This window comes from Bombyx mori, chromosome 25 (genome assembly GCF_030269925.1).
Source record: "Bombyx mori chromosome 25, ASM3026992v2".
Lineage (NCBI taxonomy): Eukaryota > Metazoa > Arthropoda > Insecta > Lepidoptera > Bombycidae > Bombyx > Bombyx mori.
This window is the reverse complement of record NC_085131.1, coordinates 7,528,768-7,585,966: the sequence shown is the minus strand read 5'-3', so window position 1 is coordinate 7,585,966 and position 57,199 is coordinate 7,528,768. Positions and strand designations below refer to the sequence as shown.

Sequence of the window (57,199 nt, the reverse complement as noted above, 5' to 3'; positions counted from 1 at the left end):
TTGACGAGAACGATGACCGGTGCTTGAGGTACCTTAAAGCACCGTTAGTGGATCTGCAGGCGACCCGTTGAGGCATTGCACCGTGTCGACTATAATTGTGTTTTTACTGTCCATTAATGGCTGGCAGTTTCGTTATCTGTGTCATAATATCTCGAGCGTCTTGACCTAAAGAAAAATAAAATACATGTGATGTTCACACACGGTGGAAGTTGACACCTTCAGTTCTGTCTTATGCTCGTAGAACACCACACCGTAAATGTCACTGCTCAGCTTGAAACGTACGGTTGAAGTTACAACTGCATTGTTTAATAAACCTGAACCCATGACTGCTTCACGGCAGAACTAAGCAGGGTGGTGGTAACCAACCGTGTGGCCTCACAAGATGCTCTGTCACCAGTAAGGGGACTGGGAAATAATCAGCAAAATGCAGTGTGCTTCATTATTTATGAATTAACAAAATCAATTAGCTCGATTGGAACCGCGAAACACATGTCGCATTAGCTACGTTGCGTGCAAGAATATTACTAAAATTATATTTTGATCAGTTTCTAATGGTGTCATGTTGGGATTTACCGGCAATACCATCTGTCTTCGTTTTCAGAAATGATCTAACTAAATCTTGTATACAGGGGTGGTGCGATCAATGGCCCTATACGGGGCGCCCGTGTGGGGCCAGTCCCTGGCCGTGGGGGTAGCGAAGCTGCTGCAACGGCCGCAACGCACCATCGCGGTCAGGGTCATCCGCGGCTATCGCACCATCTCCTTCGAGGCGGCGTGTGTACTGGCTGGGACGCCGCCTTGGGTTCTGGAAGCGGAGGCGCTCGCCGCTGACTATCAGTGGCGGGCTGACCTTCGTGCACGGGGCGTGGCACGTCCCAGCCCCAGTGTGGTCAGAGCGCGGAGGGCCCAATCTCGGCGGTCCGTGCTGGAGTCATGGTCCAGACGGCTGGCCGATCCTTCGGCTGGTCGTAGGACCGTCGAGGCGATTCGCCCGGTTCTTGTGAATTGGGTGAATCGTGACAGAGGACGCCTCACTTTCCGGCTCACGCAGGTGCTCACTGGGCATGGTTGCTTCGGTGAGTTCCTGCACCGGATCGGAGCCGAGCTGACGGCAGAGTGCCACCATTGTGGTTGCTACTTGGACACGGCGGAGCACACGCTCGTCGCCTGCCCCGCATGGGAGGGGTGGCGCCGTGTCCTTGTCGCAAAAATAGGAAACGACTTGTCGTTGCCGGGTGTTGTGGCATCAATGCTCGGTGACGACGAGTCGTGGAAGGCGATGCTCGACTTCTGCGAGTGCACCATCTCGCAGAAGGAGGCGGCGGGGCGCGTGCGAGACGCGCAGGCCCGCCGCCGTCGAGCGGGGGCCAGGGAGGCGGATTTCGCCCAAGCCCTGGCCCTCTAAGTGTTTCGGGTCTCTCTCACATGTCGGCCTGGGGACCGGCGAAGGGGACCTAAGAAGACGACGTGCAAGCTGCTCTGCACGCGTTTTATGCAAGAGCGTCCGGGTGATGGAAGGCCGGCTATCCTCAACCCACGCTGGTTCTGACCCAGCGGGGTATTCCGAGGGTAGACCATTCTAACCGGCGCCATCTAGGCGGGCTTCGGATAGCCTGCCGACCGAGAGGACTGGTGGTCGTGGCGCCGACGACCGCCAGTCCGGCGTCCCGAGGGGGAGGGTGATGGGAGAGATGTGCTCCGCACTAAACGCTTCACTTTCCCCCCTTTGCCTTTTCATGAGTTCTGTCTCATGCGAGGTTTGGATGCTGGTTGTTGAGCGACAGGAGGTTTTAGTCGGTTCAACTCCGACATGCCCCGCCCCCCATCCCCAGTGGAGGGCGGAAGTCCGGTGATTTCCTCCTGACAAAAAAAAAAAAAAAAAAAAAAAACTAAATCTTGTAAACTATGCTGAATTGGAATAAATGCTCCAAAATTTGTGAATTTTCTGTAGAAAATAAAATAAATTTCTGTAAATTGAATTTTATTTTTGATGATATCATCTCCTTCTTACAACCATGTAATAACAATGTAATAAAATCTCAACTTAGATGCTAAAGTTATATAATTACGGTAGTTGAATCCCTAACCAGGCGTTACAATTTCTTCGATGGGTGTTTTTCGAAGGTAACGTTATGAAGTTGCCAACTGAGTATCTAATGAATTCAATACGATTTTTATTTAAATTTTAAATTAGAAGTATAACAGCCGACAGATGGCGTTAACTACAGGTTCATACGATTTTTAACTGTGCTCCATCCATACGTTTTGCAGTGATACTTAACCTTTCACGAAAACGCCCATGATGTTGGAACATCAATGTGTAATAAAGATTAAACCTGTTAAATCTTTTTTCAATTATCGGTAGTCACACATGGTTGTAGATGTGCAGAGGTTGGTAAACTCCTGTTTTTTGCCACGAAGCATTAAGTATACTTACGAGTACTTTTTTTTTTCCTACCTATGCCGATAGCCTTGAGAGGCTATTTCAGCTTCGCCCTAACGTTTGTAGGTGAGCACGCGGGGCTCAACCGGAGAGTTGCTAACACTGACCTTAGCAAGGGCAGTGCTTCGCAGAATCTACCACCGGATCGGAAACGCGACCCACTGAGAAGATCCGGCGAGAAACTCAGTGGGCTGTGTCTATGGGTTAGTTCGCTCGTCGAGCCCTTCGTCGCAAGCGACGGGTTCGACGAGGACGGTGACCGGTGCTTGTGGTGCCTAAAAGCACCGTTAATGGATCAGGAGGATCCGTAATGACGTGCTTTGGGCGACGTCGACGGTTTACCATTCGGTCTACTGGGTACCATTAAATAAATGTTTTTAGTTTTTATTCATTTAAACAATCGGCACTTCCTTCGCGACATTGACCACCATGGTGAGGGAAGGGAAGACTTTGCCAAGTCATTTGAAGTGATTTTATTTGAGATTGGAAAATCATCCGCAAATAATATCACACTAATAATTTTAAGTTCAGTATGTTATTGATTCGCAAATGGTTTCACAAATACAAATACATGATAACGATAAATCTAGAATAACGTTTATTTATTATTACTTCAGGACTCGTCTTGAAATAGGAACAATAAATTACACAATATATAATTGGCCTAGATTCAAGTTGTATCGTTCAATTGATTACAAAGTTCTAAGACATGAATAATTCTAGATTCATAAAGTACACAAATAAACAAGGATATACCTCGTTAATTATAATATTAATATAGTGATGCCACGTGCAAAGATTAAATTGGCATGTGTCCCGCATTCTCTGAGGACTATTAGCATGTCACTCGTTCGTATATATGATTATAGGTAGAGGTACGTATCAAGATTCATTTTAAGTACACAATATAAAGTATTTAAGCATTTTTAAACCAAGGGAAAAAAGATCAAAACAAGCTGAGGTGCTATTCCAGTGTCGTCGGATAAAAGTTTTTTGTTATGAAGGTAGGATTACTGGTGGCCCGAAGGTCTTTCCAGTTTCACCAGGACAGGTGGGCAAGGAAAGGCTCAGCCAGGAGGGATGGGATTTGCTAACAGCTGCCATAGCGTCTCCGAAGTAGACCTATCAGCTCAAGGGCAACTGCTTCGCGACTGCATCTGCTACCGGATCGGAATCGCGACTCGCAGAGAAGATCCGGCGAGAAACTCAGCGGGCTGATGTTTAGGTTAAGTTGCAAGTCCAAGTCCAGAGTTCGGCAAACCGAGTTCGAGTACGGTTACCAGAGTCCTTAAGCCTGCTCCTTTTTATTTTTTCCTACCTAAGCTGATGGTCTAGAAATACCATATTAGCGTAACCTTAACTAGTAGGGAAGCTCACGGGGCTCAAACCTGACGATGTTGCTAACACGAACCCCAACAAGAGCCGTGCTTCGCAGAATCTGCCACCAGATCGGAAACGCGACCCACTGAGGAGATCCGGCGAGAAACTCAGTGGCATGTGTCTGTGGGTTAATTTACTCGTCGAGTCCTTCGTCGCAAGCGACGGGTTCAACTAGACGAGGACCGGAGCCTGCTCCTAGTATTATAGCTGAAGCCGTCTAATGCAAGAGGCATTGGATCTGATGGATCCGTAAGGAAAAATATTTATCGATAAAAGCATGACTTAGTCAACGTTAATGTAATAGATACATAATTTAGTAGTTGTGTGTGTTGCATAAGGTCCTCTCGTGGTAAATAATACCAGAAACATTTTGCTTAAGCAGTCCCAATTAAAATACATTAATATAAAACACAATTGGATGAGTAAGTACTCTACAGAATAATCTAAATATAAAATTTCATTGCCAAACTGCATTACTTCGTGGTTTATAAAGGTGTGAATTTTGTCTCTATCTATGCGAAATAGTGTAAAGTTTTATTTTACACCAGTCTACAGTGCAGACGTGATAATTAACAACACGTATGTACCTACATTAGCAAAGATGGTCGCATAAAATGTGTCACAATGTATGAAATTCCTGCTTTTTATTAATACATACTTTGCGTATTTGTACTGTTATACATTGGTCTCAGTCTAAAAGAACACATTTGAGATTAGTTTAATGAAATGGTAGGTGCGAAGCGAATTAATTGTAGTTTTTTTTAATCGGCCTATTTTTAAAACCATAAGTGTGACCCATCAATAGTCACATTACAGTGAATATGTAACGAGAATAAGAGCGAATTTTTTCTTGAAAAATACAATAATTTTACACGAAATTACATTAAGCAAAGTACTAAATACTATTCAAGGTAATTTCAATTTCTTCTTTATTTGCTATTCACATTATACATATTTTGCATAAACACATCGAAATATCCAATTAGATGTTCTCTTCGGGAACTGCTGGAACAGATTTTATTTTGAATGAAGCAACTTTAATTTTTACATTGTTTTATAAAATCACTGTTTAAACAAATGTACATAAATAGAAATAATTTCAGCTGATGTTTCAAGTTATGTTAGATGTTGCTCCGACATGTTGATTTAGGGTGCACGCAGGAGCAGTGTCGTTAGTGGCTGTTGTCATTTCCATACACAACCAGCTAACCACACTGCCAACGCGGTCTACCCTGATTCTTCTTTGTTCTTCTATTTTTCCAGGGGTAAAATATTTCAGTCTTATTGAAGCCCTGAGTTTCTTGCCGAATCTTCGAAGTGTTGAAACTGCATTCCGAATCGATGTTAAATCATGACGATCTAAAAGCGCCGGCGATGATCTACTTATATTATAAAAACTTTGAATTTTTAATTGAAGTCTTCGACATTCATAGTACATTTTTTTTTAGTAAATCACCGTCTTCTCTGTGAAAAAATTAAGCATCTTCTCTTTTATCTATCTTATATCGTTTTTTTTTATATAAAACGACTAAAGTGGCGGATGAAAGGCGATTGCATGCAGCAGAGATGCGAATGTTACGATAGATGTGTGGAGTAACTAAAATGAATAGAATACGGAATGAATATGTTAGAGGAAGTCTTGAAAGTGGCACCTGTGACAGAGAAGCTGAGAAGTGCACGTTTGGCATGGTATGGACATGTGATGAGACGAAATGAAAATGAGGTTGGTGAGAGAGTGTTAACAACTATGAACGTGGAAGGATATATATAGACCTAAAAATAAATGGATGGATTGCGTGAAAGACGATATGTGTAAGAGGGGAGCGAGCGAAGAAATGGTATATGATAGAGGACTATGAAAACATGTTGCGCCGACCCCAGGTGACTGGGAGAAGGGCAGTAGAATGATGATGATATCGTTGATTTTTATTGAAAAATCTCATAGTGTATTAGATGTGAATTAGTTTCTAAAATACTCATTCAAACCAGGCATTCCATGTGGTGGAAGGTCCAGAGCCTCATGATGTTCACGTTGTTGTAAACGATACACACCTTGTTTCTTAAAATTAAGTATTATCAATTCATGGGAAACTTCATGAAAACTTAGCTCTTAGTCTTTTCTTTTTTGTGGAATCAGAAGCAAAAACTCCAAATGGTAGATAATGAACTCCTAACACAAAATTAATCAAAGTAATCTGCGTTGTTATAGATACATAATACATATACCCCTACATATAAGTATGTATGCGTGTAATTATAATTATTATAATTTGCGTAATTACTGATGGTAGGACCTCTTGTGAGTCCGCGCGGGTAGGTACCACCACTCTGCCTATTCCTGCCGTGAAGCAGTAATGCGTTTCGGTTTGAAGGGTGGGGCAGCCGTTGTAACTATCCTTGAGACCTTAGAACTTATATCTTAATATCAGATGTGTATGGGCTCCAGTAACTGTTGTTAAGTATACCAGGTGGGCTGTGAGCTCGTCCACCCATTTAAGCATTAAAAAAAAAGGCGCCTAAAACATATACAGCTATTCAGTTATATATATTTTAGTGCAGTAACACCCCGAAATAGCAGGACTTTTTAATTTTGAACACTGTTTGTGGATGTCCGAGTTGTAGGTCGTGTTGTGGCAGATTCACCGATCACCAATGTCGCTAGATGCAATGATGCATTCCAAATTGTATATAGGATATTATTTGCTCCCGTGTCATTACCACTTCGACCTCATTTAGTGGACGACAGCATTTACACTTCAATGTCTATAGCCTCCGATTCCAGTAAAGCATTAGTGCATGGCCATAGCAAATTTCCCTTTTTAGCCAATGAAAAGGAAGTATTTTGTATTATTTATATGTTCAGAAACTCTTTTTTTTTTCGAGCGACAGACAGTGTTTTATAGAGACGCTCCATTGATTGTCATAAATAAAGCGTACACGCACGGGTAGGTACTACTACTATCTCGCCCATTTCTGCCGTGAAGCAGTAATGCGTTTCGGTTTTAAGTGGGGCAGCCGTTGTACTATAAAATTGAGACTAGAACTCATGTATCAAGATGAGTGGCAGCAAAAAACCCATCTCAGACTGTTTCGCGTTCATTAGACCCTTTGCAGATCTTGTCGACCCATGGGGCCAATTTGGGAATCTCCGTTGTAGATGCATAGAGATATATAACCTATATGAATAGTACACATGTGACTTTGCAAATAAGTAACAATTGCCAAATACCATAAATGGTTGTTGGCACTACATCTGAAGCAGTCATTATTTCCATATTTTGGGTAGGTCGGTTATTAATGTACGTCTGCTCACAGATAAACGCACGTGTCAAGATCGTTTAGGGCATTTAATTTGTTTTGTCTATGAGTTCCGGTCACCAGGTGACCAGGTGGCACTAGATGACCCATTTGTACCTACATGTAATAATTGTAATTGACATTGTAAATAGGTACTTGTAATTATTGTTGGTGATCTCCACTGTATTCAACTGCGCGACTTATAATGTCTAAAGATAAACGATTTTACTAGGTTTTTATTGTATGCCTGAGCGGGTGGAACTTTCCAATTCGATCTTAAACTTCCTGTTTCCTAAGCTGGATTCAACTTCGAACATAGTTCTGAATCAAATGATAGAGAAGCAGAAAAAGAAGAGGCTTATTATTTATTGATTAGTTTTAAAAAGGTAGGCGATATTTTTCTGGTGTCTATTTTTTTTGTTTACCCTCTTATTAATAAACATACTTAATAAAGTATCAGCCAAAAACAGCATCCGCGTATCTGTACCTGAAAAGAAAAGACATTGTTTTTTACTTTTTATAAAAAAATTGTATTGTATATTTTTGAAATTTTCATGCCCTTCCTTGCCGTTGGCTCGACATCTCGAGATTTTAGGACATTCTTGTTCTCAGATCAATAGCTGATGTTTATTGTCGGTAGTTAAATGTAAATGGCAGTTTGCATTTCATAATATTAGCAAAGAAATCTGTGGTATAGCTTAGTCATAGGGCCCATTATTTCCCACAGACTTCAATTCGACAACAAGAGGCGTGCCGTTATTAAAGGTTTGATTGGAAGTAGCTTGCTGTTGTTTATTAATATCCTTAGATCAGAAGATGACAACACATGATTTTTGAGTTGACCAAAACTAATTGACACTTAATGTTTTTACTGTCGAAGAAATGTTAAAACCTAGGGGTGTGTCGTATGTAAAAGGATTCTCATAAGTGCATTTTTTTACTCAGGTAAGCTCACGGTACACCACGTCCATAGAGACTACAAAGTTTAATACATCCATCAGAAATCACAATTGCATTATATTAAGAGCTCCAGAGACACCGAAGGCTTGAAATCGGGAATCGGTGCCGCCATTGCCAAACCACCAGTTTACAACTACATACATGTTTGAACGACCGATATGTCATTTGACGTCACGTGCCCATTTACCACTTTCATTATAAGTCTGTTCGAGTAGAATTTTCGGAATGAATTTGTACTGATAAAAGTCATGACAAATGTCATGTCATGGATCGGAAACGCGACCCACTGAGAAGATCCGGCGAGAAACTCAGTGGGCTGTGTCTGTGGGTTAATTCGATCGTCGAGCCGTTCGTCGCAGGCGACGATTTCGACGAGGACGGTGACCGGTGCTTGAGGTACCTAAAAGCACCATTAATGGATCGGGAGGATCCGTAATGACGTGTTTTGGGCGACGTCGACCGTTTACCATTCGGTCTACAGGATCGTATATGTAATATGCGACCACTACGCAGCTATTGCCCCTATTTCTCCTGCAACTGTCCATAATTACCTTTAACCTTTACCTATAGTGAAAGCTATTCTTTGTTTTGAATACCATAATTTCCTACTCGTATTTCTTCGATTATTCTCTGTAGCATTGCCTAGCATTTCCAAAACAGGTAAACGTCTGGCAGGCGGCCGATCGTGACATGGTACGAAGTCAATCATGCTGTGTTACGATTTTCAAATTTTATAAATAATATATAGTGTAAGATCTAAGAAGCTTGGGTTGCTAATGAAAGTAGTAATACATAATTGAAATTGCACGAAAAAAAAATGCTGTATAGCTTTAACAAATACAGCCAAATAACCTTAACATTTTGGATAAATAATGTCAATTCATTCAGTTTCAGTGAATCGCAAAATATGGATAGACAAAATATAGAGATATCTAGAGATCTAACGCAAGTACGAATGAAGAATCTCAAAAGTCTAATTTATAATTATGCAATAATGAATATAATTGTATATTATAAATTATTTCAAACCTATTCCTTGAATTCCGTGTACATACTAGGCATGTACTTTTCTATCTGTGATTAGCTTATCAAATGGCCCAACCTTTTGCTCTTAATAAAATGATTTAATGTAATTTGTATCGTTCATAGGCAACTAATGTCTCCGTGCTATGTTACTGGAGAGTTATAGATAAGTTAAGATAAGGAATAAGTATCTTTTGGCTAGATCAGTGAAAATGCGTGTTTTATTCAGAGGCATTTTCTATCTTTAATATCAAGCAAATGCTTTAAGGTAATTAATTAATACTGTCGGTCATTTCTACGTTTGCAAAGCAATAACTCTGATAATTCATATAATTCATTTAAATCACTGCAACAGCGTGTGTCCTATGAGGATCAATTTATATGTGTAATCATATATCTTAATAGTATAGGTACATACATATAACTCTTACAAAATACTTTTTCGAATTCAAGAACTTACTTAATTCCTAAAACAGCACATGGTTCCTTCGTTCTGGCTTTTTGTGGCCATTTGATAAAATCATATTGTATTTATTTCGAAAGAAATAAAAAGAAACGGGTGTTGATTCTAATCAGAACATTCCCGTCATTCCTCAAAACACTTTGAGCATTTTATTTTGAATGTCATCAGAGATTTTCGAGATTTAAATCTAGTTCGTGAGGATAAGGTATGTAGTGTTAAAATAAAACAAAAGAAAAATAAAATATATTTTATTAACTTCAATAAAATGACGAATACATTTATTGGGCGCATGAGCTCACGGCTCACCTGGTGTTAGGTCAGCGGAGCTCATAAACACCGCCACGTGTATGTAGCTTAATAGCTCTCGTGAATAGTGCTCCTTATGAGAAATCAAGTGAGCCGAAATCCGATGAGATGACCAGCCACTAATGACATCTATTAACCACATACCGGGTTTTGCATCTGGCCGTATTAGTGCTGTCTTATATTGTTCTGGTGGTAGGGCTTCTTGTGAGTCCGCGCGGGTAGGTACCACTACCCTGCCTATTTCTGCCGTGAAGCAGTAATGCGTTTCGGTTTGAAGGGTGGGGCAGTCGTTGTAACTATACTTGAGAGCTTAGAACTTATATATCAAGGTGGGTGGCGCATTTACGTCCTAGATGTCTATGGGCTCCAGTAAATGTGAGCTCGTCCACCCATCTAAACAAAAAAAAAGTTCTATTGTGCTTGTGGTTAACGAAACTGGTTACTCATTAATTGGATTTTATTTAGAGCTCTGTTTTCAGAAATACACATGCAAAGTCTTAACTACTACACGATTGAAAGCTTTAGTAGACATTTAAATAAGCTAAAGTTTAAAGTGCAAAATAATTTGAGATACATTTGCGATATCAATTCAGAAGCCCAGGGCTTCTAGACCTGAAGCCGAGAACCTAATTAGTATCAGACTAGGCCATGTGCTTGCTATGTTACTTAGGAAGCCACACTCGCAATGCTACATGTTATAATCTTATATTGCAATAACTTGTCACCTGGTTTACGTATGTGTAATATTTCTATAGACTATTATTCAATGTTCAGTATGATCATAAAAAGTCTTGTTTTATGTGTGTTTCGAACTGCTACTGAGCCTTATGGCAACAGGTTTGAATTCAATTTTAAAGTATTTGCGTCAGTTTTGTAGGCACACTAATAAAAGTTAGTCAACTTATTATTATGGTATTGACCGATGTGACATTTCTTTATAGCACATTTAAAAAAAATCGGACAATTAGACGAGCTATCTATTAATGTTCAAAATTTAGTGATTGAATTGCAGACTCTACTAAAATGGAAAACAAATGTTTATTAAGTAATATTTTTCCCATATTTTCAAAATGATTCATTAATTAATTCATTCGTTCTTCATTTAATCTGTTTAAATACAAAACTGCAAATCCATGTGAAAGGGGATTTTTGTTTTAAATTTATCTGTATCTGAAATGACAGCCTTAAAGCATAAAAGCTGGTCTATGCTATCGTTAATTTCTTTCACTAATAAAAATAAAAATCGTGCGATTACATTAGGCACCGGCTTCATAAGCGGTAACTCAGTAAAATGTCCAAGGTCGAACGAGAATAGTTCGTACTATGCTTACTATGTATTAGCCGCAACATTGTTTGTTGCTATTTCAATTATATCGAGCTAAATATTTAGCTGTAACCAGCCTGTGGTTCAACAGCTGACAGCTTTCGAATCCGGCACACATGATATTTTCGGTCGGTACGGTGTTAAGAAGGCCTTCAATAGTTCACAGCTAATACAATGGTGATCGTATGCAGCGACTCACGACGTACCACCTATTCGACGATCACAGGAGCCCTTCGACATCTACATGAAAGCGACCTTTGAGACATGAGGTCGGAACCTTAATTGTGTACAGTCGTTGCCGCGCATATCAAACTAGAGCAGACGATTACTTCGCAACAGATATAAAGTACGAACTTTAGTACATTATACTACGTTAAACATATCATAGAAATACAAAACAATACTTCGATTTCACATCACACGAACTATATTTGTCTGACCCGGTTCGCGTTAATAGTCGTTAAAAATAAATACAGATATAATTACCTAAAAGCGCCTACTGCATTTTAATGTACACACTATATTTTTATCATCCAAAAGTCGTAACCCTTGAAGCGCCACGCGGATTGTTGACGTAGTACTTTTGATAATCTAATTTTATGATATTATGCTACTCGTATAGATCGTAATAATAAAAACTAGTAAATCCACAGAGCGTACGGCGTCGGATTCGAGAGAGCTGCCAGTAATTACGTTCGAAGGTTGAACGAGGGAACTGCGGCCGCAATGGCTTCCTATCATTACGCTTTGTGCAATAAACACTAGGCTACTTTATGAATTGTTTCGGAAACGAACCAATTTTTTTATAGCACACATCAAACTGCTCTCAATTTGACTATATGCTGTGTAATTCAGACGCACCATGGGATTAAATAAAACAAAAAAACAGTCACGTAGATAGAGCTATAATAAAACGAATCAAAATAAATCACAAAAGAAAACACAAAAAAGGTACAGAATACATCAAGTGATATAAAATAAAATAAGTTAACATAATTTAAAAGAAACATTACGAAACATAACAACTGAGAGATTCAATAAAAAAAAAACAAATAGAAAGTAACATTTTCAAACACAGTGCGTGATAAAATAACAGTTAAACTTGAAAGTATTTAATCCGATAAATTGAATGAAAAATCATTTGGTTCTGCTGCAGTTGAATTCTCAATGTAACGTTTTTCAACAGTAGCTGTAACACAATATCACACACAGATCGTTGGTGCAGCTTTAATTGCTGCCAATGTCGTGTGACACGAAACGAAAACGTGAATTGACTATGAGCATGATCACAAACATATCCGCGTTTCAATACTTTCAAATTTACATTCAAAAATACATAAAATACACAATAAATAACTGCAAACGTATCGCACATACGATGCCATAAAGTCACTTATGCAATTTTTGTAACGCTGAACTGAGTTTGAGAAAATACATTTTTTTATTTAGTTATTAGTATGACGAGAGAGATTTTTGCTTTTACTGATGATAAAGTTGTTTTAGTTTAAATATTATCAGTTTATTTTCTATAGCCTACCGGAACTATATAAGAATTATATAATAAGATGTTGAATTTTTCAACGCTTCTCCTGAAAAATTATATAATTTGCATAAGTGACGTTATCGCACCGTATATGCGATATGTAGTACAAAAACAAAAATAAGTAAAAATCTAAGCACGATTTAAAAAAAAAAGAAGCACTAAAAATAAGCTTTTTATACGTTATGAATAACACTTAAAAAAGAATTTAAAGTTCATAATATATTGGCGGTTTATAATTCCGTGTGGCAGGTTAGAAGTGTTGCTACACGCCCCGGGATGTCGTACCAGATAGTGCATTTACAGTGTTAACATTGCAATAACGCAAACATGTCGGCCTCTTTGCAAACGCACTCCTGGCACGAACCCCGAGGCGTAATCAAAACGACGATATCGGTATTCAGCTGATCATCACAGACACTAAACTGTCTATGCACTTTCATTGTCGTTTCTGTCACTTATTATAGTCCCTAATATAAAATCGGCACGTGTCGATACAGCTGTCAGTTAGGTATTGTTAGTGCAAGCGATGAATAGTTAATTAGTTATGGTGTGTTATTCATTATTACGCGTGATTGGCTCGAGGGACAATTACGGAAACTAATTGTTATTCCGAGAAACTATGATCGTTGTGTCATGGAATCACCAGAGCTGTCTGAAGCATGTTGGCGTGACAAGGCCGCCGTGGGACTTGAAAAGCATAGATTAATATTAATAATGGGTTGGGTTATACGACATGTTGTCACCCGAAAAGGTTTCATATAGTTGTTATCTCTGTTTTTAGAGTCTACTCTGATTATTATTTTTATTTAAATATTATTACAACCTACGATAAAAGAAACGTGCATGCCTAATAAAAAAATTTGAGTCATAATGATTTAATTTACAAAAATTTATTTATTTCGAAAATTTATTTATTAATTTATTTCGTTTTGAATTGTGATTAAAACAACCTGTAATTTGACTTCCAGAAAAAATAAATAGATAAACGAATGCACCTAGTTACTAATTTTATTTATTTTAACGCACTCGCTAAAAAATCATTCGTGACGTCACTAGCGTTACATTTATGTGTAAAAAGAATGAAGTTTATTTTTCCTACTAACAAATTCCCTACTAAAAAAGCTAAACTGCGCTAAGTTAGGCAATGTAGAAGAAATCCGACCGTGCCCATGAGGTGGAGCTACTACATCAAATCTGGTTTTGAAAGGTCTAGTGCATGGAGTTGCAAATGATTTCCCAACAGAAACAAAGTGCGGAATTATTTTTGAGGAGAGAGGACAGGAGATTTTTGAGGTACTACTCGATCATTTAGGAAATTGAAATTTTTTTTTCTATAGATTCAGCATCAGAATAGACAGAGATATTTTCTATATTTATAATATATATTCTTTTTCGAGTATATTCCAGAAAATCATCTGCAATACCAGCTTCCATTCACAGTTTGTGATTCATTTAAGTGTTTTATACTGACTCTCTATTTTTTTTATAAACATTACTTGATACATACATCAAAAAATATATTAAAAGGATCTCCGATTCCAGTCGAATGTCCATAACACGCTTCTCTCTCTCTCTCTCTCTCTCTTTTTCTCGCAAACTTTGCCTCCATCAGCAGAGCAGTGAAGTGCCAACAAGATCTCGCGTTTCGAAAGCTATGTGTGTGTTTTTTTAATATTCAAAAATGAAAGTGTAGTGAAAGCGTCGCATTTAAATAATGGGAAGTGATAAAAGACAGCGGCTGAATTCGTATGGGAACGATATAGAAAGTAAACTCATTAAACGTGCTAAGCGTTATTGGATTGAGCCGCGAAAATGTATACTGTTCATTTACTCTTCATTGATTTGGATGTTTGATTGTAGTTTACTGGTGGTAGGACATCTTGTGAGTCCGCACGGGTAGGTACCACCACCCCGCCTATTTCTGCCGTGACGCAGTAATGCGTTTCGGTTTGAAGGGTGGGGCAGCCGTTGTAACTATACTGAGACCTTAGAACTTATATCTCAAGGAGGGTGGCGCATTTACGTTGTAGATGTCTATGGGCTCCAGTAACCACTTAACACCAGGTGGGCTGTGAGTTCGTCCACCCAAACAAGCAATAACAAAAAAAAAGTTAGAAGATCGATTGTTAGTTAAGAACTATCTCAGAATCTAACTGCATAATTACTTATTTGAAGTTATAATATTAATCAGAATTTAAATTTTTTATTACAAACAAACAGGCAATTTAAAAAGAATTTACCTGAAGCAACCGCTCATTTAAGTTTATTACAACAAATAATTTATTTTACTGTTCATGAATAATTAATATCCTACGTAATCTGGTTGTCAGAAATATTTCGTAGCTCAAAATAATTAACAGAAACAATAAATTCATTTTAATTGTTCATTAATGATTATTCATTTCGTCATATGATCATAATATAAATTCTTGAAAATTACATTGTATAAAATCGATATTTGTACCTATGTAATTTTTTTTTATTGAAATAGTTTTAGAGCTAACTAAAATAGTTTATGGCGCGGTCATACAAGGTCGTTTGTGCACAAAATACCGCGGTATGTGTGTGCAACGCGGCAAAGATCAAGGCTAATTAGTTATTGTAACCGCAAAATGAATAATTGTAAATTAACACCGGGCATCTATGACTTTAAAGTAGTTTAAAGCTATTGTTCTGTCGTTACATTTAAAAAAATCGTTTATTACAAGTATCGTTGTGATACACGATTTATACAAATCCCACCATCCCTAGTTCCATTTTAGCGTCTCCGCATAATACAAAAAAATGTTCTAAAAAAAAACTTCTGACACTTTGACCAATATATGCCTGATAATCCTATTCTATACCGAATTACCTACTAATACTGTTAGTTGTGATCGCAGTAGTGATCTATTGTATTATGCCTAAGACGCGTTTTACTGCCGAAATAGAGTCTCTGAATACGGGTTTTGTTTTATTGCCGTAACACATATGACGATGGTAAATGATTAATGTCGTCATTAGCTAGCTACGAACAATCAACTAGAGCCCTAGCCCACTGAGTTTCTCGCCGGATCTTCTCAGTGGGTCGCGTTTTAGATCCGGTGGTAGATTCTGCGAAGCACTGCTCTTGCTAGGGCCAGTGTTAGCAACACTCCCAGTTTGAGCCCCGTAAGCTCACATACACGTCAAGGAGAAGCTGAAATAGACTCTCAAGGCTATCAGCATAGGTAGAGCCCTAGCAATCTTAAAATCCGTGCGAACTAACTAACGCAATTGTCGAAACTTGTTTCAATGAAGTTAATGACAGGAAATCTTATCGATCTCACTTCCCTTCGAGCGAACGGATGTGGAAACAGAATAGCGGGTAGTATCTATTTAATCCTTTACTTACTGCCTTCGAAAAAGCAGGAGACTCGCATTTTCAACTGCTTGTTATTTTTTTTGTATATGTTAATCGATTTTTCCATCAATTGTGTACCGGTTTTGAAAATTCTTTTTTTGTTTCATAATCTCAAGGTGATCCATTTTATTTGTTATGTTGAATTGATGTAATTCACCCCTGGTGTCGGTTTTCAATATTGTTTTGAAATTGTCATAATTGAACATTTTTTAACTTCTTTAATTAATTGTTTTTATTATTTTAACGTCACTATTATTTTGTTTCATGATTTTTTTTTAATAAATGCCATAGATTGATCAATCAATTAGGGATCGTTTAATATAATTATTATAAAATACTTAAGGTAAAACTTTTTATTATTGTAATTAAAGAACTGCTTTGACAGATTGGGTTTGTTTGTGAAATCATGACATAAAATACTAATGATATCGGGTTTTTACGCTTCGGACTGCGAACACACAATTCAATCCAAAATATTTTTTCATTAATATACCTATATGTATTTTTTTATAATTATTTTCGTTGTTTTATCACACGATCTTTTGGATATAGTGTCCGAGGACCGTATGGTGCCGTACTAAGGTTTATAATTCATATGATATTACTTATACGACAAACAAATACGGAGCTTAATTTTTTTTAAATATACCTATTTACCTACCTATCTATCATCATTTATAACTCTGAGCTTTACTTATTTTATGTGTTTTGAAAGATGATTCAACAATCGTTAAAACTCCGGACGTTTTAATAAATGTTAAAACTCGTCTTTACGGCTCTAAGTAAAGTGGTATAGTACAGTTATTAAATGCAAGAACTATGATCGGTGACTGGTATGCTGGCATTTGAACATCAACAAGGGGCAGTATTCCTATGCCTTTAGAGTGTAGTGTTGCTCAGCAGGTACATAAAGACAAAGGTGAGCCCTCGCAACTGGGTCATTCTTGCGGCCTTGCGCCGGCTTCGCGCAGTGAACGACACGTTTGCTCTCTCATCTACAGAGTACGTATATCATGAATGTTTTATTAAGTCCAGAAACAAAAGATTAATTCAGTTATATATATTTCATTGTATTAAATGTGGACTCTGTTTATTTACCAGTAAAGTTTTAAGCTGGACGCAAATTGCTGACAGAATGATAAATCCGAAATGATTGGTGACGAAGTGGGCGGCTAAAGTACTTGTGTAGCGACGCCTACGTGCATTTGTGTTGTCTCACCTCCCTGCATACACACGCTGACGTAACCTGAATGCACATTAAATATACACGTACGATTATACAGTCATCCCTTTATCACTTAAAATTTCAATGTAAAAGAAAGAGACAAATATATTTCGGTTCGCGATTCGGACGTTACGTTACGGATGCAATTTCGACACCCCTCCACAAAATGTCACGACGACGGACCTCAAAAACGTACGTGTAATTGTCAGAGTCGCTTGTAACACGAAAGTGGGGCATTAATTGTTGGCTCCCATGCGCTAGATAAGGTGCATTGTGCAATTACCGAGCACGGGAGTACCGCGAACACGATAATCACGTCCAGTCGCTATGAATGCGTCCTTGAATACATAGCCGACGTATAGGAGTCGCAGAGAATACTAACAGCTGCTTATGTTCGATTGGCTGGTGGCGTGCAGGAATGCGTAGCTAGCAGCGCACTTTTACCGGGCACCGACGGATACGTACGAGCAATCGATGGCCAGCGACTCGAGGAAGCCACCACGCTCCACCGAACGCTTTCTCTCTCGAAATATTGGAATGTACGAAGGTGATTACAATTACCAACGCTTTATAATTGATGCGAATTTCGCAACGCGAGGCCTACCCGAGACGTGACGTGGCAGAGCCCGGATTTGGCTCCTAAAATGAAAGCACCTGTCGCGCTGCTATGTTCTCAGTGGAAAATTGTTGTTTCTCAATAATGAGACTTGTCTGCGACACGGCGATACAGTTAATTTATTTGTTAACGACACATTAACGTGGCTATTTTCATTCATGTTTCACCTCAAGTTCGTTTCTTGAAATCTGATAAAATACTCAAAAATTTACACTTTTTATAATGCACGTACTGTTATCTATTATTCATTATATGGTTTTTCGTGGTAGGTTAACGGGAATATAAAGTATTTACAACGAGTAAGCGAGGTCAATTAGTATACATAGCGATGTGAGTTATTAGATTATGTAGGTATATGTAGTACACGTGATATGCATCGTGATGCCGCACGTGCCGATCTCCACAGATGCGTATAGAATCAGGGTTGGGAGTCCGGCTTTCGAGCCGTAGACTTGACCCGAGTAATTATCTAGTTTAAAATAATCCCGATGTAGGCGTTGGACTTGCGCAACACAATTCTAGAAGCGACACTGACACGACACTGGTAAGCACTGCACTGGAGTTCACGGGGCGTGTAGAGACGGCGCGCGCGGCCACACCACTGCGGCGCGTTCCACTTTTCCTTCCGGCGGTGCGAGAGTTAGCGAGTTGGCAGCGGCACGCCTTGCATAACCGACTGTTTCGCAAAGCGGTCGGTGCAGTCCGCGAGCCGGCTTGAAATACGCGCCAACGGGGCCAGCGGAGCTCCTTGACGCAACGTCGTCGACAACGTACGTGACCATCCCAAACTCTGGTATTCTACAGATCGTCCAGCGCCCCTCCAAGCGACTCCATATATCGCGCTTATTACTTTCCCCAGCACCATTCGCTTTCATGCTTGACGTGCACGCAAATTTCCATTTTATGATCGATGGAATTCCTTTCATTCATTACGGACGAATTCATTATTACCCGTAGATAGGCGAGACCTCGGAGCGGGGACCGCGGGGAGCGCGTTTCAGATAAGAGCACGCGCCAGATGCATCGGTAACTAGGCCAATACGCACTCTGCCATCTGTTTGCACGATTGCACTTGGTTTAGATTTAAGTATCAGTATCGACGAAATTTTTTATTTATTTTTCGCACGATTTTATAAATAACTTGTCGGTTTTAAAATAAACGCGTGTCCTAACAGTGTAACGGTTAACTGTCTCATGTTAGGTTCGTGTGTCGGCAGCGATGTTGTCGCGGACGGGCCTCGGCTCCGCAAATAGACGTTCCATTTCGACGGCCAACTCACGGCGACACGCGAAAACACTGCAGACTTGTTCGTGTTTTATACACAGGTTGATGAAGCGAAGAAAAACAGATTTTTTTTCAACTAAAACGAGCCTGTTTACGCCTCAATTTGTGCAATCGCTAATTGGTAAAATCGCGTGGGGATTACTTTAAATAATTTTTTTTGTTCCCTGCGACACCGGCCTGTTTCCATTACTCTTAAGCTTGCTTCATCAACCGGCCATCGTAATTGTAAATTACGGCAATTTTCTCGTTAACGAAAACGTTGCAACAACAACCTATGTTCATGCGACGGTAGCAGTTTTTATTTTAAAATCTTTCAGTAATACGAAAAAAGATCATTTCGATTTTGGCCTCGAGTTGCTGTCGCCTCGGCGGTGGACCAATAAATAATATTTGAACGTTTGGCGGTTTTATCTTTATACTATGCTATGCTAGCTCAAGGTCGACTGAGTCACGGGCTCGAACAATGAGCTACGAATCCGATAGAGACGACACGTGTGTTTAATGCACCACTAAACGCGTGCATAACAAAAAAAACAACTCGTCACAAAGATAACATACTTGAAGCATTTATGCACAAATAAATATTTTTTACTGGTGGTAGGATCTCTTGTGAGTCGGCACGGTAGGTACCACCGCCCTGCCTATTACTGCCGTGAAGCAGTAATGCATTTCGGTTTGGAGGGTGGGGCAGCCGTTGTAACTATACTGAGACCTTAGAACTTATATCTCAAGGTGGGTGGCGCATTTACGTTGTAGATGTCTATGGGCTTCAGTAACCATTTAACACCAGGTGGGCTGTGAGCTCATCCACCCAACTAAGCAATAAAAAAAAATATTTTTTTTTTGTCGTGATATCGAAGTAAACGATTCTTTGAAGCTCAATTTGTTAATCAGTAACGTATTTTTTTCCTACGAATTGTTTTGAGTGACAATGTAAAAAATTTAGAAACGAGATTGATCATATGAAAAATATTAGGACTTTTACAGTATATGGTAAGCTCTAAAATTATTATCTGTCTACCATTCTTAATCTCTTCAGAGACGAATTTTTTTAAAGTACAGAAAGCAAGAATTAAATTTTTTCTTTATTGCGATTTGTTCATTTTATATTAAATATAATTCTATAATAAATAAAAAACAAATATAGTGTCTATTCGTAAAACAAGTGTCTACATATGTAGGCATTGAGCGTAGAATTAAATATATAATTAATTAAAAACCATATACATATGTGCCAGTCCGTGAAGAAGTTAATAATGAATGCAAATAAAATACTCCGGTACCTACAGCACTCGATATTGCGAGAAAACTTTAATGCACAAGACTTTTTATATCACATTAATCGTGTTGTTTTCCTTTGCACACACACACACACACATTAAAATAGATGTCACAGAATAACACCTACTATTTTTATTAAATTTTATTCTATACACTTATTACATCAGACATTCTTGTATTTTGAGTTCCAATAATAGAAATAATAGAAAAAAAATCTTTCTATAATATATTTTCGTAAACGTACTGAGGTTGTTTTCATTTAATTTAAAATAACCTAGCCCGTTTCTTGTGTCAGCTTCTATTCATGGAATGTTTCGAACATGAATAGAAGATTTTATGTGAATGGGTTTTCCCCATGGCTGTCATTATTTATAAGTGAGCAGTATGAGGTAATAGCAAATACACAAAAACCGGTCAAGTGAGAGTTGGACCTCGCGCGGTGAAGGGTTCCGAGATTAGAATGAATGTTCATGATTAAAATTCAAAGCTAATAAGTTTAATTAATGTATCTGATTTTATTTTTAACTAATTAATTGAAGTCATTTTAATTGAAAGTTTTTAAATTATACTTTTGATTGTGCAGATGGGCTCATGGTTCATTCGATAGTAAGTGAATTAAGGTCTTAATTTTATTGTACAAAGGCAGCTACAAATTTCAAGCCGGAACGCTACACTACCTTGGGGTTGAAAGAGAATGTTTGAGTTTACTCTTTAACACAAGGTAAAAATTATCAAAATCATATCATCCTTGAAGGCTTTCACTACACACATACATACACACACACATTTATGTCCATTCATTTTTATTTACCGCCCAATTACGAGGAGTCCCGTTCTTAATTTTGTTTTGATAATTTCATAACCAGACTGTTTTGGGATCGACAGAAAAACGAAATTTTAAGGAACAAAAGTCCCCATTTCTCATTTGATAATGTGTACACTTTCAAATTAAATATTCTCATTAACCGTAAGAACCGTGCTATTAGAAATAATAAATATTTTCCAATTCAAAAAACATAATCTTATCTTATACCTTTAAACGAGCAATTCTTGTATATTAATATATATGTATATAATCTGAATCTCGGAAACGGCTCCAACGATTTTCATAAAATTTAGTATACAGGGGATTTCGGGGGCGATAAATCGATCTAGCTACGATTTATTTTCAGAAAATGTTGTTTTATTCGTGTTTTCAATAATCAACCCTTCCCGACATCTATTGGCGAATAATAATACTATTTTTCTTAATTGAGGGCAACTAACCGCTTTAAAGACACAACAAGATGGCGTTATAAAAAAAAAAACGAGCAACGCTTTAAAACAAATTTCATTTTGTTACGAAGCTATTATTGTTTGTTGATCGAACGATAAAAATTAAACAAAATCAGTAGGTACCTATCGAGACATCGTTTAATACGGCTTCCGAGAATAAGAAGAAGAAAGTTAAAAGCGTAAATTGTTGTAGATTTCGATACGACGGAGAACGGTGTGGTTCGCATAAATGGATGTGAAAGCAAGACGCTTCGTGTGAACACACGACCAAGACAACGAGTTGAAATACTTTTGAATACATGAGATTACCCGTCTTATTTTCCCTTCTATAACTGTGAGGTATAGCTTTTTTGATTTTGCCTACCTAAGCTGATAGCCTTAGGGGCTATTTCAGCGTAACCCTAACGTTTGTAGGTGAGCTCACGGGGCTCAAACCTGATGACGTTGCTAACACGAACCCTAGCAAGAGCCGTGCTTCGCAGAATCTACCACCGGATCGGAAACGCGACCCACTGAGAAGATCCGGCGAGAAACTCAGTGGGCTGTGTCTGAGAGTTAATTTACTCGTCGAGCCCTTCGTCGCAAGCGACGGGTTCGACGAGAACGGTGACCGGAGGTATAGCAAGTAGATCGCACGTAAATCATTAATAGCGTATACGCAGTAAGAAAACTAGAGAATAGTGAAGAAGTTGTAGAGCGAAGGGCCATCCTGTTTTTTTTATACCGTGAAGAAATCATACGTGGTTCTGAAGCGCGGCATAATTCAATTGAGACTTCAATCTAGTGGCAGGTGGTGGAATTCACGTTTTGATGTCTATAGACTCTCGTACTCCCTTCACAAGGTGAGCCGATTACAAATTTGAACAAAAAAAATAAAAAATCTGACATTAGTTAATAGTAATAGTCGTATGATTAAAATTGCAACATTTAATTAGATGCAAAAATATTTTGCTTTGAATTTAAATAAAAAGAATGAAAAGTGTATTTCCCGATCGTAAATTGTTTAAAAAGTACAGATTTACGTGATATCTAGTTTTAAAATGAAACAAATTATCCGAGTTTAGTACTTAAAATGATCCGGACGAATCTCGATAATGGGTTTTGTAGCCGTTTAAAATGATCGATTGATTTCAGTTTTGTTTTTATGAGAGTTAACATACTTTACGAACATCCGGCTTAGTCAGTCTCCGTGCGACCACGCCAATAGGGGGGAACAGAGCGCGCCAAACCCGACATTTAATTAATCAAGATACGTTAGAACACTAGTGTTCGTTCTAGAACACAACCAGATTTTGAATTTTCAAATTGTTCTAGAACAAAATGAAAAATGCTTACGAATCAAGCGACTACCTGAGGATCGTATATTGGATCCGCGGATCAGCGTTAGAAGCCTTGGCCGATATTATAAATTAGGTCAAAGACGGTGTATATCACCGCACTCCAAGGTTCTGCCTCAAGGCTCTTGGATAGACCTCGTTTATAGGTCAGGTCTAGGCCGAGTGCGGCGTGTCCTTGAAATGATCCGATCCCCGGCCGGTGCAGAGGAATCAGGTCAAAGACGCAGCTTCCATTCAATAAATGACATAAAACCGAGTGCCGTCTAAAGCTATAAAACTATTCCATCATAAATGTGATTGGTTTTGTATAACAGTGATATGCTACTAGCAAGATACAAGATACGGTCACATTTGTTAATATTATCTTTTCTGAGGACATAGAGAATTCATACGTATTTTATAAAAACGTATTTAAATTGATTTAAATAAATAAAAAATAGTTTAAAAAAACTAACAAAATACGCTTTTATATAATAGAAAATCCAACAATTTAATTTTTTTCATTATTTCCTTTCAATTTTTTTATTCAATTTTTTTAAAATATTCAATTGTCACCTGTCCTTAATAAGTATACCAAATTTCGAGTTAATCCGACGTCTTGAAGGGGGTCAAAATTATGTTCAAAAATTCCGTTACAAACATACATACATACGTCTGAAGCTAATAAAAGCGTATTTAAAATATTATGCCGTTCATTCGACATAGAAGAGTGCGGGAACGGACATAATTTCCCAGGGCCATTTTCTAGTATTCCTGGAAGTCGGGGCCAGGGTTAAGTCGTTTGTTGTCCTTGAAACTATATGCCAGTTAACGGCGGGAAATCAGGTCAAAGTCACAGTTACCTTGAGCAGCAGGGTTGTTACGTAACGATATAATTTTCAATGAACAACAAAGGAAATTGAGTTGCCGTTTCATAGTGTTTACTCTGTTTTTCGCGTCTCGGACTATTATTAGTTGATCTTTTGATATTAATGTTATTAACCTTAACATAGAACCCCTTTTTTCATATTTGGTCACTTTACGTTTGAACTTATTCTGACTATGCAAAAAATACAAATACGTTTTGGTGACAATTTCGTCTATTTTTTCATTACATTTTGTGTTTTTTATTTATTTATTTGTGATTGAACGACAATTACGGGTAAATTGTTTTACAAGGTGTTAAAAATAATTACCCATTTGACTAACAATGACGAACGTAATCGAATGATCAATTAAAATGATGAATTAATGTTAACATAGCGTGATGATTTGATGTTACCCGATAAATTTTATAACCACGAAGACAAAGCGATTATTAATGAAGAATATTAATGCCACGATACGTTGGCGGTCCTTTACTTTTATGGACATGATATGCAAAATTAAACCGTAGTGCATAAGACCGAGTGCAGTTAAATAAACAATGAATTACGTAATGTTGACTAACAAGTGACGTACCTACACTTATATTATGTTGAGCTAGTATGACTTCATGCTTTCGTTAAACTCATACGAAGACATATCATAATAAAAATTTCTATAAGTTTTAAAGAGTCATAGGTTTTTTTTTACGATCGTTGTGCAACATCAAAATAATAAGAAATGTTTTTTTTTTTTTTTTTAAAGTCTATATATAAATATTAATTGCTGTTCGTTAATCTCGCTAAAACTAGAGAGCGGCTGAACCGATTTGGCGAATTTTGGTCTTGAATTATTCGTGGAAGTTCAGAGAAGGTTTGAAAGGTAGATAAATATGAAAATGCTCGGAATTAAATAAAAATAAAGATTTTGTTTTCCTTTTGATGTGTCCCCCGTCGGACGGATTCCTTTTGTTTGTTTTAAGTTTATTTTATTAAACAAAAGCTTAGGTATTTTATTTATCGATTGAGGCACTACGAAGTCTGCCGGGTCAGCTAGTTAGTTATAATAATTTTGAATAATTAACGTTTCTACGACTATACTACGTGAATGTTGTGGTTACATAACGACATATGTACATATAGACTTGACGAGTAATTGTTGGTAATGCCCTTCTCATTTTGGCAGGACGCCCGTGTCTACGCGATTCGCCTACGCCGTAGCACACCTCACTAGTTGACCTACTTAATATCCCATCTTTCTATCAAGGGCAACTTATCAAGAATACTTCATAGCTGAGGCCGTCAGCGTAAAAGTGACCTAAGCTTACCATAGTTAGATGGAGATAATGAGGTATGAATTTACTCTTACATAGCTTCGTAGCAAAAAACAGTTCGCGCAAAAATAATGTTTACAAAGCCATCTGTGATGATTGAAATTATGTTTTGAATAAATTGCAATATTTATAATGCATGAATATGAAAAATTACGGGTTAGGCCACTTTTAGGCTAATAGCCTCAACTGTAGATGCAGTTTAAGCAGCGGTTTGATTGTGTGTTGTTTGACAACGCACAGATTATTGCAATCGCATTCGACATTTGATTCGCGAAAACTACACAAAAAGGCTGTAATTATATCGCGTGTCGCGTCGAGGCGTATCGTGAATTACAATGGTCCGGCGGCTCGGGGCGATCGCGTACATTACGACGTGGATTAGAAAGTCTGGCCACGGTCATCGGTCCCGCGAGCGAAAGTTTCCAGTGCGCGTGTGTGACGGGCCTTACGTGCGTATCGCGTTGATTTCGCAACGTTGCATGAACACATCCAAACCGTCGCGAGATGAAAGTGATAGTTACGTCTTTCTTTTTTTTTTTAAACAGCTGCATTTCTTTTTTATGTAGTCGGATTATGTAATAGAGAACAGTCAAGCGCCGCGAATCGTTTGAAAAAAATTGATCAATAAATTACTCTTAGCGGACATTACATTTGTTATTGAGTTTTATGAATATATAATCCAAAATTACACAATCAAGCAATGATTTAATTAATTAGGCTGCTCTGTGTATTAATTAGAAATTGATATAAGACTTCTGTTTGTTGTTTGAAATGGAACGCGTTATCTAGGCACGCGCAATACGGCCAACCCGTACATAGGTACAATAATTATTTGTAATAATTTATTGGTTGTGATTAGAATTGATATGTTGAAGTTAGGCGTATGAAGAGAAGACTTATTTAGAGATTTCGCGGAGTATTTATTCTATTATTTCAAAGCTAAGTTATTATTTATATTATACTTTTACACTTTGAAGCCTTAGTTCGTACTTATTCACTTTTATAATTGCTCATCATGAACGATACGATTGTTTCGATTCCGGATAGTTGCGGGTTTTTTTTTTATGATTGAAGGTTTACTGGTGGCCCGGAGGCCTTTCCAGTTTCACCAGGACATGTGGGCGAGCAAAGGCTCAGCCAGGAGGGAGTTGCGGGTCTATTTCTTTTGGAGTATATGTAGCTCACTCCCCTTCACGGGATATGACATTAGATCCCGCATTAGATCCCTCCCTGCCTTGTATGTAAATTATTACAATAACTCTCCCCATCAACCTCGCCTCGATTACTTCCCGTATGACCTTCACAAGTGCATCCCTGGCCAGATGCCAATGCATATATAAAATGATTCTGACATCGTTGTTTAAATATATTTATTATTATTATTATTCTTGCACTTTAATTGCCAAGGAATTGTGAATTGTAAAAGTTAATTAGATATTTTTTTCTTATATAGCTTTGATGCCTATACGATGATGATACGGATGATTATTTTGTCATCTTTTACATTCCGTTTCAGAAGTTTTAAAACGACATATGAACATCTCAGTTTTTCATATGAAAATTTACCATTTTAAAACGAACACGAACATGAGACAGTATGATGTGGTTAAATTAAATAGCTATACATATTATAATGACATGCTTAAGAAATCATAAGGAATGTAATGAAATAATTAACGTTTCTTACGCGGCCTATGTACCTACGCATATATCAGTATGTAAATATAAAATGTTAAATATTACTACATCTTACGAACCTTATCGAACGTGTACAAACGCGTTAATCAAACCTAATTTGACGCGTAACAAATAACAGAAATTACTGCTCCCCGACTGGTCGAAGGCGACTAAGGCGGAATGAGAACGGTGAAAGTTACGCGTTCGCGATCGAGAAAAAGAGTTTTCCACGCGTTTCACTAAGCGAGAGCGCAATCTTGTACAACAGGTGCTATGGCAGAGCGGCACTGGTTCCTTAGAGAGAACGCGACGCGGTATTGAAAAACTAATGTTGTTGGAAAACGCCCACACGGGGGCGCTGTTAGTTGCAAGTGCGGGCGACATGCGAGCGCGCTGTCGGAGGCGCGTAGTGCGACTGAGAACTGCACCGAAGTAACTGCTCGATGCAGCCCGGCCGCTAGATGCAGCGAAAACCTCCTACCCCCACCGCCCGCCCTCCAGGTCACGGCTGCAGGTCGTCATGGCAGCGCGCGGGCCGAGCAACACCCCTCTATCGATCCAGCTGTTGCAATTGGGCTCCGTAGCCCTGAACTTGAGATATTTGAGATTCAAAATTATTATAACTAGTCGTCCCACAGTAGTCGAAATTCGACTTTAATTAATTGAAATTATAATTTTGAACAGTATTATGGTTCTATTGTCAAAGACTTTACTCCGATAATCCCAGATTTCGTCAAGATTACACTATAGACAAAATAATATTAATCTATTCTCAATTTGACAACAGACTAAGCAATAACAAAAGTTTGACAGCTTACATCAAAGAGTATTAATCTGTGAGTGTGTGAAATACACGGTAGTGTGTGTAATGTTTTTTTTTATTTATTTATTGTATTATTAATGCATAATTTAAATAAAATATTAGCATTCTGCACTCCTTCTCTATATTCTCTCTAAGTGTAATTTCATACACCTCCGTCCGCCCAATTTTCGTAAAAAGGGATAAAAACTATTTGCTTCACGTATTAATATATAGATAATACAGCCATACTCGTCCGCTTCGCTGGAAATTTAAAATTAACATTATTATTTATTGTCATTATTATTAGGAAGTCCAACACTCATACAAATATTAGCCTATCCATCAAGTACATTTATTTTCTACATGGACACCAAGTTTCAAGTAAATCGGATGCATGGTTCAGTAGTTATAGCGGAACATCCGTAAAAACCACTGTAAATTTATATATTAGTATAGATTAATCGTTCAATTCTTTTAATTAAATATGATGATGTATGTAGTAGTAAAATAAAAGAGTGATATTAAATAGTTTCTAAAAGTTTTTTCTGTGATTTTTACTTTTTTGTTTCATATGTTTTTTTGATTGTTATCGAAAGGTGACATGGTTATTACTTACGTTGTCGTGAGCATAACCATATTGTTGATGGACAAGGGCAGTAAGGGACAGTCAAGTCGCTGGCTACCTCATTCGTCATTCTTCAACTTTTCACCCAAACGAAACTGGTACACAATATTCGTCATGACTCACGTGAAAACCCCACCTTAAATTTTATTCTAATTGAGTATAGATACTGCAGTATTTATGTCAAATGCAGAAAACTACCAGTCCGTGCGTGCGGATAAGCCTCAGTAGGGAAAAAAGTAGAAAATAGACTAAAATATATTCTCGAATTGACTGAAGCTCTTATCTCACTAATGGAAAATTTTTAAATTTACTATCTTCAATATTTCTGTATTTGATTATTATTTTGTTTACATGTATAGCTTTTTTTTTTTATTGCTCTTGTAGGCAGACGAGCATACGACCCACCTGATGGTGAGTGGTTACCGTCGCCCAAAGATTTCAGCAATGCCAGAGGCAGAGCCAAGCCGCTGCCTACCGCTTAATACTCTCCACTACAGCATGTGACTTGACACTAGAAATAGTTAGATATTTAACTTAATTCGCGCTCTTGACGTCTGATCCTTTCATTATAGCATGTTCGAATTAACTTTCATGAGTCGCAGACGTTGTCATGAGATCATGTGCGAACCCGAAATTACAAATGCCCGTCTATTCCTCAAGATTTTTTAATCAGTTACTTTCATTCAAGTTGATTCAAATACCGTAATTCATTACCTTTGTCTATGAGACATCAAACGTTATCAAACGAATGATTCCTTAATTATACGCATTTATTGGTTGATATTATGTTATGAGTATTATGTGTGACGAGAATATACATATTCATAAACCATTCCATTTTACAATTAGTTACAAGTTACGTCCTTTTTATATTTGCAATAATTTATTTTGATGTACGTTATGTTTTACGCCACTTTATATACATTAATCAGTCATATAATATTTTCCGATGGTAAGTATTGTAATAAATGTCAAGGCTGTCGTGTCTAGGTTTGATACGTTGGCACAAAGCCAAGGTCAGGTTTAGGATTAGGAGCATTTTCCGATGGTCAATAGATTTTAATTAGGTCTCATGAAGTGTGTGATAGTTAAAAGTTCTTATTTAAATTTTATATTTTACTGGTGGTAGGACCTCTTGTGGGTCCGCGCGGGTAGATACCACGACTCTGCCTATTGCTGCCGTGAAGCAGTAATGCCTTTCGGTTTGAAGGGTGCAGCAGCCGTTGTAACTATACTTGAGATAACCACGTAACCATTTAACACCAGGTGGGCTGTGAGCTCGTCCACCCATCTAAGCAATAAAAAAATAATAATTTAATATATAAAGAACCTTTTACTATAAGGGAAATGACGCAAAAAAAAATAAAAAAAAAAAAAACCAGAATACGTGACCTTTTAGTTTGATTCAGACGAAATAATGATTTCTTGCCCTTAAATGGACGTTACATAACAAATCAGGCATAAAGGAATTCTATTGTGAATTCCAAATTTTAAACTATCAATTTGTTCTTCTAAGTCTTTTATTCTAATGACAGGAAATAAATCACATAGCTAAATTTAAGGTAAATAATTACTTAGGGTAAGTAATCAATGACTGTTCACAATAAAACTAATCTATATTGTATGCATTGATTAGGCTCCGAAACTACTGAATCGATTTGAAAAAATCTTTCACTGTTTGGAAGCCACACTATTCCCGAGTGCCATAGGCTACAATTTTTTTTGAAAAAGTTATGGATCCTTACTAAAACTCCAATAATGTAACCCAAGGTGTAAAAAAATACCTAAAATATTCTTTACATAGCGTGCCCGGTGAAAACTATTGTTGATAGAATAAAATAATGTACTACGACTTTGTAGAATACATTATTATTTACAAAAAGTGTCGCGACAGCATATATCTAACTATTATGGTTATGCCGCAATAAGTGTTCTTTTATTTAAAAAAATAAAACAACGCCGTTGAAATTTTTGTTAAAGAACCGAGCGCAGCCGGAGCGGGCCGCTAGTCTATAAAATAATTATACTGTGATCATGACGATACAAATATCCATAGCGACGAAGCATTGACTAGTTTAGCGCGTATTACGACACGTCGCCCTTGCTCTTTGTGCATTGCTTATTCGGGCAATGTGCAGTTCTGGCAGGGTTCTTGGCATGGACTAGCTGGCGAAAGATATCTGCGACCCAGCCAAAGATATTTAGACTCGAAGACGCCAAGACATTAAAAGGAACGGGAGACTCCATGTTAACAGATGTTGAACATGAATGATGAAGAATTTTAGGTCATATACATAGTAGGTATTACATTTATCTTTATATATGTATGTACCTATGTACATCTTGAAGCCAACTCGCGCGTTTCCTGTCGCACGTCCATATAAAAGATATAGTAACGCATAAAAGATGAACATACAAACAAAAATGATTCCCGCCTAAACATCTCCTAATCCCTTAAACTTAAGTGAAAATAAAACCGCCCCATTGCTTTTAAACGAAAGCGACCGAACTATACGAAATTTAGTGCTTCTTTGTTTTAAATGACCGTCTCATCCATACAACCAATCCAACCCTTCTTCACACTCTTAACAAAATCCAAAAAAATCCTATCTCAGTAGACGTAGATAACATAAAAACGCAAATACTGCCAAAATTTCAAGTTTTTGTGTCCCAGCGGATTCGACTTTGCGTACATGAACCTATCCGTCAGTCATAAAAGGGATAACGTGACGTAATAGTTGATGACGTCATTCCTGTTGCACGTACGTAAGTAACTCCATACGGTACTGGCGAGAGATAATTCCAGAACTCACCCGCTCTTCCTGCCCGTTAAAGTATTAATTACTAGTAACTGCTACTAGCAATAATTGGTACTACTACTTATTTTTACGGCTGAATTCACGAATAAGTGTTGGTAGGTGTATGTTTAATGATATTCTGTTTCATATAAAGTAATGTCCACAATCAAACCTTGGAAAAAGGTCTATTGTTCGAAATAAATCAGTTTTCGACCATAGCACATCTATTAAACTTTTCCGAAGCTTAATAGCATCTAAAGTTTCCTCAACTCTAATTACAGAACAAACCCGTAGAAAAGCTTCGCTGATCAACGTTAGAATACATAGAAATAAGTACTCGGCTAACGAACGCACGACCTAACCTGATTCTATGTTGGACCGACCCTGGCATTTTGTTCGGAAATCGGGACAAGGCGTTTCGAGTTGAAGGAAAATCAGGACGTGAGCTTTCCGGGAAGCCTTACGGGTCGCGCGTGTCAGGGTCAGCCAATCTGGGCCAACCTAGGACGAATGAAGGTGGAGCTAGGTCATATAGGTAACCTGGAATTGACATCGTTTCATCTCTCGTAGAAAATCGGGGCGTGAGCTTTCCGGGAAGCCTTACGGGTCGCGCGTGTCAGGGTCAGCTAATCTGGGCCAACCTAGGACGAATGAAGGTGGATCTAGGTCATATAGGTAACCTGGAAACTTTGGCATCGTTTGAATTTTCGTATTGTTATACAGGGCATGGCACGGTGGCCTGATTTAATTGCAATCGCGCCGCGTCATATTTAATTTGGCTGTAGTTTGATAAATGAGCATAGTAAAGTTTTACTTGAGCTGTTGTTTTATTAAACAATTAAACTCGACTGCGCTTAGCTATGCCTGCGTCTGACATTAAAAAGACTTGCCTATCTGAATTGTATTCTGTTCAGAATTTGATGGGTTTATGTTTTTGCTTTCAATTTTGCGTGGAACCCAGTCACAGTTTTTCCAAAATGCCAATTATATAACATCAGCTAACTGCCAGTGAAAATCCCTTCGCAATCAGTACAGTCGTTTTAATTTTTAGCAGAACAAATAGAGATATAAAAAGAAGACAAAAACGACTTTTTTGAATACCCTCTTACCTATAGGAATTTATTGCTGCTATTTTGACACTACCCACAATTCAATTTTATTTATTTATATAGATTTGATCAAGGAAACATTGTATTATCTCTCGGTTTTGTCGAGTAACGGAATCAAGATTGTCTAGTTTCGATCTTTAAGCCCAGAAACAATTTATAGTTAGTTATTTTGACTATCAAGTGAAGTTATGCAGTTTTTAAATTCCCTTTTAAGATGGTCCTTATTAATCCACGCGGTGAAATTGTAAGTGTACACACAAGACAAATAATGAGTCTGAATTTTTTTTAAATATATTAATTTAAGCAATTCTTTGTCTGCCACACGAAATCACATTTTAAATCATTACACACACAAAAAAAAAACTACATCAAATATTTACATTTCTAGTACGTACCTGGTGTCTCCGGAACAACCTTGCAGGAAATTCTTCAGAAGACTCTAGATTATGTTGATTGCTTCTCTGGATTTTTCAATATTTGATCAGACGAGCAGACGAAAATTTAAACTGAATGAAAACGTGGACGCCATCTATATTTTAATATTGTGAAGTCAACGTCCCAGTCGTGTTAGAATAAACGATACTTTCGTTTTTTGAATTTACAAACATTATTCGTCACATGAATGAGTTATTGTGAAAATCAGTCCGAGACCACCTCTCATCCATGTACTCTGAAAGTAACAACGTAAACACGCCGCTAAATTTTCATTATGGTAACATTTACTATAGAAGGAATATTAAAATGAGCACAATAACAATGATAAGTTCAACAAAAAAGCAAAGGAAAGTGATGACCGTCACATTTACAAGTGGTCGTCGTAAATTACAAAACTTTCTCTGAAAGCGAGAGCACGCGACGCGTCTGTTTACGCATAACATATGTTTATGTGAAGCGCGATCTTGTTCGTAATACTTGAAAATGAAATAGTACATAGAAAAATAGCTCATTTCTTCGTAGCACTCGGGAAAATTAACGTCTTCAGTTTTCCTTTATCCATAATGCTGAATATTTATTTTTCTTTGGCCAGGATCGCTTCTTCACTGTGCAGTTCTATTTGAATGTGTATGTGGAGAAGAACTAGGGAACAACTGAGATACCACCAGCTGTGTTCACTCCGCCATAATTTTCGAGAGAGCACAGCGTGGCACCCGGTCGTTCGATAGCCCGACGACTTTTCCGAACACTGATTTCTTCGTTTTTTATACTTTTGTGATGGCAAATTGTAAAATAGCGCCATCTATGAACTAAAGGCTGAACTACACGCTATGACATGAAGTCAAGCCCAATGAACATTTTATAGTTTCTTCATTCTTAATGCCTTCAGTAGATGGCACTACTTTCACTTTTGATTTAAATTTAAACATAAAATGAAAAAAAATATCTACTATTATCACGGTTTTTGGTAGGGCACGAATTTTCTCACGCTATGATTTTTTTCGGATGCATATAGACAACTAAAATTGCCTCGATTTTTATAAAGACTCGTGAGTACGCGTAACAAAATTTTATGACGTTTATACAACAACTATGCTATGACAAAAAATCTATCACGTGATGAGCGCGTGTCACGTGTCATTTTCCTCACGAAAATTACCAATACTAATAAAATATGTATTATCACCGATATTGTTTGCCAACAATTTAATCTTACTTTAATTTAAGGCTGATTTTTTTAAATTGTCACTTGAATATTTTTCCCGGAACAGAATATAGTCAAAACAATAAAAAAAACATAATTTTCATACTTAATAAATACAATACAATTTAATTGATGAATAATTTGTATCTGACGATTTAAAAATCATTTTTAGCAGGTAGGTATCTTATATTCAGTGTAAAGACACGATAAATAGCAATTCAGTATTAAGCTGTGAAAATATGTAATGAAAGGAAAGATTTTCCACCCAGCGGATGTCCTTGCTCTGTACCGACTTACCTTGACAATCTTATATTTCTTAAAACATCTTTCATTCTATCATAGCTATCGGCTGTAACTGTACAGTTTGAAAAATGTAAGCTTGTTGCAAAATTATTATTTTTTTGGCAACATTTCGATACTCTCATAATGATATTCAGAAAAGTTCTTCGACTGTTTTTGCTTTAGGGAAAGGTCTTCCGATAACTCAGTTTCTGATGTGATACTACATAAAAAGTAATTACTGAAATGTAGATAATCCAGGTATAACTGAAGCAAAGGAGTTAAAGTACTATATAATTACACACATAGGTAAAAAAATCATGTCCTTATTTCTGTAACTTTTTTTTATACAGCAATATTATGTATATTTTTAAAACAAATAAGAATCTGTAGACGGCTGGGTCCACGTGCGACCTTCGACTCAATGCTAATTTAAATTTTACAATTTCACATAATATATAATACATACATCAATTTATTTACAAATTCAATATATACAACACATAGGATTAGAAATCAAATGTAAAAAAAACAGTTTTTTTTTCATTGATATATTTTTACTATCAATCCTTTTTGCGCTTTTAACACCCCTAGTAACTTTCGGCGTGGATGGGTTCGGGTTGGTTGGGCTGGCGCCCCTGAAGCACGTATCGACCGTGACCTTGAGATACGCACACAGCCAAATCCGCTGTTGTGTTTTACTGCACACAATAAAATTATATGTACAGAATCGCGACTCGAGATATGATATTTTTATGATATGATGTTTTTTTCTCTCGATAATATACGAGAATGAAGTAACTGTTTCAAATAAAATTATTTAATAGGTAAACATAATTTACTTTCTCAGATAACCTAATTATTAACTCGCGAAAACTAAAGAAATTTGTTAAGAAGTCTAACTAGTTTAGCTACAATGTTGATGATTCAACTTTGAAACTGAAAATATTATTGCAAGTAATTAATTATGTTATCTATGTTGAAACTAACTTCATGTATAAGCCACTGAACATTGTATTATGTGCATTGTGAACGTATGCTATAAATAATAAACATTTCGTTATCTACACGTGTTTGCAATGCTTATCGAAGCGAGATAAAAAGGCGCTTTACCAAAACAATGAACCTTTTTAGACGGTATCATTTGAATTGGCCGTTTATGATTCACGATATGTTCAACTTAAATACATACAACATGGTTGTACTATCTGAATCCCAAAAGTGGAGGGTAATGTTTTTTCTAGTATAGACATGTCTACATTTTTGAGAATACGTTCTGAAGAATTTAAACTAACTAGAGATCCCGCAGTAGTCGAAATTCGACTATAATTAATTGGAATTGTAAGTTTGTACACTATTTTTATTGTATTTTATACTTCTATAATCAAAAATTTCGCCAAGACTACACTATAAAAAATATTAACAAAGACAAAACCATATTCTATTCTCAATTTGACAACAAAAGTTTGACAATAAATAGTATGCATGCGTGTGTGCGTCAAATACATGGTATGTTGTGTGTGTAATGTTTTCTTTATTGATTTAATGTATCTTTCATGCATTATTTAAAAAAAATATTAGCATTGTGCACTTCTTCTCTATATTCTCTATAAGTGTGGAAAATTTCATCCTCCTCCGTCTGGGCAATTTTCTTAAAAAGGGATACAAAGTTTTTGCTTCACGTATTAATATATAGATAAAAGGGTCATTTTATTCGTCTCAGATTTCGGATAGACATATTGAACTATCAATATGATGTTACATTATTCTTATGTGGCACTACTCGAAGAAAGGAAAAACTATTATCAAGTATGAAATAAAATTATACTACATTAAAAATACATTCCATAAAAACCTAAATAATAGCATTATGTATGTATATTTTTATTGAAATACATGTATATGTAACAGCAATATTAGTTATGATATTATCGTTGAGTGGTACACGTAAAGAGATAACCCATTATATTTTCATATATTATTATATATATGTTAAAGTCAGACAGTAGTTTGTATCACCTGTTCTCTCAACACTCTTTTATCCCACTGAGTTTCTCGTCGTATCTTCTCAGTGGGTCGCGATTCCGATTCGCTGGTAGATTTTGCGAAGCACTGCGATTGCTAGGGCTACTGTTAGCAAATATTCTCACATTGAGCCTGTGAGCTCACCTACCTGATTGGGTATAGCTCGAATAGCCCCTTAGGCTACCAGCGAATATATAGAAAAAAAATACACTCTTCTTGAACCAAGTGCGCTTAGAGTACACGTAGAGTAGATTAATAAAATTATCATCCGAGCCGAATTAACTAAATTTGGTTTCGGCTCAGTCCTAAAGTTTGATAACATGTTGTCATAGCTTAGGTATATTAAATGAAAATTAATAAACAAATGTTCGTAGCAGATATCGTTTCCAAACGTTACTTGGTAAATATAGATTTATGATCGTAGATAAATAAACAAAGAAGCAAAACTCGGTTATGTCCTGGTGATGTCAAATCTTCGAACTTAAAGAGTAATAAATAGGCACATATTTTTTTTTTTAAATAGTTATTATATATACATTGTTTTTAGTTTTAACGCATAGGATTATCTGGACAAGGTTTATCCATTACTTTGTACAAAATTGTTTATGATAACTCCAGATTAACTTTTCGTAAACAAAAAGATAGAAAATGTTTTGCTTTTCGTTATTCGAATTTTGTGTAATTTAAAATTTATTTAAATTAAAATATTTTAAGCTTTGAACAGTCTGACTAATTAAAGTATGTTTATGTTTATAATAATAAATGAGAGCTAATGACTACTAGTTTCAAAATTTCAAGGACCCAAAAAGTTGAAAATTAAGAAATAGTTTATTTGAGTCGTCTATTATCAAAGGTGGCAATCTGTACATTTGGACAAAAAAAAATAGATTGATATGTCAATACAGATTGATTTGAATATAATCGTCTCCTTCAAAGAATACGGTTCAAAATCTGCATTAAATAAAGGTTAATACTTAACCTGTTATTTATCTAAGATGTCGTTCAGAAGAGTTTTGTGACTGCCAATGGAATACAAAGTCAATAATTCGTTTTTCTGATTTACCAATAATTGTCCAAAAGTCACATTGCCGGCTTTGATAATAGTCGACTCATTTACCTGTGGAACTTACCTTACCGATCCTGGAATCCTTCAGTTCAATCATATCTTGTTCTAGGTAGATTACCTGCAATGAAAAAATAATATTCTTTTTTAAATTATCGATTACTCTGTTCTGGTTCAATTGCATATAGGAGTCGCTATCCTAGTGCAAAGATTCTGCGAAGCACGACTCTTGCTAGGGTTCGAGTTAGCAACGTCTTCAGGTTCAACCCCGTGAGCTCACCTACTGGTTAAGGTTACGCTGAAATAGCCTCTCAAGGCTCTCAGCTTAGGTAGGAAAAAAAAACTAATGCAATTGCACACCTACCTTTCAACTCAATCAGGGTTTTGTTATACAAGACTAAAATATTATTTCAAGGGTAGGCAGCAGCTTGGTTCTGCCTCTGGCATTGTTGACGTCCATGAGCAACGGTAACCACTCCACTCACTATCAGGTGTCATCACGTATGCTCGTCTGCCTAAAAGGGCAATTTTTTTATTTATTTAAAATAAATGATAATCTTTGAGAAATAGTCTATAAAATATTCATTTTTTCATTCACTGTAAAGCAATCACAAAAAATATACAATATTCAAACAAGTCTGTTTCAAACCAGTCTCATTAATAACGTCCCGTCACATAATACTACAATTAATTACGCCAGCAATTCTTCTAATAATAATTACAGTACAAATCAGAGAAATATCAAAATGGTTTCCTTAAGCAATATTCCCAAATATAATTTAGCATTCGAGCTTATTCCGTTTCTATAAATAATTTACCGGCTCCTAGGTTCTGCGTCATCAGCCCACTCGTGCCGTGACAGGGGGAGAAAACAGCGCATGCGCCTCACCCGCCTACGCTTCGAAATGTCAAAGGGCAGCCCGGGAGTGCCTGGATAGCTAGGACCCGACTCAGGCTAAATTGATTTACTGGATCTAGGTCAGCTGGCTGGGACAAGGGGTGTGAGTAGGGGGGTACCTGGAAATCTAGGACGTGAACGGAGTCTGTGCAGTAGATTCGATATTGATCGAACATTTCATGTACGCTCTTACTTGGTACATACCTATATAGAAAGGGACTTATAAAGGAGAATATTTTCCATGCTATATAATATATCCTAGAACTTCCTAGGACATGACTATTTTAACTTACGTATAACATTTTCGTCATTAGCATTGCTCCAAAACAAACAAAGAAACTCCTTCGTAACTCTTCAATAACATTTGGTCACAACTCAAAGGACGGTGATTTCGAACAAAGACATTAGCACACATTATAACAGACAAATTAATGACAAGCAGGTTGTTTGTTAGCCTGAGACCATCTAAGGTGCCAATTACACGGTCATGTAATTTGATCATGACGGAAGCGTGTACGTTGCTTTAGTTTTTTTCCAAGGCAACCATAGGTTAAATCTACATGAAGCACCTATTGTATTTCCAAGTAATGAACTGAAACTACTGAATGGCGCTTATCTTATATCTACTGTAATCCTTCTGTAAATCTCAAGTCGTTTGTTTTGTGTTCAACACAGGAACGGGAACCAGATATTATCTTAGTACCTAAATACAGTTGACGGGATATTTCAATCGTTCGTTTCATGCGATACGAGAAACTTAATAATTTGGCCACAAAATTTGTAAAACACGATAAATATAAGACGCTCTAACAAATATTGTTATTTAACTTAGTATCCAACTTGAAGACAGTTTGGACCAACTATTCTGTTTTCATTATTGAGCCCGTTCATGGCTCAAGAGTGCCTAAGCAGCTCAACCATTGTGTTTCAGGCAAGGATGACAAAGGAATTTTAACTCTATTGTTAGGACTGCTCAGTTTCAGATAAAACAACTGAGCTTACTGCATAAGTCTCTTTTTGAATAAGCCCGTTCTCTCGTCCTGAGTTAATCTTGTTCACACTTCAGTTGCGTTCTCTTATGCGAAGACATTCTCCGAACCTTTGTCAGTTCAACTGATTGATTTATATGAAATTATTATTAATTTTTCATTTTAATAAATTTTCTTGTACTTTGTGTTAACCTTGGATCTCAACATTACGATTCCGTCTTGTAGCGACAATCTCTGTGCGGTGAAACTGGTTCAAATTCGTAAAGGTTACATACACACTTAACACAATTTATAAATAGACATATCGTTTTCCGATGCAATACTATGCAGTGCAAACCAAATTAGAGTACCGTTTCCATTCTGGAAAATGTATTGGGCGGTATTTATAATGCTGTGAATATTTTGGCATGTTCCAAAATTGTGAGCAGCCTATTTCGGCAGTACATAATTATATAGTTTTGCATGCAACATTTTACATTACATTTCTTGAATAACGGTTATGTAACGACAATGTAACGTTTTATATCTTTGTACTAATACGATAAGTTATCGAATATTACAGTAACTGAATTTTCTCGGTATTGGTTATAAAACAAAAAAAATTTATATAATACCATGTATTTCGAAAATTATTGAACCTTAAATAAGGACATAATAATTTCATACTTTGTTTGTATATAGTCGTTTATTTACTTTTTATGCATACCACAATTTTCATTGGTACCTATGACATGGGGTTCAAGTGTTTTGTTAATGAAATTGATGTATTTCGATTGATGCGGTGTTTTGGGTTTCACCACTACCACGATTTTTCTTGCGTCGATAATCCTTAACGCTGAGGGTCGTGACCTCGTGAGGCTTTCTTGGGAAAATACACATGGTGGGGCACCGCATCCTTCCACAACAGTGCCTTTGGAAGAAATTTAGCTCTTCGAGGCCTTCGAGGCGCTGAAGCCTTATTTGGGTCCAACTACGGTTACTATTGCTATAAATCTATATATTAATACGTGAACCAAAAACTTTGTATTCGTTTTTACGAAAATTGCGCGGATGAAGAGTATGAAATTTCCCACACTTATAAAGAATATAGAGAGGGAGTGCAGAATGTTATTTTTTTTTATTTATGCATAAAAAATACATTAAATCAATTAAAAAAGACATTACACACACTATCATGCATTTGACATACACACACGCACACACACACTCATGCATTATATTTTTTTACTGTCAAACTTTTCATATTGTATAAAGTCTGTGGTCAAACTGAGAATAGATAAAATCTACATAATCTTTCCGAAATCTGTGATTACAGAAGTATAACAGTCTTTGACAATAGAATCATAATAGCGTGCAAGCTTATAATTTCAATTTATTATAGTCGAATTTCGACTACCGGGGGACTACTAGTATTTATAAATATATGTCGGGTTCTTACTGCTTTCATCCTTTTTTTTCCTACTGAAGTTTGAGTATATTTTTAAATTTTTGAACAACTCTTTTATCACATCCAATGTTTTCATTAAAACTTTACATCCAAATAACTCCCTTTGACGAATCCGAATAGGGAAACCACCGTACGTGCTTGGAGATTTTGATCTAAATTACTTATGTTTCTACAAAACAGGGATGTCTTTATACGGATTACGAAGACATAAATGCAGGTGCAATCGCATAAAATGACATTTGAATTAAAATTCCACAGCAAATCCGTTGTTGTTATCAACGAGAAACTAAAGAAAACAACAAATTTAATATTACTGGAATATTGTACCGTGATTTTTTTTTAAAATAAAACCAGACGCAATCTGAATCGTACCACAATTATCATAAACAGAATAGACAATGAATAAATCACTTCACACCGTCACTTCAGTCGATTTACTGTGTTCAATTTTATTTTCTTATTACATTTAAGAATCAATAAATCAAAAATAAATCTAACGAACTTATAATTTTATCTATATGAAACTATAAAAAGAAAATTAAATCATATGATCATTAAGATAAACAAGCAAGACAAAACTGTTTAAAATTCCGTTCGTATCCTGCGTCTCGCCTAGGGGATCATCTGACGAATGCACACAAAGGTCACATTCCCGTCTGCTGCCATTACGGGCTCCATAAAACGTTTAAATTGCAAGCAAACGTGCAGACGAGTTAAACAGAAATAAATAAGGCGTGTGCTGGCAGCGGTGTTGCTAGGCCCGCTCAAGGTCTGCTCGTTCGACCCTGGCCCTGCCCCGCGTGCCCCCACCGCACATCTGCATCGCACAAGCTGCAACACACACAAGCCGGGCCCTAAACATAACATCACCCCACCACGCTGCATCAATTTGTTACACGTGTAAGCTTAGAAAAGGGTCCACATTGGTTAGTGTGTCGCACGCATACAGATGATCGTGTGTATTCTTGGTCTTATACACTGTTGCAAATTTCCTTATACGTGTGCGTAAGTCGGTCCGTGCACGTCTCATTAAATATGGAATTGCCAGCTTACGTGACATCCGCATTATGCATCTCCTTAATGAAATTGATAAGCTAGAACATTATTGATAAGAACATTATCGACGTTGTCTTGATATTTTCATGATTTCATAGCATTTAGTGATTTAGATGTGTGTATAACTCCTCAATGGATTCTAGCTCGGTACTCGTGGGCGTGGAAATAATGTTTGCCACAATGAGTGGGTGTGGGATATGCATACGTAAATTCCGATACAAAACCAAATCATAGCGTATGCAAACTAGTTATGACGAATTTTACATTGAGGAAACAGTTGAACGAGTTATGGTTGGAAGCCAGAGAATCTTGCATAATATAACCGAATATGAAGATATTATTATAGAGCACGGCAAGGTTTTGAGCTTCGTTTGAGTTTTGGACTACGTGTCTCAAGATATTGGTGTCTATTTGCTACAGTTACAACTTAGTAGCAGGTTGGGAAAGAGCTTGCCTACCCTTCTATCTCCATAAAAAATACATAAGTGTATATAGTAGTGTATCGTCACCGCATTATTCTACTTAAATTTGCCGCGAAAAGACAATACGTTGCAATTCGAAAGTTAGGATAGCCGTCAATGTAGTTGAAAATTCAACCTTACGTCTAAATATCGATGAAAGAATTTAAGTTTACGCTTCAGTTTTTGACTGTGTGACCTTAGTATATCACCACCTCTTCCCGTGAATATCGTATAGGTAATGCAACTAATGGATTTATCAGATAATGGGCAGTAGCGTCCTTGAATTTTTTTTGTTTAGATGGTTGGACGAGCTCAAAACCCACCTGGTATTTAGTGGTAACCGGATGTTTTTTTTTATTGCCCTTGTAGGCAGACGAGCATACAGCCCCCCCTGATGGTGAGTGGTTACCGTCGCCCATGGACTTCAGCAATGCCAGGGGCAAAGCCAAGCCGCTGCCTACCAATCTACAACGTAAATGCCGCCACCCATCTCGAGACATGAGTCTATAACATGGTCTCAGTTTTAATCTAACGTTCTTGACTATTATACCAACTCACTATCGTTGCCAGCCAACTAGGTAGGGCGTATTTTAAGCCCGCACCGGTAGATACCTCCATCCTGTCAATTTCTGCCGCAACCCCGCGACACAGTCATGTGTATTGCGTTCCAGTTCGAAGGGTAGCATAACCGTTATACTGTACAATAATAGTATAGACCGTGAACTTGTTGATGCATATTATATAAGAAAATCCAAAAAAATTTTATCCTGTAAACGTGTCCGATACAAGAGCAAATTCATATATTATATAGAATGTTTCGCATCCATATAATTCAGACGTTTGTCGTCAGCGCAAGGAACAATATAATTACACAAGTCTTACGTAAATGCTAAGTGATTTTAACCAGCGTTTGTCTGTAGGTTGTCCAATCATTGTTGTAAATTGAGAACCACGGAATATATATACTTACATCTGAGATAGTGATTACTACAAACCGGATTTACAGCAAACATGTGGAACAGTCGCACACGGTTTGGCAAGACTAGATGTTTATTTATTAGGATCTCAGGTATCACACTATGAGCACGTGCTACATACATATGCTATGTTTATTTGTTCTTTTATATATGGAATGTTTTTCATATTGTTTTTATAGTATGTGGTGCATTAATTTTTATACATGTGTAATAAATATCTCATGTGCAAACCGGTTTTTTGCTTAATACCTTCAACCTCAGCCTTCATTGCTTCAGCATATATTTATGAATTCCTTACGTGAAGATACAGACAGTCATCAAATTAGTTATCTAGTTAGTCAACCTCTTAATTAAGACGAGTTTTTTTGTACTGATAACTTGTCTCATGCAATGTCATTGTATTTAGGTAGCTCTTATATATTGCAAAGTTGTAAATAAACAAACGACTCGCCATTTTGTCGGCCATGTTGTCGACAATACGTCAAAGTGACGTATTCGCTCGTCAGCTGATAAGAGCATCGAATGATGAGACCAAAGGAATGTGTATATTAAAGATTTTATTCAATCTACTAATTTAATATACTCAAGCTTTGAGTGGTCGAAAAATGTGCATATTTTTTTAAGTTGCTTGTAAATATAGGACGTGTAGAATTCTAGTTTTACTATGTAAACTATTTCTGAAGGAATTCCAAATTAAATCCGTTTAGAACGGCAAGCACGTTTGTTTTGGAATAAGAACCAATCGAATCGTTTTATTGAATTGCACCGCTGAATTTCTGCGATTAGTCACTTGTGTCGATTTGGCGAATTCAAGGAGGAAACAGTAATTTAAGTATCTTTCGTAATTCAGGTAGTGGAATGTACAGAAACACAGAGTTTTAAACAGTTTTGGTGAGGCTTTTTACTGTTCGGACAACGACAAAATGTCGGAGACGTACGTATTACATTGGTTTATTGTTATTCGGTTTTGCGGACACAGAGTTCAAGGCGATACAGGCGTGTGAGCATGTGGGAGGCCCTCATACAAATTTTAATGTAATTCGATTAGAATGTCCTTACGAACCGTATTCGACGTTTTGTATCTGAAATCCCAATTATTTGTAGTACACATACATTATGTTAAGTTTATTACTTCTGATCGGTGCGACCATGAATAATGACCATGAAAAATCAATTATTGGACACGAAGCACGAGGTTATGAAGGAAATTGACAGGCTGTTTGTTAAAACAGTTCTCGTTGGTAATTCTTTGTGTTTTTGTTGCAGAGTTGCTTCCTTAATTATTTACATAGGAGGTTTGTACTAATATGCTCAAACGGACGTTGTCGAAAAAAAGAATAATCATTTAGAGAAGTGACTTTCATTAAAATCTCCATTTGTATTTCTGCCGAATTCAATTATTACACGCCCTTAAATTCATAACGATTCCCTGTGCTACATTAAAACAACGAACAATGTTCAATAAAGCAGCCAAAAAAATCAAGTACTCTGAGACGTGAATTATTACTAAGAAGTTCCAGTTTTTGTTCTACGGTAAATAAAAAATGAAAACCGGCCTTATTATTTAAGAAAAACAAATCAAAAAGTACCGACATTTTACCAGGTATATAATGGCAAAATGGCGCAGGGTGTGACATCTAAAATTGCGGTCTTAATTCATAATTAAGATCGAAAAACAGTATTTATCAATAAAATACGAACAAGAATCTTCTCATTTCTTTATTTATTTTTGTTTTAATATTGTCTGCGGATTGCGTTGCTGATTTGAAGTTTTGTCATATTATTATCGGATATTATGACGTCGTTTAAGCCGGTGAGTTGTTCGAGCGCAAGCGCCCGATCACCTTGAACTTGAGAGTTCTATAACATTTTTTTGCTTGCTGTCCGAATCAAGAATATTTTAACCCTCAGCAGTATGGTCGGTGCCCTTGACGGGAACCAGAATCAAAATTACTCTACGAAAAATTTCAATCCCAATTTTTTTATAAGAGTTTACAGTACAATTATTACATTACAAACAAGTTTATTTATTTATAAATAAAACGTAACGAGCATGATAGATTTTAAAACGCGTATTTGGCAAATTGTTGTCGACACGTGCCGGCGTTCGATATGTGTAATACCCGCTCATACAAATAAAAACGTAATACAAATGTATGACTTGTGCTATTATTGTGAATATATATTTTTATAAATTTATCAAGATCTGACTTGTTTGCGTTGTTACATTAGGTATATTTTTCCGTTGGTTTTTCTTGTGATGATTTTTAAACTTATTATATTTATTACATTATGTAATTTTTGTATTGATCGATTAAATTACGAGAGAGAAAGGAAGAAGTAAAATATTGATACTGGAAATGTCTGTTCAAAAATAATATTTCAATCACACGTAGTCTTGAATAAAATTGAGATTTTCGATTAAGTAGTCTTCTTTAACTAAATAAACTCTTAGAATCCCTGATGACAAAATTATGTATCATTGCTTACTTATTTATGTGGCAGCGGAATGACGTAGGTACTTAAGTAAAAAAATATATCTGTTCAAATCCACTTACTTTTGCGCGTGTTGTTCTGATTGTAAAGTGGACACGTAGTTGTCGTGGCACAGCCGGAGGAACTTCGTAATGTTCAGAGCTCGTCACATCTGAGAACAATATCGCGGTGTGACCATCGCATCGCCTTGCACCGCCATTTACAACGGTTCACCTGAAATCATCGCGATTTGAGCGCGACCGTCATCGATTGGTTCACGCAATAATCTGCTACCGACTACCGCGTCGCTGTGATTATAGTACTTTAATAGGTATTTATTAGGTGAGCCGCTGGAACGCGTGTAGTTCAGGCGATGCGGTGTGTGGCGCGGTCGTCGGTGAGGAACTGACGGTGAGGTGGACGCCTGTCGCCGGCCGCTCCTGCATTGCGGCGCGCAGCCGCACTCGCGCGCGCATGACCTTGGCATTGAACTTGGCAATGGGCCGGCGCGGCGCGGCACGGGACGCGGGGCTAGTGATGCACCGGCAGCTGCATCGCCCCTCTCCCGCCCGCCTTCCTGTCCGGGCCCATTTCCACTCCCTATTTATGTACGTGAACGATAACTCCGCCATGTTCTCCAGGAATACTTCTTCCTTTATTACACAAACTACTTTGCAATAAGTCTCCATAAATTCCATTAGTACTGATATCCCATGATAGTATTATAAACATATTGTGATTTCACGATTTCCTGTTTCTAACACAAATTAAGGCTTATAAAGTAATTGAAACAAGACATTTTTTTTTTAAATTCTGTATTTAAAATTGCTGTTAGTCAAATTCATTTTGATAATAACCCAGGGGCTGATGACTGGGCGTTTTGCTCGAGGCAGATCTGATGTAACACCGGCTCACAAAAACTAGTCGCTCGACTCTTGAGAATTTCGTTGCCAACCGACATGTTCGCCATCAGTAGCCATTTATCCTTTGATAACATTTATAATACTTAACCTATTAGTAAATCTCGAAAATTATTTAATCACTAGTACGAATCTAGAAACTCTTAGACATCAATGAATAAAAGTGAATTCCATGAAATTTTTGTTGAATTAACAAATAGTATTAACCCAAAATACTATGTTTATTAACTGCTCTAAATACATTTCGTGGATATTAATTCAGAAATAAACAGTTCGGCGAAGCGTAATACGTTTCTACGTAACAAAATCAGTAATCAAAAAGATGTGGGCGATGTGGCATCTTCCTACACGTGTCAGGCTGTGGGAGGCGGGAGACGAGAGGGGGATCTGATCGGGGAGTTGAGTTTGAAGATCGATGTGAATGCGCGCGCAGTTGTCCCTCGGAACCTGCGTAGGTTCTAGTGCTAAACTCCGTCCGGGCTTAGCCACTAATTACTCATTTAACACTAGTTTCGACATAATATTTATGTTTTTTTTTATAGCTTAGATGGGTGGACGAGCTTCATAGCTGGTGTTAACTGGTTACTGGAGCCCATAGACATCTATAACGTAACTGCGCCACTCATCTTGAGATATACGTTCTAAGGTCTCAGCATAGTTACAATGGCTATCCCACCCTTCAAACCGAAACGCATTACTGTTTCACGGCAGAAATAGGCGTTGTGGTACCTACCCGTGCGGACTCACAAGAGTTCCTACCACCAGTAAATAAAATAAAATTATGTTCACTTTATGAATTGTTGAAGTGAAGTAAGAACTTGTTCGATTGTTCGAAGTTTGTTTGAGTTCGACTCACGCTTCCATAACAAAAGTTAACAATACCCATAATTAATTAGGTAACGATTAAGAGCGGTTTACATTGGCTACGCTTTTATGTCTTCTTCTTTTTCTCCACCTTATCCCACTATGTGGGGTCGGCACAGCTAATTTTTCTCTTCCATTCTCTTCTATCAGCCGTCATCTCAACACTCACTCCTCTCTCTCTCATATCGTCATTCACACACTCCATCCATGTCTTCTTCGGTCGACCTCTTCCCCCTCTCTGGCTACGCTTTTATGTATAATGCTTGAAAAAAAAAAACTTTTTTTTTTCAAATTTAAATCCGTTATTACGTTCTACTGCAAAAATTGAAATACGGAAATATTAGGAAGGAAAGGATTACGTACCAAAATAGGAATTATATTTTCGGCACATCGTCGCATAGCCGGGGAGAAGGGTGAGCGATATTTGCGTCGTCCCCGCAATGTTTTTCTTTCGTTTTACATTCCTCAAACTTGGCAGTAGGTCTACCTGACAAACCAGTTCGCATATCTGGACGTCTCGACGGATAGACTCGCGCTTTAGGCCTTTTTAATCAAGCTATCTCACTGATTGCCCTTGAGATGTTTCCATAAATTTATTTCGATTGTATTTGGCGAACGTTTGGAAACGAGTTTGTTTACAATAAACGATTTCGAAGTTTAGGTTAGTTTTTGAAAATCGTTAAATATTTTAAATAATTTTACGGGAAAAACTTGATTTATGGCAACGAAAAGAGGACGGCGATCCAAAAAAAAACGTCTACTCTAGTATTAGACTTGCGAAAAAAAATTTTTGCCGTGGCTGTGGGGTGTAATGGCTAGACAAAATGCACTATTAACTTTCCCCAGTAAAAAGGTAGTCTACTCGCTTGGATCTTTCATAGACGATAATAATATAAAATTGTAGTTCCTACTAACTGTTCAATGCAAAAATTTTAAAACTAAATAGGTAAATGTTCTTGCCTGTAAATGTAATTAATGTAAATGTCTTAGCATTATTATGTTGATACCTCGACTACCCGACGATGGCAAAGTTGTACTTAAATCTAAGTAACAAAAGCCAGAAAGAAAGAAAAAAATGCAGGATAACTTGCTAGTAGCTAGAAAAGACGATACTGCGGAATTTTAGACTGTAACTGTGTCTTTTCGCTCCTGGAAGGCCCATGAAAGTAGCTTGAAAAAGATTTGCTCAAAGAGCACTAATGAGCTTACTGGATGATGGCAGCATTAAACTGAATTGTTAATCTAGTTTATTCTTGTGCTTTAACACCGAAAGCGAACATTTTTAAGGACCAAACAAAACATTTCATTTATAAACTGTTGATGTATTCCAATTCTTTTTTTGCGTCCCGGGGCACAGAATTTCCTTTCAAATGTCAAAGGTCGAGTATAAAATAAGCCGCTTATAAATAAGGTTGCCAACTAAATGTTGTTTATTATATTGTAGCATATTTTCTGTGAGAATATTTGAATCTTTGGTTATTACGGCCGAGATAGGAATGTACAATTAAATGAATCAAGATTTTTGGTAATGGTTGAATTTTTTTTATTACGAACTAAGAAGTTTAGAAAGTTTTCGTAATTACTAGGTGCAACATGATTTTTAAATTTACAGAGGTGCATACCTACACTTTAAAAGCCAAGGGATGTGTGTTTAATAAAACTAGTGTCCTGGCCAATGATTAAAATTCAGACGTAGTAAGTCAAGACTAAGATTAATTTATGTATTCCATTTTGTCTTTGGTTAGTATTAGAAAAATATTATTTAAAAAAAAAAAACAAGTGATGCCGAAACCTGTAACTAAACGAAACAAAATCGGTTCACAAATATTTTTGGAAGAATAAAAACAGACTGTTTAAAAGGATAATAATATTGTTACTCGCCAGCTACTACAAAAAAAAAAAACTTAACTAACAGAGAAATGGTACTTAGCTGTTGATGTAAATGTAAAAATATGGTAAAAAATTAAAAGTCTTCGTGGAACTAAATCGCTTAGAGCATTTGATGTTACTCTAACGAATAAATTCAGGAAATAATTTAAAAATGTCGATTTTATTATGATGTCTTGAAGACATTTAGATTGGGAGTTACTTCTTTAAAAGATAATACAACAGTTTACGAAAAATTTATGATGTAAGTTTTTGTTTTACAAGGGTTAGGTAACAAGGACGGAGAAAACTTTGAAATTGAAAGACTACTTAATTTTTTTCTCCTTTTTAAAAAATATGACGTCTTCGAAAAAAAAAAAAGCATTTGACAGCCCTAGCTGTAAGCCTCCTATTTCGTTCTACATACATTTTGTATTTCATTTATAGAGGCATTGTATTTTGTAAGTCTTAGTGACTCCGAAAATGTGACATTTCATAGAAAACGAAATTTACTATGTTTATCGTATTATAATATACTCTATGAAAATTTGATATTATTTTTTTGCTCTTATAGATGGACGAACTCACAGCCCACCTGGTGTTAAATGGTTACTGGACTCTCTCTCTCTCTCTCTCTCTCTCTCTTCCTAGCTATTCATCCCACATTGTGCTGGATTCAACGTCCCTTATTTTTCTGCTCCATTTCGCTCTGTCTTCGACATCATCAGTCAGTGAGCTTAGTCAATACTCCCTTCTCTGGAGTCTTTCTGTAGGTATCCGACGAGGGTGGTGGAATATGAAATTAAATCTTTATTACAGAAGTACTGACGTGTATTCAGTTACGTGTTTATTACAGTATTGATTTAATCTAAGGTCAGGCCTTCAGGACTTGTATTATATTACCGACCGCATCATGGCGTAGGCTCGGGGTTGCCATATTCAATATATGTATAACTAACGTTGATGTTATTTTAGGCAAGTTAAATGACTATTATTATTTTAATATTTTGTATTCATATTTTACATTGGAATGTTAAGTTTCTAGTTTTTCGCTATTTCTGTAGAAAAAATAATTGACGTCTTATTGCTAAGCACAAATCAAGGACGAAAAAGTGTATTTTAATGATTAATGTCGATCTATAATGTCTACAGACATAAGAACCTTTAAGGTTCAACTTAATCTGATTTTTACTACCTTTATGGTTTAACTACGGTTTTATTAAATCTATTATTTCCGACATTTGAAATACTTTACAGTATTCGTGGTCACGGTCGACCAAGAATTAATTTCATTTCTAACCGCGGCAAAAAGCTTCCGATCCTCCCGATGAAAATTGTTCTCCGCCGCCCACGGACTTCGTCAATGCCAGGGGTACCTGTACACCCACATGGCTATCTACTTTGAAGCTTCAAAACTTTGCCTCGTAAGCTAATTTCAGTAACTGGCTTCAGCTAAGTGCGTCACCGTTAACTGCGTCACAGGAACAAGGTGCGGCCCAAGTTCATTTTAGCTTGGCCGAAAACTATGATAAGAAAATTCAGGGAAAAGTCTACTTTAACTTTAATACAATAAGAAACCCTGCTATAACACAAAAACGTGATTTTAATTTTTTTAAATGTTCTTGGTTGTCCTTGGCGAAGGAAACTAAAACTAAAGTTAAAGATTAAACCGAATAGTCGTTTTAATTATCTTCACGACTCACAAAGTTGGTTTTCTAATGTTTTTACAAGTCAAAATATTTTAAAACTTAGCTTAGATAATTTTGCGCTAAACAAGGCTTTGACGCGTTTTTACCATACAACCTTTTAGGATGTTATATTATGTTCTGACTCTCTGCAAACGACGTCACAGCTTAAGGGCGGGGTCGCCTTATCGAAAACTGAAATATCACGATCGTAGCACCAAAGTAACCGACGACATTATTATTTAAAAGTACGGATTAATATGGCCGCAAAATAACAAAAAAAATGTATCAAATTGTTGCGTTAATTGTGAATAAACTGTTTTAAAATACTATTTTATGTGTATTGAAAAAGTATCGGCCTTTATACATGAGAGTTCATACTCTCATATACTTTGTTTATTAAAATGTATATTTATAGGTGTCTTTGATTGCCTGTTTTACGATATTTACTGAAGTAGGTATGCAGATTTTTCAATATGAGTATTTCATGAATTTATTATCATAATATAATACATACTACTATACATATAATATATAGATAATATAATACATAATTATAATTCGTTACTATTACTATAAATAAATAAAAAATACTGAAAAATACAAAGTGTATAGCCTATTTATAGTATTTCATGCGATGTACACACTCGACACCCTATTTAATCGATTTCAAAAGGAATAAAAAGCAAATCATATGTCACATTTTTTTTGAAACCTTCTGAAGCGACGTGAAGTTTCATAGGAACTTTCCGTCATTAATTTCAATTTAGAAATAATTTTTCAAATTATCCTCTCCCTACGATTCTAAGATTGCTGACATTGGTTTACAATTTTTTTTTTCTTTCTTTATTTAATGAGATTATTTACCTAGAGAACATGCCACTCCATTGTGCAACAAAAGAGAGTAACAAAATAATTATATAAAAAGATAAAGGCAACTATTACAAATTTATTTAAAACTATTTTTACGGTCTAACTAGCGTTGATTATTTTATTACTATTTACGAAGTTTCCAGTAATTTACGGTTTTCGGGGTAATGGCCCTCCTCTATTAAATAATTGAAGTCATTTTAATTATGTCTACGACATGCAAAAGCCGTAGAACATAGTATGCAATGAATTTTGTAGTATAACGTACTTGTACACGGCACGTGAAGTTTTTTTATTTATTTTTTTATTGCTTATATGGGTGGACGAGCTCACAGCCCACCTGGTGTTAAGTGGTTACTGGAGCCCATAGACATCTACAACGTAAATACGCCACCCACCTTGAGATATAAGTTCTAAGATCTCAGAATAGTTACAACGGCTGCCCCACCCTTCAAGCCGAAACGCATTACTGCTTCACGGCAGAAACAGGCGGGGCGGTGGTATCTACCCGTGCGGACTCATAAGAGGTCCTACCACATGTGAAGTGAATTGACTTACCTAAATCATTAGGTTAGCTCCAGTATATTGGATTAAATCTAGAAGATTCGTTCTGGTGGAATTAATAATACATTCCACGATCCATAGACGTGTTACCAATACTTGTAGAAAAATTATAGTTTCAATTTCTAAATTTAGGGTCGATTGTAAATTTGTAAATTTTTCGATGGCGGCTAGCGGATTGACGCAAATAGGGCTACTTAATAGGTATCTCTAGGAAACTGGAAATATATATCGAAATAAATATTGTAATGTAAACCAAAGTACAGAAAAACATTTTAATATTATATCATAATACACGTATTGGTTGTTGGATTTTGTTGGTAATTAAGAATAAAAAAACTGTTTTCATCTGTTCACAAAATAACATAAAATAATTTACACATTTTCCCTTGGAATAAATTTTTTCTTGAATTTATTAAATTAATTAATTAAATTATTTCTCAAATAAAATATACTTTATTATTATTTCTAGTTTTACACTAAGGAAAAAGACGTCCGATTTATCCATTTTCATTTCTCATTCACGTCTAATCTAATTACGTGTTCAGTGTGCGTAGGTGTGATTCGAATTAATGACACTCTCGTTTCCAATTTCAATAACAGAACTGACGAGGGTTGGAGGCTTTCGAGACTCTTAAAATAACTCGATAACGGAACCTAAGCGACTAGCTAACACACTCAAGTTCGGTCGAATTACGAAATTAACATTTGATTGACATTCTTTGTTTAGAAGAATGACACATTTCGAAATTTGAAACTAAAGAAAACTAAAAAAAAAAGAAAATTGTTAGCACAGACTTAATTGAAACTACTTTTACTACGGTTTAATCTGTCGTTTTTATTGTCACTAGTGGTCACCCGGTAATCGAAATTCGACTATAATTAATTGAAATTAAAAGATGATTATATTTTCAAATACTATTCTATAATCACAAATTTCACCAACACTACACTATAGAAAAATATTAATAAAGACAAACAATATTTAATCTATTCTCAATTTGACCACAGACGTCAATTGACAATAAATAAATAGTAGGTATGCATTCGTGTGTATGTCAAATACACGGTAGTGTGTGTAATGTTTTTTTTATTGATTTAATGTATTATTTAAAAAAATATTAACATTGTGCACTCCTTCTCTATAATTTCTATAAGTGTGGGAAATTTCATACTCCTCCGTCCGCGCAATTTTCGTAAAAAGGGATACAAAGTTTTTCCTTCACGTATTAATATATAGATTATATTAATTTCGTTATTTCCAATTAGTTTTGGTGGTCAAGGTCGATTGTCAGTCGTTATTAATTAAATCTTACCATAGTTGATCGCAGGTGCGATGGTCTTCTCGAAGATGTTTCGAGCTCAATCACAGATCAGGATTAAATGACTGCAGAAAAACAAATAAACGTTTTGTGAGGGTACTGTTCAAATCACCGGGGAATGTTTACACGTGCGGGCGGGGCGCTCAGCTGAGCGGGCGCGCGCCTATCGATTGCCGCCTCCGCAAGGACAAGGGCGCCGCGCCGGTGCTCAACGGGATGTACAATAACGTACACGTACCTACCGCTCTGTCTAATGGATGAGCTAGGAAAATTGTTGGATACACATTTATTTTCTACTAGCGGCCCGCTCCGGCGTCGCTCGGGGTCTTTAACAAAAATTTCAAAATAAAAAATTATAATACACACGCATTAATCCTTATATTTGAATCAGGTTTCGAAAAATATAAAATTATAAAGGTAGTTTGAATAACAATTATTATTTTAATGAACTATTATTTTCATTTAAATAATATTTGTTTTTATCTATTTTTATATTATTATTTTTTTAGTTTTCATAATATTATTGGAGTTTTAGTAAGGATCCCTAATTTTTAAAAAAAAAGAATATAGCCTATGTCACTCGGGGATAGTGTGGCTTCCCAACAGTGAAAGAATTTTTCAAATCGGTTCAGTAGTTTTGGAGCCTATTCAATACAAACAAACAAACAAATCTTTCCTCTTTATAATGTTACTAGCGACCCGCCCTCGCTTCGCTGCGGAAACATTAAAACACACATGAAACAAAAAAAAAAAAAAGTAGCCTATGTTCATCAGGGACAATGTCGGCTTTTAATGGAAAAAGAATTTTTCAAATCGACCCAGTAGTTTCGGAGCCTATTCGAAACAAACAAACAAACAAATCTTTCCTCTTTATAATATTAGTATAGAGTATAGATTATATATATAAAGTATAGATTGGTATAGATTATTATTTTTAAACGACGTTAATAATGGATTGAGGGTAGTTTTAAAATGAAATAATTTGCGGATTGCTATCACAAAGCACATTAAGTCTATTAAGACATTACTTAAGCTTTTATTTTTACCTATCTATTTTAGCAACTTCGATGGGTTATACTAGATTCACCGAACGAGTAGGCGAGCTCACGGGGCTCAGCTAGACGAGTTTGCTAACATTAGCCCTAGCAAGAGCAGAATCTACCACCGCATCGTTACTTAAGTATATCTTAAAACCGATATGACTGAATCAGTACACACATAATTCGCGCAGACCCGAAAATTAGTCATCTGTGTTATATTATTATGTAGGTATAACGCCTAACTAATATTGATTTTAGCTGGGACCAGGCACGCAATAATATAGACATGCCTAGAATATTGCGTCATTCAATAATATAAAAACCAGGATGTGTCTTCGGTCCACCAGGATACTGTGACGCATATCCGATTTGACGATTTTTATTGCTTAATGTTTAAACACTTTAAGAAGTTGATACGTAAATGTAATGTGGATGATGATTTTTGATTATCATGTTGAAAGAGCTTACGGCCTATTTGGTATGAAGCGGTTCTTCGGCGCGCACTGTGCGGTACCGTGGGTTTCGTGGAGTCGGAGTGGTGGGGCTCGATGGGGTTTAGTCGGTAGTCGGTTTTGCGGGGTAGCTCTTGGTGGCTGACGCCGTGCAGTGCCTCGCGCGCCTTTCTCAAGGCGTAGTCTCCCGGCAGGAATTGGTAGAAGAGGAGGACCCCTGTCTTCTTCTTCTCCCTGTTCTTCTCTAGAGGCGCCGGAGTCCGACATAACCCGGTCTCTTACCCCCCTCGACCGGGTATCCGTAAATGGATTCCCCAGCGTTAAAAAAAAAAAAATGGTATGAAGCGGTTGCCGGAACCTATATACGTCACAAACTGACTCCCGAATCGCCTTGAGCCTTGCAGTCGAAGTCTCAATGGTTCTTTTGAGCTCGCTCAAAAGGTCTTAAATTTATTGTCGAACGCCTGTTGCGTTCTTCAAACAAGAATCCGCGATCGCGCCACGATAGAGAATAGTACAGAATCTATTGGTCTTCAATGAGTTTTTATTTAAACCAATATTCTTGAAGGTTCTTCTAAGAACCTTAACTATATTGATATAGTAGTATAGATACTACTAAAAAAACATAATTGGCTCTTTTATGCTCGTTTTGTGACCAGTGCGTTGATGACTTATTATTTCAAATTTTTATTTTTATTATTTGGAACAATACCATTTAGTTTAAAAGGGACTCATTTTTTCTTATTAATTGTGCTGAGCTATATTTAAAGGTTAGGACTAGGCGAGGTTTTGATTTACAAACTTATTTTGAATTTTTTGGGCGAACGTTCATATTATTATTATGGAGGCTGGATGTTCTCCATTTACAATTTCTGTCATTTCAATATTTTATAGCCAATAATAGATTGGATGATTGTTTTTTCATAACTTTGTCCAGCGGCAACGTAGTTCATGTTATGTCATCATTTCCGTATTTTGCATAACATGTTATTCCTATTTTTTCACTTATCATAAAAAAAACATGATGTTTTAATTAAAATTACTTTTAAGATTTAATATCGCCTTTACTATTTCCAATGCATTCGTTTTCGTGGTAAAGAACGACTAAGGCTTTTCCGTCGCCATTTGAATATGTACTAACTAACTACCCTTACTGATACTGCGTTTCGTTGCGCAAATTTTTAAACCACAATTCTTTAGTGATATTGTAAAAAAGGATGTATCTACTCCTCTCCAGCTATTGCGACATACGAGCGGAACGCAATTGTAAGGATCCCGAAATTTTAATTTAGTTACATAGTTAAAAAAAAACATTATTTCAGTAATTTAATTCTAATTTTGTTTATTTAAAAACACGTTTCCAAGGCCACTTTGTTTTTTTTTACGTTAAATGGCAACATTAAATTCAATATACTTTTGAACAAATCCATCTATTCACAGCATTCAAAACAACATTACAAGTACAAAATACCGTGGATCTTATTACTTTTTTTTTTAAACACGACAACTCAAACATAATGCTATATATGTATAGTGACTGTGTAAATGACGCCTTCCTGTGTGTGGGTGTTTCGATCGATACAGGGTGAAAGAGATGACCCGCCCACGTTCCCCCCACCCCTGCCACCCGACCACCCTGCAGCTTCCCCTGACCTAAATAACCGAGTACCGCACACACACAGCTATACTTTCAACGGAACAGATGGATGCCTTTGTTGCAAATAGAAAAACGATTAGCCGATCTATAATGTATAAGGAATGTTTTTGTGTTTGTCGATTCGTATCGATGTGGTCGGGGAAGGTTTTTGTCATCACTACATAGTATAAAACAAAGTCGGTTTCTCTGTCCCTATGTATGCTTAAATCTTTAAAAATACGCAACAGATTTTGATGCGTTTTTTTTAATAGATAGAGTGATTGAAGAGGAAGGTTTATATGTATAATAGCATCCATTAAATAGTGGAGAAATCAATAATAAATTAC

At 36.6% G+C, this 57,199-nt stretch overlaps 1 long non-coding RNA gene and 3 other non-coding genes across 4 annotated transcripts; all 4 read right to left on the bottom strand.

Annotated features, from left to right (window-relative positions):
• Positions 1-4,965: 4,965 nt before the first annotated feature.
• Mir34 (microRNA mir-34) lies at positions 4,966-5,063 on the bottom strand. Its single transcript, NR_107239.1, has one exon. It is a non-coding gene; the product is annotated as a microRNA mir-34 (primary transcript).
• A 7,934-nt stretch (positions 5,064-12,997) lies between these two features.
• Positions 12,998-13,119, bottom strand: Mir277 (microRNA mir-277). The gene has a single exon (NR_107244.1). It is a non-coding gene; the product is annotated as a microRNA mir-277 (primary transcript).
• A 20,282-nt stretch (positions 13,120-33,401) lies between these two features.
• On the bottom strand, positions 33,402-33,493 carry Mir317 (microRNA mir-317). The gene has a single exon (NR_107263.1). It is a non-coding gene; the product is annotated as a microRNA mir-317 (primary transcript).
• A 1,287-nt stretch (positions 33,494-34,780) lies between these two features.
• On the bottom strand, positions 34,781-48,424 carry LOC105841560 (uncharacterized). Its single transcript, XR_009976687.1, has 3 exons — positions 45,720-48,424; positions 37,401-37,454; positions 34,781-34,946 (listed from the first exon to the last, which is right to left on the bottom strand). It is a non-coding gene; the product is annotated as an uncharacterized LOC105841560 (long non-coding RNA).
• Between the last annotated feature and the right edge of the window lie 8,775 nt (positions 48,425-57,199).